The 72,089-nt window shown below is 38.1% G+C and overlaps 2 protein-coding genes across 2 annotated transcripts; one reads left to right on the top strand and one right to left on the bottom strand.

The window, feature by feature from the left end:
* Positions 1-16,373: 16,373 nt before the first annotated feature.
* Positions 16,374-38,380, top strand: LOC122661438 (transmembrane emp24 domain-containing protein p24delta3-like). The gene is made up of 4 exons (XM_043856819.1): positions 16,374-16,733; positions 20,709-20,918; positions 36,147-36,223; positions 38,150-38,380. Exons 1-4 carry the CDS (start codon positions 16,539-16,541, stop codon positions 38,292-38,294), a joined length of 627 nt encoding a protein of 208 aa, XP_043712754.1. The 5' UTR covers positions 16,374-16,538; the 3' UTR covers positions 38,295-38,380.
* A 22,218-nt stretch (positions 38,381-60,598) lies between these two features.
* Positions 60,599-62,516, bottom strand: LOC122661325 (F-box protein At1g10780). Its single transcript, XM_043856684.1, has 4 exons — positions 62,302-62,516; positions 61,445-62,250; positions 61,073-61,353; positions 60,599-60,960 (listed from the first exon to the last, which is right to left on the bottom strand). The coding sequence occupies exons 2-4, from the start codon at positions 62,181-62,183 to the stop codon at positions 60,724-60,726; spliced, it is 1,257 nt and encodes a 418-aa protein (XP_043712619.1). The 5' UTR covers positions 62,184-62,250; positions 62,302-62,516; the 3' UTR covers positions 60,599-60,723.
* Between the last annotated feature and the right edge of the window lie 9,573 nt (positions 62,517-72,089).

The raw sequence follows: 72,089 nt of genomic DNA on the forward strand, positions 1-72,089 counted from the left end.
TAAGAATAAAAAGAAAAGGAACACAACTACAACTACAACTCAAACTGAATATATATATATATTCCCCCTATTTTTACCATGTTTATACTATTCACCTAATTAATACCTTGTTTATATTATATTTACTTGCTTCCATGCATATGTCATCATATGTTTTGTAGACCTCCAATTGGGAAAAGCCAATTGTGAGACTCGGACCTTTGTAGACCTTCAATTGGGAAAAGCCAACTGTGGGATTTCTGACCTAGAGAACTAGACCGCGTTGGGTTTACTACTTTCCATGTACTTTATAGTTAGTAGAAATAATATATACATGTGTTTTGAAGGGTCTTGCAATAGATAGGTATCACCACAATATTAACATTGTTTGCAACCATTTGAGGAACCTTGTTAAATTTGGTTTTACCTAACCTGTGCCTTTCATTCATAAGTTTTAAACTTGGTGAACCATAATGTAGGACCTGGAAAGCGATGCTCCCGTTTTGATATATGGCATTACCAAGTCTAAGACTATTGAATTACTAGCACTAGTCCTAGAATCAGGTTAACATCGATCTTATATTGTCCAAAATTGCTTGCAAGAGGTCTCTTTCCAATAATTATGTTATGCAAGAGTACGGAAAAAGAGTAGGATCACTTCGGTAATAATTCGAACCAGAAAGAAGTTTTAGGGACAAAGTCATGAAAAACTTTTGAAATGATTTCAATATTGAATCTTGGACATATAATAGTTTCGAATCAAATCTCTTTACAAAGATGATCAAATCATATAACATTGCCCTTTCAGGTTTCATAGGTTTTGGATGGATGATGGGGTTTTATTGATGCTGATAAAAACTCATGGAGCATTGACTTTCAGGAGTCCCCAATCTATAGATTCTCTCAAAAGCTTTAAAGGCTGAAGCCAATTCTCAAATTTTGGGCTAGAGGAGTATTCCCAAATATCAACATCGCTGTGAAAGAAGTAAAGATAGCTCTTGATGGTGTCCAATATGCAATAGATTCTGTTGGGATGAATGATTAGCTGTTTGAACAAGAAGTTGTCGCAAAGGCTGCATACTCAAATGCTTTAAAGCTTGATGAAAGACTATGGGCAGAGAAGTACAGGGCAAAATGACTATCCCATTTTGACAAGAATTCAAAGTTTTTTCACTTGTCAATGAAGCTACGTAGTCCAATAATCAAATTAGAAGTCTTACTAAACCAGATGGTTCTATAGTAGAAGGTCCCTTGGATCTGGCAGCCCACATCATCGAATACTATGAAAATTTTCTGTAGAGCGTATGCAACTTAGTCTCGTGTTGATCTTCTAGATTGTATTCCTCGAATCATTGATGAAGTGGACATTCTCAGTCTTGATGCCATCCCTTCAGTCGAGGAATCAAGGTTGCAGTTTGGGATTTAGACCCAGAAAACTTGCCAGGCCCAGACGGCTATTTACGTGCATTTTTTAGAAAATGTTGGGACATAGTAAAAGATGGCACTTGTCATGCAGTCAAAGTTTTTTCCAGTTTGGTATTATACTAAGGGGTGTGAATAACTGCTTTGTAACTTTAATCCCTAAAGTTGATGGTTCCGGCCGATATGTATGGGAAATTTCCTTGTCAAGATTATTTCAAAAATCATGGTGTTGAGGTTTTCCCCTTTGCTCCTTAAACTAATATCTAATGAACAAGGTGCTTTTCAAAAAGGAAAAGTTTTCTTTGATAATATCGGTATGGCTTCCGAATTAGCAAATTTAATGAACCGTCCGATGGGAGGAAACTATTGATATCAAATTAGATGTGCGGAAGGCCTTCGATACTCTACCTTGGAATTTCTTTTGATGTGCTTACCAAATTTGGATTCAGCAGGAAGTGGATCTCATGGATACATCAACTTCTTGTCACTACCAAGATTTTTGTTTTACTAAACTGAGGACCAATCGAATTCTTTGGCGTTGGGAAAGGTCTTCGTCAAGGAGATCCTTTATTTCCAATCCTTTTTATTATTGTTGAGGAAGTCCTTTGTAGAGGATTAAAGAAATTTCCACTGAAGAAAATCTGAAATCAATTAAGGGTACTCGAAGTATTGATGTTCCAACTTCTAACTATTCTGTTGTTTGTTGGTGATATATTTAATTATTTATCTTTATGAATGCTTCCACCAGGTTTATAAAAAACATGAGTCTTTCTTGATAAATATCAAAGTTATTCGGGGTAGCATATCAACTTAGAAAAGAGCAAGCTCTTTCTGGGTAATATCCCTCCATCTAGAAAACAATCAATTGTGGAGATAGATTGAGGATCCTTGTTTGTAATTTCCTTACCAGATATCTGGGTGTTCAGATATTCAGAGGAAGGGTAAAGAAAGAACCTCTGCTGCCCATGATGGATCAAATAAAAAATATAATGGCGAGATCTGTTATATCTAGAATCCCAGTCCATAACTTCTCAATTTACTAGTGGCTATCCAATCTGATTGTTCGAAAAATGAATGAAAATTTTTATTTGGATAGGAGATATTGAATCGTCAAAATCTGTTGTTGTCAAATGTTTGCAGACTGAAAAATGAAGGTGGTCTAGCTATTCGCAGGCTTCATGACATCAAAAAAGCTCTTTTATGGAAGATCAAACATGTTGCTTCTCAAATTTGTCATTTTTTCAGCCTATCGGTACATTCAAAAGATCCTACTACTCATCTTCTATTTGGCCAGGTTTAAAAAGAGTTTGGATTTTATCTTCTCAAAGGAGAAATGGATTATTGGTTTTGATAAGTAATCTATTGCTGATTCTTCAGGTCTCCCTTTTTCTCTATTCATTGATACACAAATAAAAATCTCAAACTTCATCATAAATGGACAGTGGTCATTTTCTAATGATTCTTCGGCATTCTTGAGTGAAAGTTTTGCCAAGGCAAGATTAATCTGGATTCCACCTATGGAAGTTGAAGATGGAGTCCCAATTCGTCTGTCTTCCATTGGGTTCAATATTCTTTCTAGATGTGATCTATGCCATTCACACTTGGAGTCTCTTCATCACTTATTTCTGGAATGTGATATCTCGAAGAAGATTTGGTCCAATTTTCTTAATTGTTTTCAGATGCAATGGTTTGATGCGACATCCATACAAGATCTAACCCAATGGTGGATTCAGAAATCCCGCATAATCTCTCTTAAAGGTGCATGAACATCTGGTTCTGTGATTATTCTTTACAACCAATGGCGGGAAAGAAATCTAAGAAATGAAGGTTCAAAGAAAAAACCATCACATTATCTTCAAAAAGAGCTTACAAGATCTAAGAGATATAAGCAACAAACTTAAAGGCTAGGTTTCTACCATTGTTGATCTTGTTTGTGTCTCCAAAACCACATGATCGTATTATTGAAACCTTCTGGTGTAAAACAACCTATCCATGCATCAAACTAAATATTGATGGGTTCTATCTCAAAAAAAAAAAAAAAAAAAAAAAAAACTAAATATTGATGGATCCTCCTTGGGTAATCCAGGAAGAGCGGGAGTAGGAGTTTTTAGAGATCCCATGGTAATATTTTATATGCCTTCAAATAATTCCTTGGGATCAAAAACAAATTTTGCAGCAAAATTTGTTGCCTTAATCAAACATAATTATACACTTGAAGGGTCTTCACATCATCAATGAGAGGGTATTCACAAAAATATTGAATGTGACTCGACATCTGTGGTTCTCCTTGTTCAAGCAAACCATCTACCTTGGTTTCTTTGGCTAGAGTGGTTAAGCCTTCAATCCCTGCTTTCATCTATAAAATTGAAAATCACTCGTTGTCTCTGAAAATCCAACAGAGTAGCTGATTATTTTATCAAAGGAAGCTGCAACTTCAAGTGTATCAAGATCAGTCATTATATTTCCTTTGCAAATTCAAGAAGAGTTTAAAAAAGAAGAAGATATTTTAGGTATGCCCAGATATCGATTTTGTTCATATTTTTTTTAGAGGTTTGCTAATCTTATTGATGACATTATCAAAGATGGGGTTGTCCTTTTTCTGTTTTTGTAACCCCTGGGTATGTTCAGGTTCATTCTTTGTAAATCCCTCCTTTAATATATTCTTTCTGATTCCTAATAAAAAAAGAATTTTTTTTTTCATGGTAGCCTGCTTTAGTCCCGTTATGAAACTTCCGTTATTGGGTTAGCCATTCACATGGTTCTAGCAAATCACATGACATCATCTAATAATAAAAGTCTTGGATAAGAATCTACAACGCACTAGAATGCCCTTGTTGATGCTAAACTTGGATATTTGACATGTGGCTAATCTAGACCATGTCCTCTCTATCCAACAGTGAGAATAGACATATCATCTGTTCACATAGCATAATAGATGCCTTGTGACATTTAAAAAAATAACAGACCTTTGTGATAATAATACTTCTCTTAATAAATGTGCTTGTAATATTATGAAGCTATTTTTTTTTTTTTTTACTTCTTCTCAATCTGTTTTCTTGTCAGATTGATTGCGTTGTTGTCAAGACGTCGTCTAGGTGGGGACGTCTTGGTTGCCGTGTTGATATTGCCTTGCCTTCAGGGGTCCTCCAACATCTTGAGTCGTAAAGAGGTGACCATCAAACGATTTTAGTTAAACAAGGTGGATTAGAGTCGTAAAATGTGTAATTTTTTGTTGGGGAAGCCTGCACACCTAAAGGGAATCACAAATAGTAAGATAGGTGTTGCCAGAATCAATCTTGGGTCTATGATACAACTAACTTTTCCTTGCTAGTTGAGTTAGGAAACAACTTCTCAAATTCATGATTTTTCTTGATAGAATTCGACTTCATTTGACTGTGTCTGCTTCAACTTCACCTGTCACGTCAACTAGGAAATAACTTTCTCAAATTCATGTTTTTTTTTTTAGAGAATTCAAATTCATGATGTTACTAAACTAATTTGTGCAAAATGAGCAAACAATTGTATTTTGTTTTCTCAAAATTTTGTATTTACAAAACCCTCTAGACTCCAAGAACTGTTCTTGAGTCCAGTTCTAGATTATGGGAAATTTTGGTGTCTAATTCTAAAATTCTATCATCAGAATCACATAACTTATGGCCAAACAAATGTCCTTCCAGTTTTGTAATCAAAATTCAGAATTAAAAGGCAATTGCAATGTAAGAAAAGACATTTATAACTCACAAATGAATTTTAATGAGGAAACAATGATAGTAAAATACTAAAATGGCAGAATGGATGCAAATCCAATGGAATAAATGATAGTGTAAGTGTACAACTCTATACAACTCGTGCAATCTTACTTCTATCGAAAGTTGTGCCTAACTCTCATCAGTTCTCTTGTCCTTCACCAACAATTCCCAAATTTGATAATCTGAGTTTCCTTTCACAAAATCGACCTATACTGATCATTAATGGTTAATTTGATGCTAGCAATGGAAGGGCAAATTGGACAGCTATTATTCTATATTACTACAAATTTGCTTGGGGTTATATGCATTTTGGTTTCACAGGATGTTCACAAAAGGCAAAGGTAAGAGACTTGCAACAAAGATTTGAAGGGGCAAAGGAGATGAGAATTTGTAGAACTCAACGTTTGGACTGACAATGGAGATATGAAAGAATGGTTTGACATATCACAATCCTTCTGTTGGCCATGAGATCTTTTTGTTGACCTCTTTAAGATCTCACAAACTCTTAAAATGTTTAAGTTTGTTAATATTCATGTGACGGAACAACAATATCTATACATAGCTTGCAACTTAACATTTGTTGTTTGTAGATCTCAAGTTAAGGGACAACTAAGATTAGATGTAATTCGGGATGCTATGGTTCAGTGTTTTTCTTTTTCTACTCATAAAAAAAGGGCCCTTATAATGGAACATTCTGATCTTTAAATCCAAGGAGGGGCAGGGGGGGAGTGTTAATCTAAGTCTGTGTTTGGATGTCATGAAAAGAAAAGAAAATCATACAAATTCTAGACTGTTTTCTTTTCTCTCCATTTGGCATTTGGATAACTAACAATTTTTTTTTTTTTTTTTTTTTTTTTTTTTAATGAGAAACAAACAACAAAAACTAAAAAGAGAGGATAATTTGCAAGTTGAAGAAATAAATTTGAAACTGCTTTGAAGATTGCATTTTTTTCTAGCACCACACACATACCCAAAAAAAAACCTTCTCACCAAGTGGATGAGAAAAAAAAAAACAGTTATCGTAGAGAGTTTGTGTGAGAGGGGTATAGATCGTGAGGGGCTATAGAGTTGCGGGAGCTCTGTATGGGAGTGAAGCAAATGGAGCAGAGAGAGTTTTGGGAAGAGTTTGATATCCCCCCCCCTCTCTCTCTCCCTCTTCCCAAAACTCTCTTTGCTCCATTTGTTTCATATATATATACTAATAAAATCGCACGTGCAAATGCACATGTAGACACTAATCTATATGCATGTTTGTGAGAGATTGTACATGAGAGAAAGAGAGGGGGGATGTGAGAGATCTCTACAAGGGAGAGGGTGAATTTGATCGGCAAGTTTCTCATGATTAAATTTGTTACATTTTCTTTGATTAATCAGCAAATTGTTAATTCATGTCTGAAATACGATTTTTCATCACAACACAGAAATATGATATTCATATGCATACATTGTTTTTGAATAATTTTGGCACACTGAGAAAACTTCAGGGTACTTAATAATTCATTTGCAGATCTGGAAAAGTACAGTACAATGAGCAAATTGGTCTTCTAAAGATAAGAGGTTTTTCTACACCATTTTGATGCATCAAGACAAACTAGTTATTGCATTGAGAAAAATAACTCCAATAATTCAAAGCCAAGGACTAAATATTCCTTGAAGTACTGGATTTGTTCTTACAGACACACCGTTAAATCAATGATTTATTTCAAAAAAGATTACGACAAAATTATGGGGAAGGAAATGGTCTATCCAGAATATGGATGGTTGAGGAGGTTAGAGAAACAATATACTTAAGAAAGATAACCCTCACTGCAACCGGTTACAATAATGAAACGCTTAATTGTGGATTACCGGCCAACTATTTACAATAAATCTGTACAATAAATTTAATCAATGACTGTTGTGATGTCACATTTGAGCTCCTTATATACTAATGCAAGGAATTCTTTCAAATTTTTTTTTTTTTTTGGGGGGGGGGGGGTTCCTGCAACACCAGTGCGAAGTTTCATGCCTTGGAGCACCATCTATCCTTGAATTTAGTTTTGATTTGCAAGTTCTTTCAGTTTTCTGCCAACTCCTTTGTCATGTCTAGGTAATGAGCCACACACCTTAGCATTGTAGAATTTGATGATGTGATCTCAATGTTACACCATAAAAGAAATTTGCAGCAAGCTCAAATGCCTCTGATCTACTAGGAACTGAGGGCAGACTTATCCAAGAAACTTTTGAGTCCTTTCCTTCTACCATCAGCTTCTGGATCTTTCTGCTACAGGAAATGGGAAACTTGAGGGAACTGCAAAAGAACCTTGACCATTTAAATTCAACTTTGATGTCTAAATTATTAGCACAATTTTTTACCTCCCAAGGAAGACTAATATTTTCTTTTTACCTTGTACAGTGGAAATAGTTCAGATATTGCAGTTGTTAACTGAGGGAAGTCGAGAAATAAGAGAAGAAACGACAATCATCATGTAATAAAAGTCAAAGTATGCAAATCCAAAAGGATTTCTACGTTATAGGTTGTATGTAACCATTTGACTTTTTTTCATTGAAATATTGAAGAATAAAATAACCCTAGAAATATAGTGACCATATTTAAACTAAGAGACATGAGAGCCATAAAATTCTACTATCCAAATTTAGTAGAATTTCCCTCTATTACAGCTTAAGAGACAAGTTTAAAAGTATAACTGCAGAAGGAAGGAATCCAATATTTCTTGGATGATTTACTTACATGGTACTTAAATTGATAAAACCATACCTTCAATTGTTTGACAAAGTCCAGATACTTTGAATGTGAAAACCTAAAAAGCTTTAACAATTAATGTTTGGAATTAGACACCAAGATTAATAAAAATCACAAATCTAAACAGCCATAATTAAAGCAGAGACCAAATACCAAATAATACCCTACTGAGACCAAGAAAATATATCCTTCTTTCTTATTGAATTTAAGTTGCATCAACTTGTGGTTATTGCTAAATAGAAATGTTAACTGAACTACTTTATTGTTGTTCCATTGATTCCTTAAAGAGGACCTTCGCTGCTCAATTTTCCTAAATGGAAAAAGAAGCTTTGTGATGATCTAACTTTCGATTAAATGATTTCCACCATGCATCCCTTTTCTGTCTGTGGTATTAGTAAACTCTGCTTCAGAGATGATGATAAATAGAAATGAAATATGACCAGTAGGGATCCCTTTGTCAAAGTCCGCTTGAGCACTTAAATTAGTCCTCCATTGCTCCATCAACCAAAATAAGGTGAAGGAGGCTGGGAAGACGAATTTGACCGGAAATTCCATCTAACCCTCAATGCAAATTCCACTCACACTATCTTTATATACGAACCGCCCATGCCAATCTCGTATGCCACCTTGTATAGTGCTCCTAATTTTCAAGTCAATACATTATCCATTGGCAATATTGGAGTTGTCAAAAGCTAAAAATATTCTGACATACCTTCTGCCTCACCTAGTTCACTTCCCAAAATATCAGGTTTCTAACTAAGTGGAACAACCGAGTGGATTGGAAAAACACAATTTAGAACAGGACAACTCAGGACTCATATTTTCAGCTACTACCTACGGAACCAATATTCAACAACATAAATTAGAACAGAGAAAAACAGGACAATAAACCCTAGACACATATTTCTTCCCCACAAATATGAGAGAAATTAGAGTTATACCATAGACCTAATAAAAATAATCCAACATTATCTCTCAATTGCAGACTTAAACCAAAAAACCCACAAAAATGACACTGATAGTTAGCATCCAATAGAACAGGGTACAAAACCAAAAATAGAACAAGAACTACTCTATTGTGATTATATGTCGCAAAGTTATAACAAATTATATTTTTTTTTAAAAATAGGAAAGAAATGAAATGGATACAAAACCAAGCAATGAATCTGAATCACAATAGAATAGACCTTTAGAGAGTATGTATAGAATTCCCAAGAGTGTCAACATATCAATGGAAAAATCCCGTAACAGTCTTATAACAATCAACACAGTCATTACCCTCAAAATCAATCTAACTAAATCCAAAAACAATAATACAACAACAACAATGAACTTGGAGCAATAAGGGCAACAAGTCTCATGGTATAGAGCCAGCACTCCTGATTCAGACCAAAATATACCCAGCTTACATGCAGTGATTATAGTTAGTTGCCACAGACCCATCTTACAATATAACCCAATGACTAAAATGATCAAAAACAGAAGAAACCTGAATACAAAGATCAAGTAGATAATTTCACAGAGAGAGGGAGAGGAGGAAGTTGATGGTAGAGAAAGTGATGTAACAAAATCTGTTCCAAGGGCAAAAACTTAGAGAGAAGAGAGAGAGGACTAATCTGATGCATGAAGTTGTTGATGGTGAATTGAAGAATGGGCCTGAGAAATAGCAGTCTATTAATAATGGTCAATAGCTAATCACTTTTCTAGCCTCCTGAAAACTTATTCGGGGCAGCCAAGAAGGTTCCAATGAAAAATTGAAACTACAGGAAGGCTCTAGGATTAGTCGTCCATAGTATCCTTGTTTAAAAGACACTGTGGGGGGCTACCGGATCTCAACAGCAAAGCAAATGGAGATTTGAAATTGGAATTCAAGGAAATGAAAGAAATTCCCATATGCCCCAATACTCTCAAAAATTAAAATCAAGGAAATCTGGATTCACAAAAAAAAAAAAAAAGGGGGAAAAAGAAAAAACTTAAAAGAAGTCATTATCAATGGTTTTAAAGATGTATAATTCTTCGACACCATGTAGCGGAAGCAATGGGACCAAGGATCCTGTTACTATTGTTACGGTGGGAGAGAGGAGAGATTGGGATGGAGGAGCCAAGAGGGATATGTAAGGGTATATGGAGATGCTACAGATCAGTAACTCCAACAACTGAATACGTTATGTACAATAACCATATCAGATACCTGAAAGGCATTAATCATGAAAAGCGAATAATTGATCTTTCTACTCTACTTAATGCTTTCTCCAACAGGCCAACAAAAAAAAAAAAGGATTAGTCATCAAATAAATATTCAAAAAAAAATAAAATTTATAGATACAACAGTTGGAACTTAAGTTACTCGACATATGTCATATGAATATGAATGGGAGAGAGTAATGACATATAAATTCAAAACCAGATACACATGCACAGTAGCTATGAATGTTTGGAAAAATGTCAATGATGAGGGAATCACAATTTTTCCAATGTTTTTAAAAGAGAAAAAAAAAACAAAAACAGTTTCATTGCACAAAACACCACTGAGATTCCAAAAATCAAAAGCGGGAGGAAGCATAATCTTACATTGTTTAGCTGATGCACAGAAAAGGCCGATGATGTAAATCTGATGGAACCTCCAACTGTGCTGCTGAAACTAAATGATAAGCTTAACAGAAATACAGGAATAATTTTTTACTGTAAAATTGAACCCATCCCTAGGCAGAAACACCACCAACAAATCCAAAAATATATTCCATTTAGTTGAAAATTGGATCAATAAGACATTCAACTTAAACCTAAGGATTTTCTTACCATTCTGAATTACATTTGAAGACCCAAAAAAAGGAGAAAGAAATACAACTTAAAAGATACCTTACAGCAGATTCAGGTAACAAATATCGCTAATGCCTGCAAAAGCCATGCATAAGTAAGGGAAACTTGTGGACATAGAGACAAAGTAAGAAAGCTGAGAAATCATGGATATAGCCAAATCCTAACCCTATGAAATAGGCAAGAGTTTCATCCCATCTTCCAAATCTCAACATTTTTAATTCCATAGCCATGGATTAGCCATGCGAGTGTAGATATATGACTCTCACATGCATATTGGGGCAAAACCTAGGCGATTAACAAAAAATAAGATTCAGAGAGAGATGGAGACAAAACAAACACAGATGATCTTCTGATATTAGCGGTGGCCCTAATGGATTCAGAGAAGATAGGAGTAGTGTCGACTTCCATCCAGGCTGGTGGAGAGGTTCCACTGTCTCTCCAATCAAAATCAGTGGGAAGATTCTTGGAATTGATGCTTTGTAGTTTGTATACATTTCAATACCATCGTCAATGAGTTCATCGCCCCGAATGCAATGTAAAATGTGAGTCTGCAAGGATAGCCCTCATCTAATCAATTTTCATGTAGATAGACTCTAAACCTTACAAAATAAACAAAAAGAACATGCATGTTCGTGAGAGAGTAAACAATATTTGAGAGAGAGAGGGGAAAAGGAAAGTGGGGCGTAAAGAGAGAGATTGGTTGGGGCAAGGAACTGAGGAAGTGAGGATGACAGAGGGATGAATGAGCATTAAGAGTAAAAGATATTTGAGAGAGGGGGACGAGGAAAGTGGGGAAAGAAAGAGAGAGATAATAAAGCAACGTGAGAGAGATACTTAAGGGGAAGATTTAAGAGAGAGAGAGCGGGGAAAAGGAAAGTGGGAAAAGAAAGAGAGGGATAATATAGTGACGTGAAAAAGAAAGATATTTTTTTTTTGGATTGGAGAAAAAGAAAGAGTATTTTAACAATTAAATTAAAATATTACAAAGGATACCAACAATTCTAGGGAAATAACAAAAAAAGATAGGAAAGATGATAAAAAAGAACTAGTATTTAAATAAAAATAAGAATAAAGAGGTCAAATGAAAAAATAGCCATGAAACATGAGTTCATACACTTATATAATAGTATGATAATATGATATATATATATATATATATATATATAGTGTTCACAAGGAAGTGGGGGATAAAAGGATTATCAGTTTGTCACCATTTTTTTTGTTTGCAACTTGCCACTTTCTTGTTAGCAGCATCACCAAAGGCCACAACTATGTTCGCACTAGATTGAGTTTGAACCATGGAACAAAAGTTGCGATAAATCTTAAAGAAATCAGATTTATGTGTCAAAAGAAATATCCAACGAAGCCTACTATAATCATCCACAAAAGATACATAATACACAGAACCTCCTTACGTAGGAACCTAAGAAGGCCACCATACATCAGTATGCACAAGAGAGGAAGATAAAGTAGAACTATTATTAAAAGGTAAAGCTGACATTTTGGCAAGTTTACAACCATTGCAGGAGGAAACATCACAATCACGTAAAGAAAAATTTTCACATTTGTCCAGAAGAAATCAAATGTTTCAAGGGGTCACCAGAGATGTGACCCAACCTAGAATGCCACAAGAAAAATAATGAAGAATTATTGTCTCGCTGAAATGAAGAAAGTGCTAAAGAACAAGAAACAAAATGTGTAAACTCTCTAAAACATAAAGATTGCCAACTCTACACCCAGTCTCAACAAGATTCTGTGGCGTCTGATCCTGCACAACACATCCAGTAGAAGAGAACAGGACATCAAAACCAGAGTCAACCAGTTGACTAATGGAAAACAAACCCAATAGCCTTAACTTGCATAGGAGAACCATTAACAGTTCAAATACTTACAGGAGAAGAAGGTGCACTATAATGACTAAGGAAAGAAGTATGACGGGTCATATGATGTGAGGAACTAAAATCAAATATCCAATGATGAGAAGTTAAACAAAAACCAGATGACCCAAGCAAGCCTGAGTGAGACACAATCATAGTAGAAACATGTGGCAGGTCCATTCTCCAAACAAGAAAGTATAGATTGCAACTACTCAATCATAGACTGAACCATAGAAGTAGATAGGTGATCACTTGATGCTGAAGTATTATATGTTGGTGTAGCAAGGGTTGCCGAACCCTGTGAAGACTGCTGATAGTGCTACCGAGGTGGTCCTTTGGCTGCATTCAACTGAGTGGGGGAATGAGGACTGAAGCCCTTTTGAAGCTTAGGACAAAATGCTTTCTAGTGTCCTTTCTGACAACAAAAACTACATTCATCAATTGCAACCCGAGGTTTTGGTTTTCCTAAGATCTGAACAAGATTGGAGGCAGATGAAGGCAACAATGGTGCAGAGGATGCAGCTAAGACAGTTTGAGCAGAGGTTCCCGAGTTAGCAACTTTAAAACGTGTCTCTTCTGTGATTAACTCACAGATAGCAACACCAACAATAGGAAGAGGAGTGCGGTGTAGAATAGAACCACGTAAAGGGTCAAACTAATCTTGAAGTGCCATAAAAAACTGTACCAGCCATTGTTGCTGCTCCCTACAAGAGATATAGCTGTCTAATGCTTGAAGATCTTGTGGTTCCATGAGTACCAACTGATCCCAATATGTAGTCATCTGATTATAGAACTCTTGTATAGTCTTACAATCTTGCTTGGCACACCGAATCTCCATTTCCAATTGATATTGTTTTGCAAAATTAGATTCAAGATACATTTGCCGCAAGTAATCTCAAACTTCTTTTGTCGTCTTATACTTAGAATAGTTCATTCCAATGCTAGGATTGATAGAGTTGTGTATCCAAGTAAGAACTTGTGCATTTTCCATTTCTCACTTGCCAATTGCAATTGCATAGGTCTCCTCCATAGGATCTGTTGGCTTAACTGTAGTACCATTTATTCAACCTAGTCGTCCTCTTCCAACTAAAAAATTCTCCATTACAGATGACCAATAAGAATAATTGCCTCTATTCAAACGAACTCTGATTGCTTGTATCTTATCATCCATAGAAGCCATTGCACCAAAACAATATGATTGCAATTAAAAAAAATGCAAATTGAGAAGTAGAAGGGATCGACAGAGCTGAGATGTATACTACTGCTACTGATTTGCGATAGAAAGAGAAGGGAGGAACAAAACTGAAATTGATAACCCCACAAATGAGTTGCACCTCCTTGTGTAGCTCCTAATATTTGCGATGAAGGCTTGTAACAATGGAGACGATCAGATCAGAGAACCTAGCTCTAATGCTATGATATTTTCCAGAAAGAAGAAGTAGACCATGTGGCCAGATTTCATTAACATTAAACAAAGAGATTTATAAGATAATAAATATAAGAGTAAACATGTAGTAGACCCCCTGAGGTTTGTTCACCTATCTTGTAGTCCCGTCATGTATTAAAACCTTACTTACAGACCCATTAACTTCGCAGTGTTAGTTTAACAAAGTAAAAGACCAAAATAGCCTTTGTATATCTTTAATAAAATACAAAGGCTATTTTAAAAGACAATTCTACCCTTCTCTCTTCCCAACTATTCCATCAGATTTTCAACTTCACAAGGTGCCCTCGCCGGAGGAACAACTGAAACCGGAAAAAAAAGCAGGTCAAGAATAGGCCGAGGAAGAACAACAGAAAGAAGCAAAAGCAAAAGGGTCAAAGCCTCAACAACAACAACCCAATGGAGGAGATCCATCTTCTGTAGCAATAAAAGAAGAGACTACCCATCTTGATCTTCATCATCCTCAAACACAAACTTATTCAAATCCATCCCTTCCATTGCCGCTCAACCTCGAAGTAAATCGGCATCATCCCTCTTGCTCCTTTATTCCATGATTTTCTTTTTCGTGCACTGCCTCTCCCTCTGAGACGGCCTTTCTTTCGTTTTCCTCGGTTTAATCGATTCTAAGTTCTGCAATACTCTCTCTAATGGATCGGTGTAGGGTTTGCAAGGAGAAGAAAAAGACAAAAGGATTTTACCAAAAGGAAAAAAAAAAAAAAAAAAAGACAAAGGGGAAGAGATGGTGCAGGGTTTGCAAGGAGAAGAAAAGACAAAAGGGAAGAGATGGTGCGTGCTCTTTTGTGAGAGAGGAATCCCTAAAGATTTTTATTTTGGAGTTAAAGGCTCAGAACCTATTGACCCACTTAATCTTCTCCACTCCCCACTGCACTTAGTCACACCTGCAACTCCACTGATCCTAACCGATTTCAATCGATCCCAGTCGAAATTTTGTGTGTGGATTCCACTCCATTTATGATCGATTTCAATCTAATATCCCAAGTTCAGAAGCCACCTTCTCTATCAGAGCTGGAAGCCTATCTTTTGCATTTGGTAAAAAGAATTACATCGAGATATTGAAGGTAGCCATTGCCGCCATCATAAGGAAAGTGATTTAGGGAAAACAGAATAGGATTTAGGGCAAAATAAGGAGCGATTTAGTTAGGGGAAACGGTACCTTCAATTATGAGTGAGATTTCCTGGTTCTTCCTCACGGTTGGCATCTCCAAATCTTAATTCTAAAGTTGGAGATGAAATAAGGATACAATTGTAATTTCTACTTTGGCTATTTTCTTTAAAGATGTACAAGGGTATTTTTGACATTTACATAGCCTTTAATCTGCTGACATCATCACTTAACCTGTTGACTATAACGGAACGAGTATTCCGTCCATCATATGGGTCCATAAGTAAGGTTTTAATAAATAAGGGGGCTACAAGATAGGTGAACAAACCTTAGAGGGTCTACTAGATGTTTACTCTAAATATAATAACCCTAATGGTCCCAAATAACAAAACTACCCTTAATGAAATAATATAAAAGAAAAGACATAAAAACCCCTACATTGTAGTCTCGGTTACTGTTCACTCTATAGTGTCGTGAACAATGAGGCTATAGTACCAACTCCTGTAACACCAGCCCCCTATGGAAAGCAAAAATCCCGCCCTCATGATGCTTCAGCTCGCACTCTCATTAGCCTCTGTGCAACATGCAAGGGTCACACTCCTTATTTTGGGAAAAAAGAACTCTGTCTGGGAGCATACCCCTACGCCCCCACGAGTGTATCTATCTCTCTCCTCCCATATGCAATGACCTATGGATCGGGCTCCTCTCCTACGAGCCCAGCGCCCAATGGGTGCCCAAGGAGGCATTCAACGGCTGGGCTGCTGGGCGAGTGCAGGGATGTGTGTTTGCGTGGGGCTCGATACGCATCCCGACACGCACCCAACAACCCAGCTGTTAGATGCCTCACTAGGCACCCGTTGGGCGTTGGGCGTTGGGCGTTGGGCTTGCTGAAGAGGAGTCGAATCCAATGACCTACCTGCTCTCCCTTGAGGGGCTGTGGGTGGATATTTCCTACTAGTGTATTGTATGCTCTGGACAAGAAACACTTTCCCTGTATTCCTAACACTTTACAATGACAGGGATCTGTAGTAAGTAGTGACACGAACATGCACCCAGTGACTCACAACGTTTCCTTCCACGTGACCAGCTCCTTAGAAATAGACCCTCACGTGTTCCAAAGTGATTGAGCATCTGTTTCAGGTAGCCAGTTCTCCAAAATCTCAAATCGCACTAAACTCTGGAAAATTTACAAAACCGATCTTAATAATCAGCACAAGAAATCGCGAAACGAAAAGCTTTAGATCTGATCCTCAGTTCCTGCTACATTTTGTTTCTCTTTGAAGCTTCTGGTTTCTTTCACTCACTCTCATTGACCAGAAGCCCTACACGTCGAGAGAGCGAGAGAAGAACTGGTTTGTCTGTGTTTCCTTTGTGGGCGAGAATGGCGAAGAATTTAATGGTTCTGCTATGGTGCATTAGTCTCTTTCTACCTTTGGGACAGGCTATATGGTTAAATCTTCCTGGTTCAAGAACGAAGTGTGTTTCAGAGGAAATCCAGAACAACGTCGTCGTTTTGGCCGATTACACCGTTGTTTCCGACGATCATTCTCACGAGATCCCTACCATCTCTGCCAAGGTAATTCTAGATTCTGAATTTGATCTTCGCTGCGTTCCCTAATATTTTCTTCAAGCTTGCTTTTTTTTTTTTTAACTGATTTGGGACCTTAGGCTTGGATTTGGGGTAATATTTGATTAATTTTGCTTAGTTTCTTCTGTTGGTGGTGGATAAGTTTTTTCATATGGTTTTGTTGTACATAATTTGGGACTGTCTGGAGTGTGTTGATGGGATGCTTGCAAATTTATTGCAATCAATCATTGGGTCAATCAAGATGGCTTTTCCCCCTGTTTTATGATATGTGAAGGAAGATGTTGATAAAAGAATGGGGAAGGCACAGAATTATTAAAATGCAAGATTGTCAGAAAATAATAAATCTTTCACCTGCTGTTATTAACTGTCCAAATCTGTCGTTCTGCCTTAAGAGCAGCATTCTAGGGATGCATCTTATACCCACTTTTCTGATAATGAAGAAACCTATTAATGAAAGAGAAGGAACCTCGCGACCGGAGGGGGGAACAGAAGCCCTGCAATCAAGACCCTCTTACAATAAACATAAAGACCACACCTTAATCTCCTAATATTGAGTCAGGAATGTTACAAGACATGAAGAACCAGACCTTAATCTCCTAATTATGAACTCCCAAGTCAAATAGAATTGAATGGGACAGATGCTTTGAATCTGTTTGCTGGTGGAGGACCAATCGTCTTTTTTAAGTAACACAATAAGCCCATTTTGAAATATCAGGCTCCTTGATGTAGATAAATCACTGAAGTGGGCTTATTTTAGTGGAAGTTAGCCTTGGGTTGAGTTACATAGTGTTGGGCCTTTGGTCAAGGTATTTTTTTGGTTGTTGTTGTAATAGGCCACTTGAATAGGCCTGAAATATGAGTAGGAGGTAGGAAAAAGGGGTTTTTTAGTTAGTTAAGTTGGGGTCTTAGTGCTTGTTTTCTTTTAACTTTTGTTACTATTTTGTTTTTATATTATCTTGGCTCGATTAGGTAAGTTGTTAGATTTCCAGCACTATCTCAATGTTTAGAGGTAGTCTTCTAGTAGATTAGGGGCTTCTTATGGCTGGTTGGTGGAATGTTTAATCCTATTATCCTGAGGTCTGCAAAACATCATGAGAGGAAGATTAATATAATGGCTGAAGTATCAATTTATTTGCAATTTAAAACAAGTCTCCTACATCAATGCCATAGGAATGAAGTATATTGATAAAATATGTAATTAAAGTTATGTAGTTTTTCAACTTTTAAAGAAATATAGAACTATACATACCTACAATAGCCCCAATGCAGTGAATGATCGTTGCAGATCATAAGTATTGCCATCGGATTCATCATCATCATCCTGTGGAGGTGCTCTATATATCTGCTGATAATGGTATTAGAGTGTCTCCAAAAGGATTGAAGAAAAGCAAACTGTAGGTAGCCACATTCTGTTCACTAGAGCTCCCCCAATCACTTAGGTTGCTCTGGCTACACTCTCTGTAATGTGTATTTCAGCTGTGTTGAGGAAGATCAGAATAACCTTGCCTGCTCTCTCCATAGGATGGATACATCAGCTGAGGTGGATAAACCGACTGAAGAGGATACCTGTAGTAGTCATAATGTTGGGATTATATCAGTTCAGGTGACCGAGTCTCCGAACCGGGCTGTCCAACAATTTTCCTTGCTCCCTTTTATCCTGTGAGTTCCATCTTTTCAACTTGGATTCCCTGCCACTTGGGATCGAGTATCTCTTCGTTGGTACTCATTTTCACCTATATTTAAGAGAGTTGCCTCGTCGTTGGGATCATCATTTTCCCCCCGAGTGCTCGTTACGACCTCCATCATCGGGATTAGATGAATTTGTTGGTGTACAATCATCCATCCCACTCATCTACCTCCTCTTCAGGAGGAAGGTGGAGTACGGCCACCACCGTGACACGGAGACCACGATCAACTATAGGTTGTTACCCGATGGTCAGCTTGCTTGTGATATTACAGAAAAAAGGAGAAAATTCTCTATTTTTTGGATTTTTAAAAAGTAAAATAATTCACTATTTTATGCATGCATTATTGCAATGTTCTCAAATTAAGCATTGGGGCAATACGATGTACAATTCTCAACCATGAAATTATCTTTTCATTCTTTCATTTTTTCACAACTTATTACAAAAGGGGGGGGGATTCATTTTTTCCATAATTAGCTATTTTGGATTAGGGAAAAAGAACGTTGCTTGGTCACGCGAATCCTGAGCCCAGACACAGGAGCGCGGAATTACTGGCCCGCCCATGGGAAATAAGAAATCCCATCCATGTTGATGCCCCTGTGCGTGCTTTCATTGGCCCCTGCGCTGGTGCAGGGGGCCACACGACCAGGCAGCAATCTCTTGCCCCTTTGGATTCATAAGAAATGGATCATTTTCACTATTTTTAGCATGCAACGTTCTCAAAATTAAGCGCTAATGCAGTAAATTGTTTAATCAATCTCACCAAAAAAAAAAGAATTGTTTAATCAATTGAAGCATGAATAATCGTTGGTCACTACACCAATATACAAATGTTTAATTATGTCTACACATTAAACACCTGCCAAATTATCACTCTAGTGACTCTATCATAAGTTTTTTCCGAGCCAGTTCATATAAAGATATATATATTTATATATTTTTACATTCTCTTGATCTTTCTATTAGTCTCTTAAGAAAATAAATAGCTTCCACTGTTGATCTTTCTGGCATAAAAAAAAAAAAAACAGATTATCCCAAATATTAGTTTCTTGTCTGAGATGGTTTTCAATTCTCTCTCCCATAATTTCATAGTATACCTCATAAGTTATATCCTCTAAAGTTATTATAGCTTTGAATATCACCTTTATTTTTATAAATCAATACCATAATGCTTCTCCTCCATATATGACATTTTTTTTTGTGTGCTCATAATCTTATAAACAACTTCGTTAGCCAAGTTATTCCACTAATTTCTAAGCTCTTCCAAACCTCTATTGAGATACCATCTGGACCTACTGCTTTACCTATTTTCATCTTTTTTTTTTTAAAGCTTCTATTATTTCAAACTTATTAATTTTCCGTACAGATCTAAGGTTTGGTTTCTTTTGAACTATTGCTACCTTCTAGATCACTATTACTTGTACTGTTGTCACTTAGTAAATTATAGAAATAGTTTTTTCCAGGTTGGTTAATAGTCTCATCATTTATTAAGACAATCTCATCCTCCCCTTTAATGAATCTAATATGGCTGAAATACCTACTCTTCTTTTCTCTCATTGTAGCTAATTTATAGGTATCCTTTTCACCCTTTTTTGGTGCCTAAATTATCATCGAAAACCTCATATTTCTTAGTCCTTGCTTTCTCTACTCTCTTCTTAGCTTCTGTTCTAGCAATTTTATACCATTGTAAATCTTCCTCATCCTTTCTCTTTTCCAAGATTTTCATTCTAGATTTCTCTCCCTGCTTAAGGGCTGCTTGAACTTCATCATCCCACCACCAAGTTTCGCTACACAAATGTCGCTTTCCTTCAGGTTTGCCTAGAACTTCTTTAGATACACCAATTAGACGTGACTGTTATTTGCTACTAGAGCATCAATGATCAGAAGAAATCTGTCCCTATCAGTCAGAAAGCAATGTCTGTTCTGCTTGCGACAAGTAGTGTTATCAGTATTGTGAGCATTTCTGATAATTATCTCTGTGGTCAGATTTCTGATCACTAGTGGACCACCATTAGCTAGACAAATTACAGACCTTGTCATGGCAAACCTTGCCATCATTCATTGCTCCAAGAAGTCCTGATGCAAAGATTGAAAAAGGAAAAAGGCAATTTGTGATATTCATCTATGTGGATTGTCCTGAATTTTCCAACATTGTATGATCACAAGATTTAAATTTCTTTAAGATGAGGTTTGTCTTCCAGGTGGACTTGGGGTAACGTCAGGATATTTGTTTTGCAGATTGTAAAACAATCATTCACACTGGTTACTTCTTTTGTAGGTATCATCACCATATGGGAACACCCTTCATCATACAGAGAATGTCACCCATGGTCAGTTCGCATTCACAACTAACGAGGCTGGGAACTACCTAGCATGTTTTTGGGTTGAGGGCCCTCATAAAGCAGCAGAGACAAGTGTCAACCTGGACTGGAAGATTGGAATTGCAGCGAGGGACTGGGACTCTGTTGCCAGAAAAGAGAAGATTGAGGTATGAAATTTTTTTGGGAAGTTGAATTCTGGCTGAGTAACTGAAATGTGAAATATCTTGGTTAAAAAAATGGAACTTTTTGTATATTTTGCTAATTTTGGGCTAGTGTGAAATTTTGGCAGAAGGTTTCTGCCATATTAACAACACAAATATTCGAAGAAGAATATAGGTGAAAACTATCCCATTGTCTCGCTGCTGGGTTTAAATCTCTGGCCTCTCCATCTCTTTTTTGTGGATGGTGAAAGTAGAATTTCCTTAAACCTAGGCAAGGGGTCCGTCTCTACAAATGGGGAAGGAATATACTGGCTATTGGATCTCATTTGTCACTGAGCTCCGTGATGGATAGTATCTCTTTCTCTCTTTTGTGTGTGTGTGTGTGCCGGGCTCTAGGAAGGGATGAGGAAAAATAGTGGATGATGTAGATCACAAGTCCATATGTACCCGCAGGAACAAGCCCCAAAACCAGCCCAGCAAGGTTGTGGATTCGACTGCTGTGAGAGGCAGCCTGGTCTGATGATGTGGCAAGTTTTTGTTGGTTCGATGGAGCATCACCTAAGGCAGCCTCAGCCCAGAGTGAAGCATGAACAAGTTAAAAGACCAAAACACTGTTCACGGCACTGTTCACTTGAACAGTGTCACAGCCAATATTTGCCTTGTGTGGGGATTCTGTTTAGAAGATCTTGTGGGTCCATCAAGTGCAGAAAGATTCTCTCCTAATGCTGCCATAGTTTAGTTTCTATTTTCAGTTTTAGGAAGTATATTAGGTAGCTTCTAATTTCAGTTTGTTTCTATTTTTGTTTCCTTGCTTGTTTAGAAGGCTGGATCTATAAAGCCTTAGTAGTTTCTACTTTTCATTAGTTTCTATTTTCCTAACTTCTATTTTGGTTTTAGGAAGTTTCTATTTTCTACCTTCTATTTTCTAAGCTTGCCTAAGCTATTAATGGGCCCCCTATTGTAAGGAAGGATCAGATTTGGAGAATAGAATTTGTGGCCAAGCTTGCCATTGGTTATGGGAGAAATTCCATGTTTCAACAGCTGGGATAGCTGTGGGTGAGAGACCCAGGCTGAGATAGCCATTCCCCTGCCCCCTTTCTTCTCTTCTTTATCTTCTTCTCCTTTCTTCTTATCTATCATGTTTTGCATTCTTATGTAATAGAAAAAAGCAGCAATAAAAGAAAAAAGAGTTTTAGTTAATTAATTTGTTCCTTGTCGTTTTGATCCTGGCTGCAATCACTCTCCCACTGGTTTCCTTGGTTCGAGGTTGACTTTTGCATTAGTGGATCTCAGCGGTCTGTGCTAATGTTCTCTTTGAGAATCTTTCTTCTGTGTTCGAAGGGGTGGGGGGTGGGGGTGGGAATGGTGAGGTGATGCAGGTCCAAGCATGCGAAAGAAGAAGAAGAGCCTTGACTAGGCTGTTTTCGTTGGAGCCTTTTATTTTCCATACTTAGTTTTTTTTTAGTGTTTTAGTTAGTAAGGATCAAACAGTCTTTTTCCTTTTATTTTCTTAGTTATTCCCCTTCACGATTTTAGAGGGATGAGTGGTTTGTTTATTTGTTTGTTTAAACTTATACTCCTATTTAGAGTATAAGTCTGCTGTGTTTTATTAGGATTCAGGTTAGGAACCACTAGTCCTAATCTGAGTAGGATTTTATCTAGGATTTAGAACTGGGATTCCTAGTTCAGATCTGATTATTTGTGTAAGGCCTTTGGCCGGCCCCTTTTCGTTGTTATAAATAGACTAATCGTGGGCAGGCTCCCCCACTACTTTTCTGCATAAAAAAATCCTTGTTTTCAATCTGAGATTGCTGCTTGCGTGCTGCTGCCTCTGCTCCTCTGCGAGCTTGCATCCTTGTGGACTCAAGGTGGTGAAGGGTGGGTGGACTCCTGCGACTCCTTGCACTGTGAAGGTCAGGAGGCTCTATCAATCTTCAAGCTGCTGCCTTATCTCTGCATTACAGTAAGTTAACCTGCTGCACTTTGTTTTCTCCTATATAAACCTGATCTATACCCCTTCTCCCATCAATATTCGACCTCCATCAAACCTGTAACTTAATTCTGCCCCTACAGCAGAATTTGAAAACCTATCCAAACCCTAACCTCTTTACATCATTAGGACCCCCTAAACCTGCATATTAAAACCCTATAAGCCCCTTTCCTAAAATCTGCCCCTAAACCCTAGATCTCACAACCAGTCCATTTTCATAAGGCATCCAACCCGAAACCCTAGATTTCCAACCTCATCCAAATTCGATCCAACTTATACCATTAGACTTCTAGAAACCTGCACTTCAATACCAAATAAACCCTAGTTCGAAACCCCAACCCTAACCCTAGCTTTGGCCTAATTACCTAAATCTGTCCATTCGGCCAGCCCTATTACATAACCCTGTTTCCCCTGGTTCCTAGTGGGCTTTGTCCTTCCTAGGCTACATTAAATTGGTATCAGAGCCATGGAAGGACATGGCAACCCTGCTGTGGACCCCACACAACCACCCCCACCCGATTCCCTTGCTGCAATCATGACTATGCTGCAAAAGATTTCCACAGACCAACAAGCTCTTAGTGACTGAATGACAGCAATGGAACAAAGGCAAGTTGTGCCTCTTGTAAGCAACCGTCTATATGTAGAGGAAGACAGATTCCAAGTTCATTCTGAAGTACATGGAACTCTGGGAAGGGATGAATATCATAGAGGTCATCCCAGACATCACAGGGACCACAGAGACCATTCTAGACATGACAGAGATTACAGAGATTGACGTAGGTATGACAGAGATGACTACAGAGAAGACAGGGACAGAACTACTGAAGCACCTCGAAGACCTAACTTTGAGGAATACTTGAGGTCCGACTTCACTGGAGATGAAGCTACTAGCAGGAGGTTTGATACCCAGAAGGTCAAACTAGAGTTGAAAGAGTATGATGGGCATGGTAATCCACAGAAATTCTATGGTTGGCTTGCTGCCCTAGATGACTATTTTGACTGGTATGACTTGCCTGAAGACCGAAAGATGAGATTGGCACGTACCAAATTAATTGGCTCTGCTCGAGAATGGTGGCGTAGAACAGAGAGTAAGGGTGTCAAAACCAAACCGAAGCCGAAAACCGAACCGAACCAAAACAAATTAATTCAGTTCGTTTCGGTTCTAATGTATGATAAGTTAATTCGGTTCGGTTCGGTTTCGGTTTCATGTCCAAAACCGTCGGTTTGAACGGAAACCGAACCGAATACCCATTTAATTCCCAAACCCTATATCTTTTAATATCTTTTAGCCTTTTTAGGTAAATGATATTTAATAAAGTAACTAAGTAAAGTAACCAAAATCGTATGCACCAAAATAAAAAACCATATTTATCTTTTTTGTTTTTTTGGTAATTGTCTAGCAATATAACCCTAATTCTCTAACGGAAAAGCCTTTCATATTCTCTTTTCTATTTTATTATTTTTATTTTAGTTTTAGACTTTTAATTTTACTCTTTTACTTCAAGTCTTCCAATTCTTTCAATTTCAAACGTGCAATCTCCATTTTCTCCCAAGTCCCAACGATCCAATTTGCAAGGCTGCCTGCAATGTGCAAGTGTGCAACCTCCAATTCTCCATCTTCTTCAACCGAATTATATTATATTAAAAACCGAATTAAAACCGTTTTGTGAAACCGAATTAGAACCGAGACCAGACCGAACCGAACCGAGGTGGTTCGGTTTCGGTTGTTAGTCCTAGAACCGACTTGGGTATCGGTTCGGTTTCGGGTCACACCCACAACGCATGGAACCGAACCGAAACCGAACCGTTTGACACCCTTAACAGAGAGGGACTTGGAACGTGAAGGTAATGCACCTACCAAGTGGGAGGATATGAAGTATGATCTGACAGAGAAATACTTGCCTAGACACTACAGAGCTCAGTTACAAGATCAGCTCAACTCCCTTCGGCAAGGGAACATGACTATATCCGAGTACATGCAGAAGTTTGATTCTCTTTCATCCCGTACTGACACCAGAGAGAGTGCTACTCAGATGTTATCTCGATTTCGGTTGGGATTGAGATCTGATATCATTAGAGCTATTGGAGTTGCAGATGTTCTAGACATCAAGGACTGCTATGAGAAAGCATTGAAGGCTGAAGACCTATTGAATACCACTAGAAGGTTTGGTTCCACTGCTGTCGACACCAGGAAATCTTTTCCAGCATTCAAGCCAACTAATGGTTACAATAGAGGTAATAATACCACTGCTAGTTCTACACGGACAGCCCCCTACACTGGCAGCTCTTCTCGTGTGGACAAGGGCAAAGCCCCAATGACCACCAGTGAATCAAACACTTGCTATCGCTGCAATGAAAAGGGACATTATGCTAAGGACTGCCCACAAAAACAGAGACCGATTCATGTAGCTGAAAAGGAAGAAGACAGCCCTGATGATTTTGATGAACGGGGTATTTATGCATTACCCCCTGATGCTGATGATGATGATGATGGGGCTGCTTATTTTGATGACTTGGGTGATGACTGAAGATACCCGAGGTGTACACGTAGTAGCACATATATTGAGTGCTGAATCTAAGGCTGAAGATTGGCGACGTAGTTGCATCTTCTATACTCGCTTGCGAGCAGGTGAACGCACTGCCCAGATAATTGTTGATAGTGGTAGCTGTGTTAATGTTGTGTCTAAAGACCTTGTGAAGAAGGCATATCTGAAATTTGAAAAGCATCCGATGCCATACAAAGTCTCCTTATTGAATGGGAATAAGCTTGATGTGAACAAGAGATGCTATGTTCCCTTACAGGCCCAAAAATATTCAGAGGAAATTTGGCGTGATATCATTCTGATGAGAATGACTGATGTTCTACTAGGGAGACCATAGCTATACGACAATGATGTTGCTCTCCTAGGAAGAAAAAACCTGTGTGTGTTTCAACATAAAGGAGAAGAGATCAAGTGGTACCCACTTAATTTGCCTGCAAAAATACGTAAACGTCATGTCATGCGCACTAATCAGAAAGGGACAGAATCTGGGAGTAATTTGTTGGCTGTTCCACAAAGAGAGTTTGAACAAACCAGCCATGATACAGGCCTGGTTCTTGCTTTGGTGACTCAAGAGGCTGTTGCCCAATTCGAAGTGAAGTTTATACTGCCCATCAAGGAGTTATTGCAGGATTTTTCGGATGTAGTGCCAGAAGAACTGCCCAACGAGTTACCTCCACTTAGAGACATTCAACATGTCATCGATTTGGTACCTGGTGCTATGTTACCAAATCTGCCCGCCTACAGGTTAAGTCCCTCAGAGCATGCAGAACTTAATAAACAAGTTGGAGAGCTTCTCAAGAAGGGTTTATTGAAGAAAGCATAAGCCCTTGTGCTGTTCCAGCCTTGTTGACACCAAAGAAGGATGGTTCGTGGCGCATGTGTGTAGACAGCAAAGCAATCAACAAGATTACCATCAAGTATAGGTTCCCAATTCCTAGGCTTGATGACATGCTAGACATGCTGTCCGATTCTAAGATCTTCTCCAAAATCGATCTTCGAAGTGGATACCATCAGATTCGCATCCGGCCTGGAGACGAATGGAAGACAGCCTTCAAGACCAAAGATGGATTGTTCGAGTGGAAGGTCATGCCCTTTGGCCTAACGAATGCCCCTAGCACATTCATGAGAGTCATGACACAGGTACTTCGTCCTTTCATCGGTAAGTTTCTCGTTGTTTATTTTGATGATATTTTGGTGTACAGTAAGCACCCAGATGAACATATAGACCACCTGAAACAAGTTCTAAGAGTGCTCCGGCAAGAGAAGCTGTTTATCAATTTAAAGAAGTGCTCCTTCATGCTGCCCAAGGTTGTTTTCCTTGGTTTTATAATCTCTTCAAAGGGTGTTGAAGCTGATCCAGAAAAGGTCCGAAACATTGTGGAATGGCCTACTCCGAAGACATTCACCGAAGTATGAAGCTTCCACGGTTTGGCTTCTTTTCACAGGCGATTCATTCGCAATTTTAGTACCATCATGGCACCCATAACCGAATGCACCAAGCAGAACAAGGGTAAGTTTGAATGGACAGCAACAGCTCACAAAGCTTTCCAGGTGATTAAGAAGAAGATGACTGAAGCTCCAATACTACGCCTGCCCAACTTTGACCATATTTTCGAAGTTGCTACTGATGCTTCCCATGTTGGCTTAGGCGGAGTTCTTATGCAGAATGGGCATCCTATTGCATTCTACAGTGAGAAACTTAATGATGCCAAGACTCGGTACTCTACTTATGATATAGAGCTTTATGCTGTTGTTCAGGTCTTATGGCATTTGAGGCACTATCTTATTGGCAAAGAATTTGTCCTGTGCACTGATCATGAGGCACTCAAGCACCTCCACTCACAGAAGTCCATTAGCACCAGGCATGCTAAATGGGTTGCATATTTACAGGATTTCAACTTTACCCTCAAATACAAGTCAGGAAAGGAAAATACAGTGGCTGATGCACTGAGTAGAAAATTCCTGACCTTGAACACTTTCTCAGCCCATGCACTTAGCATCGAGCAGATGAGAGCATAGTTATCAAGGCGGCAAGGCGACCATGGCGTTTGAGGGCCTTCCTAAGCTCCTTGGCGATAGGGCGGTCTCAAGGCGTCGCCTTGGCGAACAAGGCGTTCTAGTGTTCTTTTTTTTTATATAACCATTTTATTAGGCATAAATAGCATATTAATTTTTCTATAATTCTACTTGTATCCTAAATAAATATGAAAGAATTGAAGTACATAATCAAGGAATTGCAAAATAGCATAATCATGACATGTCGGCTAAGGGTAGGGCATATCTACAAACACCTTAAAGACCTCCCAGCCAAGAGAGCGGCCCAATCAAAAGTTCAAAACCATTCATAAATATGAAATATTTACAAGTTCTGGTCTTGTGATCACTTCATTTTAGTCCAATAAAGAAATCACTCAATTCTATGAAAAAAAAGGAGGAAAAGAAAGAAAGACAAGATTGAATGAAGTTAAAGGAACTGTTTGTTACTCCACAGTCCACGGTCCTCTTTAGAAACAAACAAAAGAACATACAAGGCTGGAGATTTCGATGGAGAGTGGAGAGGTTAGAAGGGGTTTAGGTTTAGAAGGAAAAAAGAAGAAAAAAAGAAAGCACAATACTTACAAGGCTGGAGATGTCGTCGGTGGGGGTGGAGGTTGCTTCTCTCGTCGGTGGGGGTGGATGCTCGAGATGGGGGTGTCGGTTGAGAAGTTAGAACTTAAACAGGGGAAGAGGTTTAGATTTTAGAAGGAAAAAGGGAAAAAAAACACGATACTTACAATTAGCCTCGCCGGACGCCGGTGGAGGATGGAGATTGAGAGGGAGGACTGAGAACTTGAGAAGGAGTCGAAGGACTGAGGTCTGAGCTCTAACACAGTCGCTGCAAGTCGCCGCCTCGCCAGACACCGGTGGAGGATGGGGACTAAGAGGGAGGACTGAGAAAGGGTCGAAACCTTGAAGGACTAAGGTCTGAGCTGAGCTCTGTCGGAGTCACTACAAGTCGCTCCTGCGCTACTTCTTTTCTCTTTCGTTTTTTCCTTTTTGATTTTGGTATGTCCCGTGAAGGTGATTAGGTGAGTCGAGTTTGGGATTGGTATTTAGGTTTTGGTTTTTTTTTTTTTTTTAAGTTTAACATAATGATTCCATGCTTCTCACAGCATGGCACCAAAAATGTACAACCAATGACATATTTTCAATTAGGATAACTTAAAGTACATAAAAAAAGTTAAAAAACAAAAATATAAAAAAAAACACCAAAAAGCGACTGCCTTGCTCACAAGGCGTCCTAAGGCGTCGCCTTGGTCGCCTTTCTTACATACCATAAGGCACCCCAGCGCCATGCCCCCAGATTTCCACCTGGACGCCATGGGCGACGCCTTGATAACTATGGATCAGAGAAGAGTATGCTAGTGACAAGGACTTTCAAGTCCTATATGCTGATTTGAAGCAGGGTGGACAGCACCCTAAGTATTCATTACATGATGGTTACTTGTTCTTAGGAACCTGGCTGTGTATTCCCGATTCGTCCTTACGACACCATATTATCAGGGAGTTACATGGAGGAGGTTTAGGAGGACACTTCGGGAAAGATAAAACCATCTTGCAGGTGACTGATCGGTACTATTAGCCTCACTTGGCCAAGGATGTAGGGCATGTAATCCGGCGGTGTCGAGTTTGTCAGCTAGCTAAAGGTACCAAGCAAAACACAGGCCTCTATTTACCACTGCCGATCCCTCACCAGCCATGGGTTGATCTCAGTATGGATTTCGTACTTGGACTAACCCCTACCAAAGAAAGATTTGACTCTATCATGGTGGTAGTTGACAGATTCACCAAGATGGCTCACTTCATTCCTTGTCGAAGAACACTTGATGCTTCCCACATTGCCAAGCTGTTCTTCAAGGAGATTGTTCGTCTCCATGGGTTACCCAGTACCATCGTATCCGATCGTGACGTGAAGTTTATGAGTTACTTCTGGAAGACTCTATGGCTAAAGACAAACACCAAGCTTTTGTTCTCATCGCATTCCATCCCTGCATCGACGGATGCATTTAAGTAGTCAACAGGAGCCTTGGTAATTTGCTGCGGTGTTTGGTCCGAGATTATGAGAAGACTTGGCCCTCTATCCTTGACATTGCTGGGTTTGCATACAACAGCTCCGTGAACAGGACCACCGGTCATACTCCCTTCGAGATTCTCCTTAGGATACAACCCCGTCGTCCGATTGATCTCATTCCCTTACCCCCTCAAGCTCGGGTAAGTGTTGAAGCAGATGAATTCATCCGTCATATCACCGAAGTGCACGCCGATGTTCGACGCAAGATTGCACTCAGTACTGATCACTACAAGTCCACTACCGACAAGCATCGCCGGTTCGTAGAGTTCAAGCCTGGAGACATGGTCATGGTACGGGTGAATCGAGAGAGACACCAACCGGGTGTCAACAGTAAGCTCCATCCAAAGAAGATGGGTCCATACAAGGTGCTGAAACGTATTGGGCCTAATGCTTATGTTCTAGAGTTGCCTGATGATATGGGCATAAGCAATGTTTTCAACGTGGCTGATCTATACTTGTATACGGGGCATCATTCGGATGATGGTGATTTAGAGCACATGTTGCGGCTGCCCCAACTGAAGCCACCTACGACAGATGTGATAGAAGAGGTTTTGGATGATATGTACAAGACGACTCGTTAGGGCGCCAGTTACCACTCTTTCCTTGTCAAGTGGAAAGGTTGCCCACGCCAGGACAACACTTGGATACATGCTGATGACTTCAAGAGGCTTGATCCGGAGTTATATGATCCCTACATGGCATTCACCCATTCATCGGAGATGAATGTTTCTAAGCCAGGGAGAGCTGATGCAGGTCCAAGCATGCGAAAGAAGAAGAAGAGCCTTGACTAGGCTGTTTTCGTTGGAGCCTTTTATTTTCCATAGTTTTTTTTTAGTGTTTTAGTTAGTAAGGATAAAACAGTCTTTTTCCTTTTATTTTCTTAGTTATTACCCTCCACGATTTTAGAGGGATGAGTGGTTTGTTTAAACTTATACTCCTATTTAGAGTATAAGTCTGCTGTGTTTTATTAGGATTCAGGTTAGGAACCACTAGTCCTAATCTGAGTAGGATTTTATCTAGGATTTAGAACTGGGATTCCTAGTTCAGATCTGATTATTTGTGTAAGGCCATTGGCCCTTTTCTTTGTTATAAATAGACTAATCGTGGGCAGGCTCCCCCACTACTTTTCTGCATAAAAAAATCCTTGTTTTCAATCTGAGATTCCTGCCTGTGTGCTGCTGCCTCTGCTCCTTTGCGAGCTTGCATCCTTGTGGACTCAAGGTGGTGAAGGGTGGGTGGACTCCTGCGACTCCTTGCACTGTGAAGGTCAGGAGGCTCTATCAATCTTCAAGCTGCTGCCTTATCTCTGCATTACAGTAAGTTAACCTGCTGCACTTTGTTTTCTCCTATATAAACCTGATCTATACCCCTTCTCCCATCAATATTCGACCTCCATTAAACCTGCAACTTAATTCTGCCCCTACAGCAGAATTTGAAAACCTATCCAAACCCTAACCTCTTTACATCATTAGGACCCCCTAAACCTGCATATTAAAACCCTATAAGCCCCTTTCCTAAAATCTGCCCCTAAACCCTAGATCTCACAAACAGTCCATTTTCATAAGGCATCCTACCCGAAACCCTAGATTTCCAACCTCATCCAAATTCGATCCAACTTATACCATTAGACTTCTAGAAACCTGCACTTCAATACCAAATAAACCCTAGTTTGAAACCCTAACCCTAACCCTAGTTTTGGCCTAATTACCTAAATCTGTCCATTCGGCCAGCCCTATTACATAACCCTGCTTCCCCTGGTTCCTAGTGGGCTTTGTCCTACCTAGGCAACATTATGAGGCCAGGAGAGAACAGTTTTAGTGGATAAATACATATAGGCTCTCTTTCTCTCTCCCTCTCTTTGTGCAATGGAAATTATATATATAGGGCACAAATTCATGTCACCAAGGTGGTGAACTAGAAGTTGTAATTTTAATTGCCGCTTATCTTATTCCCCAAAGTTATTTATTGCAGTATTTAATGCTGGGGTAAAAAATGGGATCGAAAAGTTGAAAGTTATTTAATTCAGGATTTACCCTCATTGAAAAAAAAAAGTGTGTTATATTTAAAGGGCAAAAATTAAGGTTACAACTTCTTGGTTCACCACTTTTGTTAGGAACCAGAACTAACTAACCAGCAGAAGAAGAAGCACACTGCCGTGAGAAGGACACAACAGCCTGCGATAGAAGATGGTTTCTATCGCAGGCCTTTGGTTCTATTAATAATAAAGTCAAAGTAAAATAAGGTAAGTTGGTTAGGGGTTTATTAGGAAATTACCCTTACCTATTACAACTTAACAGTAAAAACTAAAAATAAAGAAAATTACATAGAACCCCAAAGACCCAAAATAGCAATGACAAAACTACCCCTAATTCTCAACACTCCCCCTCAAGCTGGAGCATATAAGTCGCCCATGCTCAGCTTGTTACAATAGGTGTGAAAATTAGGAGCAAACAAGGATTTGGTGAAGATATCAGCTAGCTGATTCGAAGATGAAACAAATGGAGTCTCAACTAGGTTTTTCAAGACGGCATTGCGAACAAAGTGACAATCTACTTCAATATGTTTAGTCCGCTCATGGTAAACAGGGTTACTAGCAAAGTAGCAATATATATAGCTGCCTGGTTATTATAGTACATCTTTCTCGGTGTAGGCACAGGAAATCCCATCTCAAGTAGAAGAAACCTGAGCCACATCAACTCAGCTGTAGTGTGGGCCATAGCCCAGTACTTTGACTCTGCACTCGACCGCGCAATAGTAGTCTGCTTCTTACTACGCCACGAGACAAGATTACCCCCAACAAAAGTACAATAACCTATAGTGGAACGACGATCACTTGTCGATCCTGCCCAGTCTGTGTCAGAATACGGAACCAGATCCATATGCCAATTAAGATGATAAATCAGCCCTTTACCGGGAGCACCCTTCAAATAACGAAGAATACGAATGGTAGCATCCCAGTGAGCTTTCTGAGGAGTTTGCATAAACTGGCTCAGAACACCAACAACAAAAGAGATGTTTGGTCTCGTGACAATAAGATAAATCAACTTCCCAACTAAACTCCTATACTAGTGTCATAGTTATCAAGGCGGGAAGGCGACCATGGTGTTTTAGAGGGTAAAAATCAAGGCGACACCGCCACGGCGGCAAGGTGCCCGCCATGGCGTCCAAGGAGCTTGGACGCCATGGCGTTGCCTTGATAACTATGACTAGTGTACATCCTTGAGAGGATCGCCATCATCTACCCCAAACTTTTGATGAGGATCCATGGGAATATCCATTGGTTTGGGGATGCAAGCATGCCAGTATCAGACAAAAGATCTAACACATATTTCCTTTGGGAAAGACTAATACCCTTCTTGCTTCTCACAACCTCAATGCCAAGAAAGTAGTAAAGATCACCTAAGTCCTTGGTCTGAAAATTCTGTTGTAAGTAAGCTTTTACCTCAACAATGCCTGACTCATCATCACCAGAAACAATAATATCATCAACGTACACAACCAGAACCACCAACTTGCCACCATGACGACGAACAAACACAGAATGATTAGAGTAACACTGCAAAAAACCGCACGATACAACTGTGGCATTGAACTTCTCAAACCATTCTCTGGGTGATTGTTTGAGGCCATAGATTGCTTTATGCAATTTGCACACCCGAGTACTACTCTCCCCCTAAGCAACATACCCAGGAGGTTGCTCCATATAAACCTCCTCATGAAGATCACCATACAAGAAGGCGTTTTTAATATCCAATTGACACAAGGTCCAATCAAAATTAACTGCCATAAAAACAAAAAGGCGGACAGAATTCAGCCAAGCAACAGGAGAGAAGGTCTCAAAGTAGTCAACATCATAAGTCTGTGTATATCCCTTGGCAACCAGACGATCTTTAAGCCGCTCAACAGAACCATCCGGAAGGTATTTGATTGTGTAAACCCAGCGACACTTAACAAGTTCCTTTCCAAGAGGCAGATCTACCAAACTCCAAGTGTGACGAGATAAGAGAGCATCTATTTCCAAATTCATGGCCTTCTTCCAACCAGGAAGATGAAGAGCCTCAGTACGAGTTTTGGGAATAGGATTGGAAGACAAGTATAAGGCAAAGTTATGAACAGAGGGTAAGTGAGCAAGAGACACATACTTATCAATAGAATATAAAGCATTGGACTTTTGAATGCAAGAGTAAGTACCTTTGGTCAAAGGTTTCCAACAAGTCCAAGATTGCTTAAATCTGATTTATATTGAAGGAGTTATGTACCGGTCAAACTTAATTTGGTGTGCGCGAATGCTGTCAAAATCGCTCTGGATGAAAATATTTTTTTGGACATCAAAACAAATAAATATTTTACCGCACTTTTGGTTTTTAGCATTGTTTTACTATATTAAGATTTATGGAAAGCATTAGAAAGTTGAAAATTGCACCTACCGCCGAAAATCCAGTTTTTGTTCTTGAACTGGGGGGTTGACTTTTTTTCTTTTTCAAATTTGATTTTTTAACCATTTTTATTGGATTCAAATAGGGTGTATTTGCCTATTTATGAATAATATCTTATATTAGGCATAAATAAGTGTCTATACTGGTTTCTGGCATAAATAAGTGTCTGTATACCAAGGTTTGCATAGATAGGTGTCTGTATACCGAGGTGACCAAAACCATCGAAGTCTCGTGATGCAGGTCCAAGTACCCGTAAGAAGAAGAAGAAGAAGCTCTAAGATTACGGCCTAGTATTTGGAGCCTTAGTTTATTACTTTTATTTCAGTTTTATTCTCCATACTTAGTTTATTTTTCAGCTTAAAACCGGTTCAACTTTGGTTCAATTTAAGTGAATTAATCCTATTGGTTGTTAGGATCTTATTTCCTATTGGTTACTTAGGAATCTTTTAAGTTGTTTTAAATTATTTTAATTAGCTTTTAATTTCAGTTACACCCTTCCACGATTTATGAAGGAGGGATTTAGATTTGTATTAGGATTTGGGCCTATGGCCATATTATAAATAAAAGAAAATCGTGGGAGGCTCCCCCACAGTTCTGATTAAAAATTTTCAGTTATGTTTGCATGCCATTGTTGCTGCTGCTCCGCTCCCCAGTGAGTGTGCCTTGTGGATTTCAAGGTGAAGGGATTGGTGGACCTCCAATTGACTCCTTGCATTTGTTAAGATTAAGATCGGGAGGCTCTCTTCTCTGCTTTCAAGCTGCTTCAAACTGCTGCTAATTGGATCTCTGCAAATCCAGTAAGTTAATTGAATTTCCTGCACCTATCCTTCTTTTCCTAATCCTTCAACCTAAGCCTACCTTCCTACAATCGATCCCCACTAAACCCTAGCCCCATTAAACCCTAGAATTACTGTCCAGCCTTATTCCTCCGTTAGAATCCATCCAATTTTTAATCACAGCATCCCTGCATCCATCCCTACACCCGATCCAGGTTGCTGCCCCATTCCTAACATCCAAACCCTAATTCCCCTCAGTCCTATTAAAACCCAAAACCCTAAAATACTGTCTAGGCCTATCTAGTTATCCAAACCCATCCATTTCACAGCCGAACCTCCCCCTCACTTCCCTGAACACTCGACCAGTAGCCCTATCCTGAACTCCCATCTTAAACCTTAGTTTCACCTAATTTCCTATTTCCCAAAACCAAAACCCTAACCCTAATTTTTTGAAATTCTAAATTTCAATTAAACATCATTCAAACCTACACTGTCAGCTTCCCCTAGGGCTGCCTAATGTAGTCCTAGTAGACCCTTGTCTATCTAGGACTACATTATCTCGCCTCTCGGTCGAGATCTGGCACTCATATAAAGGAGTTTAGGTCGAGATCTCGCTCGAGTTGGGGTAATTTTTCGTATCGCATGAGATCTCATCTCGAGGTCTTGAAAAACCGAGAAACTCATTGAGATCTCGCGAGTTTTAGCCTATGATCTTCAAACCAGCAGTCCATATTAACCCCAAATCACTTTTCATGTGAACAGTATTTTTATTTTATTTTATTTTGAATTCTGTCTGTCTTCTTCGTGCTTCGATCTACATCAAGAAGAAGATGGTGAAGTCAAGATAACTATCGAATATGACAGTCTCCCTCACCTTGTATCTATTTATACTCAACTGTTACATTAAAGGGGAACTCCTAATCATATTAGGACTAACTCCTAATCAGATTAGGATTCCAAATTACAATAGGAAAATAGAAAAGAACTTAGAACTAAACTAGGAAACTAAAACTAGAGACTCCAACTAGGACTAGGAAAAATATAACTCAAACATAAACACAAAATAGGAGAGAGACTCCTAAAGAGGGGAATCTCAACTAGAATAAGGGAGTATTCTAATCGAGATTCCTCCTTCTCCTGGGAGCTTGATATACTTCAACAGTTACCATAAGATTTTCACATATACACACACACACACACACATGCTACTTTCACCAAAATACTAAAATTTTATTTTTTTCCAGCAGCTACCGGAATAGAATTTACAACTTAGGCAAGTACTTAACTGTTCTTTTCTATTTTTTCCCCCATTTTCACTGTTCATTGCTTGGATGTACACGTCAACATATATTTATGCATTAATTATTTCATTATTTAGGGTGTTGAACTTGAGTTGCGGAAGCTTGAAGGAGCAGTGGAGGCCATTCATGAAAATTTGCTCTATCTCAAGAGCAGGTAACTTATTTTGTCTATAGTCAAATTCACTATATTTACTGTAGCTGGGATCCTGTACCGGGAAAAGGGTATTTACTCATTGGGTCCTCCTCAACATTGGGCCCCTCCATTAAGGGGATGCTAGGACAGATCAGCAAAAGTGATCATGTGACTTTTAATATTTCTAAAAAGACATTTTTTTTTCCATCGCCAATCTAATCTCTTTAAAAACTTCTTTGTATCCAAAAATAAAGAAAATTTGGGAAAATGAGGAAAATTGGAAGGAAAAGGAAAATCAGATGTGGTTGTTGCTGAGGGGAAATGGAAAAACCCAACCCAAGACCGATTCTCTCCATTTCATACGAAGCTTGGTGGTGGTGGTGGTTGCAGAGAGGGTCTAAAAGGAAAAGGAGAAACAAAAACTAAGTTGAAGAACCTGAATAGAAGATGAAGCTCACAGTTGAAGATCAGCCGTTGTTCTTCTTTCTCGTTGTATTCCTACTTATGTTCCTAAAGCTTTCTCTTCATCTCTCCTCGACAATTCGTTTTCAAATTTGGTCATTCCTACAATTGAGTTTTGGAAAGGTGCTTGGAAGCTCGTCTGTTCACATCTCCGAATCTCTGCTTTTCTTTGTTACAATTTTCTATTTTTTTCTGAAGGGGAAAAAAACCAACAAAAGGAAACAACAGAGGAACCCAGAAACACACCAAGACGTTGAATAAATTGAGAAGAAGCTCTGAAACTTATCAGTTCTCTCTGAATGTGCTTCAAAAAAACTTGGAAAGCCTCAGAACCAGCAGCCTAGCTAACTTGGATTGTCCAAATGCAGCCTTCTCTGATTCCTCCTCTGACAGAAAAACCCGAAATCTCTCTGAGATAATCTAGTAAGGCTTGAAATTGCAGTCAATACTCCTATCCATACTGTAGCTTTGAGAACATTTTGGATTCATTGTTTGAAGATAAAAATCTTGCAGTTTTGGCTTACATTTATCTTCTTTTTATAATACCTGCTGTTTATTCATGCAGTCAACTGATTTTTTGTGAATTCAATGGTTTTGTATCTGATGTTTCAATTTCATCTTTGGATTTTCATTGAGCTCACGTTGGATTTGTGCACCTGGCTTTCTCTTTGCTTATTCTGATAATGGCCAGTTGGTGGAGTTGTGTGTTGTCATGCTGATACCCATGTTTGCCCTGGCTCATATAACTTTCTCCTAGTCTCTCTATCTTTTCCTTCTTAGTGTATTTGTAGTGATCTCTGATCTTCTCAAGCTCTCTCCCATGGCATTTTCGCCAACGTAGCCTCACTGGTGTGCTATAGCCCCTTTTACTTGCCCATGTATTCTCGGACAACCTTTCGGACTCCTATGAGGCTATGACAATAGTGGCAGCAGCTGCATCTGCTTCATCTCCCAAACCAAGACCTCCCCAGAAACCGGTTGCAGCCCTGAGTCGGCTCTCTGACAACCTAGAACCCATATTCGAATCGCCAAACTTCACTCAAACTCCCCAATCTAAAATCTAAATGCGAGCTTTGCTCTGGAGGAATCTGTAGATGAGGTTGATGGCTGGGTCATGATCCTCTGAACTCTCAGTGGTTGGCCGGGCTACAAACTTCATTGTCTCTCCCATCCCACTGAAAATTTGAAGATGAACGCAGCCCTAGAAATTTGGGTGTATTTTAACTCCCACTTTAGTTACCAACAGCACATCTAGTCCTCAGTAAGACCCAAAACGGGGTATCTATAAGGTATCTATAACTTGGTGGACCCAGTGGACATAGCCTTAACATGGCAGACCCAAAATGTTAATCATCTCCCAAAAGAATATGTAACTATGACCCCATCCCCATCCCCATTCCCCCCCTCTCCCACCACCAAAACCCTCCAAATAAAAAGATTTCTGAACATTTAATTTACATATTTATTTCTTTTATGTATTTGCAGGGAAGCCGAGATGAGGGAAGTGAGTGAACTAACCAACTCCAGAGTGGCATGGTACAGTATCATATCCCTGGGTGTCTGCATCTGCGTTTCAGTTTTGCAGTTGTGGCACTTGACGCACTTCTTCCAAAAGAAGAAGCTTATCTAACTTCTCCAACTAATTAGTTTTCCTGATGCAGTATTACGAGAATGAAAGAGGATTAAAATGTTGTTTATCTTTATACCTTAATTTTGAGTTGTGAGGAGGAAATTATTTGTCATTGATAGGTAGACCATCCAGCCTTGTTCGAGATTTGGGTGAACCAACTACAAAAGGATTGCCTGTACCAGGGCAGTGTCAAGAGGAGAGGCGACCATGGCCATGAAAGGAACAACCACAGAAACTGCAACAAAAGTAATGTATAAAGCCTTCCTCCACCACTTTACAGATTTCAACCTCTTATTCTTTATCTGTAACTCTATTTTAACGACTTCATGGTTTCCCTCAAGGAGGTGCCTAATGGCTTCATTCAGGTATTTAAGTCAACTGCATATACCTCGCACCCACCAAGTGTGTTTCTAATATGGCACGTGTTGCCAAAATATTGCATGTCAAGCTGGGATTTTTGAATGAAGCAACCCACTGCTTGGCAAGTGCCATATTAGAAACACACTTGGTGGGTATGAGGTATATGCAGTTGACTCCAAATACATGAATGAAGCCATTAGGCACCTACTTGAGGGAAACTATGAAGTTGTTAAAATAGAGTTATAGAGACAAAGAATGAGAAGTCAGTAAGAAATTGAAATCTGTAAAACGGTGGAGGAAGGCCTTAAACATTACTTTTGTTGCAGTTTCTGTGGTTGTTCCTTTCATGGTCATGGTTGCCTTTCCTCTTACCACTACTCTGGTACAGGCAAGCACAATTCTTTTAGGATTTATTTGTAGATGGTTTGGCTCTTTATGGAATGGCAAAGAGAATGCACTTCCAAATAATTTGTCATTGATAGGTACACCAAGTGTATGAATCTCAGCTACAGTTGACTACAGTGTTTGTCCTATAAGATCACTTTCTTATACACATGATAGTGATAGGTAACTTCTCAATGGATATAGAGAGGTTGAGATCTTGAAACCCCTTGGGTGAAACACTTCTGATGCAGTCTGTGTATTCTCTTACAAGCTGACACTTGGAAAGTTAAATACGACCAACTGTGACCAACATGTTTATCATTTTAGGGATCTGGGGCAAGTATTTTTGTTTTTGTGGATGAAAACCTGGGGCAAGGATTTGATCCGTGTCCTATTGCTAACATTCTACTAATCTAGCATCATTCCAAGCCATTCCATAACGTTTTGGTTTGTGGTAATTCAGTTTGGATCCAAATTTGATGAACATATTTGCATTGTCATCTCTCAGTTGTGAAAATTTTCGATCAGTACAGCATCAATGGGTCATCACAGTGGTTGAAAAGAAACTTTTAAAAGTCAAGAAAGTGAACTGATAGTGTGGGCATAGTGTTGAGATGGTCAGTAGAATTAACAACATACAAGGGTTTACCAAAGGACAGACCCACGATGAATGAGATCCCATTCACTGCTGGGTGGGGGAGGGCATCAGGAGGGTATTTTTGGAACATATTAATATCCTATAGGGGTTTGTGAACCTAGGATGGTGGGTGAAGGAAAATTTTCTCCTTTACCAAATCAAGTAAACAGTCAAATCTATAAAATCATTAGTCCATGTGATTGAAAAATGACATTACAGTTGGAATGGAACTTTTAGCACTAAACTGTAGTAAAATTGTAATTGTATTATGGATGAACCAAGTTGCCAATCTTGGCAACATGGTCCCATAGATTCCCATGTTGAGGTGTATTTGGCCATTTTGTCCCATGATCGGAGGATGTGTGATTGGAGTTTTACATACCCACATCAAGGTTTTAAAACACGGAATCAGGAACGGAGTTGGCATTGGATGATTCTGATTCGGATTGGTATTGGCCAGAATCTGTCCCCAAGAACCTTAGAATTGGTCCATGGATCCAAAAGCAGAGAATTTTTAGGGTTTGTATGTGTGAAGGGTTTTCTTCCCCGTCACTATGCCTAATGAAGTATAACCCTTCATTATTTGGCACATGACAATACATGGGCTATTCCATGTGATAGAGGACTAGGAAAGTATCTCATCGGTATAATTTCAGCTTAAAATGAAGTAGTTAAAATTACAAAAGATGTCATTTTATATATATATACTAGGTTACGTTTGAACATGGGTCAAAACCGAAAATTTTCAGTGAATTTCAACCTGACTCCACCGACTTCTTGAATCATGGGTAGGCCATATACTGAGATCCACCATTAAATTTGATATATGACCTGTATAGGGGTTTCCCCATTCATCTGGTATGTGCACCGACTTTCCTCGTCTACTACCTATCGTGAAGAGAATGAGATAGCAAGCACCAAGGTAATTCAAGAATAAGTGGCGTAGTTAGGAGGTCGCCAGCCCTCGTCTCAAATGAGTTTGAGATAATAATTCTAGATAATTTTAGGTTAATAATTCTTACCATTTTCATTAATTTTCATTCTATTCAATAGGATTAGATAGAAATTACAATATAACCACCTTCCACCCTTCCACGTTTCTTTTTACTTCCCAACTCCTAATATTCCTCCACAACTCCTAATACTCCTCCTTAATAACTTTTCGTAATTTTCCAATAGATATAACTACTTACAATAAACATAATTAATTAAATAAACATAAATATAGTTAGATAAATACTACATCTTAACCTCCCACGTTCACTTACACGTAATAACTCCTCTTTGCTTGGCTTTGGTTTTGTCCTCAAGACCACTTGTTGAAAATTAACTATTCAGAGTATCAAAATCCTCCCCTTCCTCCTTTTCATAACAACCCTCGATCAAGAATAATTTCTTTCATCGATGTCCCGACACGAATTGACCGTTACAGTTGTAACAAAGTCCTTTAGTCCGCCTTTCTTGCATCTCTGATGACGTGAGTCGTCAAACGAGAAGAGGTTCTTCATCCTGTGAAATGCTCTTTCTCGTAAGTGAGTATAGTCGAGCCAATCCAATAGCTACAGATAAGGTTGTCGGGCGACCAGCTAGGACGTCGGCCTTGACTTGGTCGTTTAGTCCACTTACAAAAAAACTCATCTGCCGGTGTGGTGGCAGAGACCCCACCTTGAAGATGAGCTTTTAAAATCGGGATTGATAGTCTAGTACAGTACCAAGTTGTTGTAGTTTCGCAAGCTCCCCAAAGAAATCTTGAAAGGGGGTCCGTCCGAATTGAGAATATAATCCATCGCAGAAGGTGTGCCAGTCCAACGTTCCTTGATCTAGCTTAAAGATCTGGAACCACATCTGCGCATCTCCTTCCAAGTGGAAAGAAGCTAATGCCACCCTCTCCTCCTCAGGTGTTTGGTGGAAGTTGAAAAATTGCTCCGCTCTACAGGTCCAACTTGTTGTATCTTCCTCTCAGTTGTAACGCGGAAAATCCAATTTGACTAACCTTGGAGAGAAGGATTGTTGCAAGGTATTAGTAAGTATCGGTGGGGTGAGAAGGGAAACCGAGTTGCTAATAGATTGGGCATTAGGATACGTGATATCTCCCCTACCTCCAGTTCCGTTTGAGAAGCTGGTGGTGAAATCAATCTTTCAAACATCTCTCTGAGCTTGACGAGCACCTGTTGTTGCCCGTCGAATTTGGTCAAGATTTGCTGCTGTCCATCATTGAGTTTACTTACGTCCTTTTCGAGTTTCTCCACTCGGTCAATTCCCAGACTTTGATACCAAGCTGGTATGTGCATTGACTTTCCTCGTCTACTACCTATTGTGAAGAGAAGGAGATAGAAAGCACCAAGGTAATTCAAGAATAAGTGGCGTGATTAGGAGGTCGCCAGCCCTCGTCTCAAATGAGTTTGAGATAATTTTAGGTTAATAATTCTTACCCTTTTCATTAATTTCCATCCTATTCAATAGGATTAGATAGAAGTTACAATATAACCACCTTCCACCCTTCCACGTTTCTTTTTACTCCACAACTCCTAATACTCCTCCTCAACTCCTAATACTCCTCCTTAATAACTTCCCGTAACTTCCCAATAGATATAACTACTTACAATAAAGATAATTAATTATTCCCGTAACTTCCCGATAGATATAACTACTTACAATAAACATAATTAATTAAATAAACATAAACATAGTTAGATAAATACTACATCTTAATCTCCCACGTTCACTTGCACGTAATAACTCCTCCTTGCTAGGCTTTGGTTTTGTCCTCAAGACCACTTGTTGAAAATTGACTATTCAGAGTATCAAAATCCTCCCCTTCCTCCTCTTCATAACAACCCTCGATCAAGAATAATTTCTTGCATCAATGTCCCGGCACGAATCGATCGTTACAGTTGTAACAAAGTCCTTTAACCCGCCTTTTTTGCATCTCTGATGACGTGAGTCATCAAACGAGAAGAGGTTTTTCATGTGGTGGAATGCTCTTTCTCGTAAGTGAGTACAGTTGAGCCAATCCAATAGCTGTAGATAAGGTTGTCGGGCGACCAGTTAGGACGTTGGCCTTGACTTGGTCGTTTAGTCCACTTACAAAAAAACTCACTTGCCGGTGTGGTGGAAGAGACCCCACCTTAGAAAGGAGCTTTTCAAATCGGGATTGATAGTCTCGTATAGTACCAAGTTGTTGTAGTTTCGCAAGCTCCCCAAAGAAATCTTGAAAGGGGGTTGGTACGAATCGAGAATGCAACCCATCGCAGAAGGTGTGGCAGTCCAACGTTCATTGATCTAGCTTAAAGATTTGGAACCACATCTGCACGTCTCCTTCCAAGTGGAAAGAAGCTAATGCCACCCTCTCCTCCTCAGGTGTTTGGTGGAAGTTGAAAAACTGCTCCGCTTTACAAGTCCAACTCGTTGTATCTTCCTCTTTGTTGAAATGCGGAAAGTCCAATTTGACTAACCTTGGAGTGAAGGACTGTTGCAAGGTATTAGTACGTGTCGGTGGGGAGAGAAGGGAAAACCAAGTTGCTCCTAGATTGGGCATTGGGATACATGACGTCTCCCCTACCTCCAGTTCCGTTTGAGGAGCTGATGGTAAAATCAATCCTTCAAATATCTCGCTAAGCTTGGCGAACACCTGTTGTTGCCCATCGAGTTTGGTCAAGATTTGCTATTGTCCATCATTGAGTTTACTTACGTCCTCTTCAAATTTCTCCACTCGTTGCTCCATTCCTAGGCTTTGATACCAAGCTGGTATGTGCACTGACTTTCCTCTTCTACTACCTATTGTGCAAAGAAAGAGATAGCAAGCACCAAGGTAATTCAAGAATAAGTGGTGTGGTTCAGAGGTCGCCAGCCCTCGTCTCAAATGAGTTTGAGATAATTTTAGGTTAATAATTCTTACCCTTTTTATTAATTCTCATCCTATTAAATAGGATTAGATAGAAGTTACAATATAACCACATTCCACCCTTCCACGTTTTCTTTTACTTCTCAACACTTAATATTCCTCCACAACTCCTAATACTCCTCCTTAATTACTTCTCATAGCTTTCCAATAGATATAACTACTTATAATAAATATAATTAATTAAATAAACATAAACATAGTTAGATAAATACTACATCTTAACCTCCCACGTTCACTTGCACGTAACATTATCCCATAGAATAACCAATTTTACTAATCATCGTCCAACTTAGTACTCTCTTTCAACTATATGACTCATTATGTATTGGAATCATACTTTGTATTTTTATCATTTTACTTTAAAAATCACCGACGAGAAAAAATCCCCTTAACTAAATTTCAATCAACAAAGGAATAAATTCATTATATTCCATTGATAATAATAGTTTTAATCAAAATAAATTTATTGAGCATATAGTTCTAATCAAATAAATTTATTGGGCATTCATATCCACCAGTAGCCTCTGATAACCAAGAAGATTGATGTATGCAGCCTTTTGTGCTATACTTCAATAATGTCATTATCAATCCAAAATAGATTTATTGGGCACAGTAAGTACTTTTATTTTCTTATAATGATGTATTAGAAGCAGTAGGAAATCAAATCCATTATTTTTATTTCATCAAGAGGATAAGTTATCACATATTTACATTTAATTCATAGAGTGCAACACAATGATCATTGTGCCAGATCTAACAAAATGGCAGCTCAAATGGCACCTAATATAGAGCACAAGTAGGCCTGACCTTAGACCCAGTTGCCAAATATCAAGCAAAAAAGAGTTCATCACTTGGTAAAGTAACAGATGAAAATTAGTTTAAAGATCCTCATAGGGCTAGGTAGTTCAATGATGGCTTAAAAAAGATTATATGGTCAATCATATGGTTGATTTGAACCATCAAATTTCACATCTGATAAATTAACAATGGATCCTAGCCATCTAATTATTCAAAATCACGCAGCCTAGCAAAATGACTGTTAAGGACAATTCCATCTAATAATCCGAATTGATTCAAGACAATCTAGATAGTTATCAGATCAATATTAGCTGAGACCAATCCAAATCCGATGTCCAGGTGTGGAAAGTCATTCAGGGAGAGTTTCAAGCAAATCCAAGTGGGTTGTTGGATCAGAAATCGAACGATTCTGCCAATCCAACTCGGATTCATTGTTACAAAGAAAATCAAGAATCATTATATCCCTTACAAGAAATTAATCTCCAAGAAGAAGAGTATACAAACTTGGACAAAATTGTACACTCTGTTAACGCCCTACTTGCCTTCCCTAAACCCTAACTCACTTCTTTACCCCCTTAATCCATATAATGAATGAATGAATCATCGTCAGACACAGGTGGCTTGAGACGGAGGCGTTTGTATGCATATTCATAGTTTAGGATCTGTAGGTGGAGGAGTTGCTTGCAACTATTACTGGTTCAGTAGTGACACCATCTGGAGAAAGAAGAGGAGATCTCTCAAGAACAGAGAAATAGAATCCCCTGGTGAAATGGTCTTAGAACATCCTGATCACATCACTTGTCCGAAGCGTTCTCCTTTTCACGAATTCCTTAATCCAATTCAGACCAAGTTTGTAAGAGTGATTGCTGTTCCATGTTAGATGCATGGATAAATTAAAGAAAAAATATAGAAAAAGAGAGAAATAAAAGGAAAAGAGAGAGAGAGAGAGAAATAGGATTTGGCTTTATGGACGAACCTAACGTCGCGACATAATTAGAAGGTCGCCGGTCCTCTTCTCAAGATAAATCTAGAAAGATAATTTAGGATAATTCATTCTGCCTTTCATTACGTTTACTTGTATTTAAATAAGAAACAACCAAAATATAATTACCCCTACAACTAAGTAACCCACTTCCATAATAACTCCTACCACTTACTAATAACTATTCCCCACAAGTTAACGTTGCTAACTCTCAACCCAATACTTAAAATAATAATTACATAACATCAATAAAATAATTAATAATTAAATATTCAATATATATAACTATCCTAGCCGAAATATGTTGCACGTAACAACTCCTTCTCCCTTAAGATTAGATCTTATCCTCAAGGTCAAAACTTGGAGGCTGTAACTTAACAACCCTGTTAAGACCAGGATCATATGAAAAAGATATGCGAAATAATTTATAAATTTACTCCCAATTGCCCATGAAACTGTTGAATGCAGCATTCGAAAGTTCTTCATAGCTTCAAAGGGTTGTTTGTAATCGAATATCGTATCATAGAGTTGATGCACTTGCATTTGCTTATACATCTACTCTTGGCTAGTCATTACAGTATTAATTTAAGGTTCCACCCGTTGAAGACGTCGCTCACTGGTTATATTCAGCTCCGCATTTACGTCGACCACGAACTTGGTATTAGAAGGTAGAGGACTCAATTTCTCGAACAACTCAATAAGTTTGGATAGAATTTGTTGTTGACCTTTCAACCTGGATAAAATGAGTTGTTGCTCTTCTTGGAGTACACGAACATCTCTGTCCAACCTTTCCATCCTTTGATCCATAACCGGCTCTGATACTAAGTTGTTAGATGTACGGATAAACTAAAGAAAAAATATAAAAAAGAGAGAAATAATAGGAAGAGAGAGAGAAAAAAAATAGGATTTGGCTTAACGAACAAAGCCTGGCATCGCAACGTAATTAGGAGGTCGCCAGTCCTCTTCTCAAGATAAATCTAGAGAGATAATTTAGGATAATTCATTCTGCCCATCATTACGTTTACTTGCATTTAAATAAGATGCACGTTTCTTTTAAGGAGTGGATCTTTTTTACCTTTTTAATTTCAATTCTCTTTATAGTTTATAAATCTTCAAATCTGAAAAAAGAAAGGGATACTGGAGAGAAAATAGGGAGAGAGAAAGAGAGAGAGAGAGAGGGTACGATCAAGGAAGCCGAGCTTCTCCTCCCTTGTGCATATGTATTTGTGGCCTCACAAAGTGATAGGATAGCTTTGGTCATTAATTACCAAAAAAAAAAAATTTTAAAAGGAAAGATGGTTGAAGAAGATATGAAATAAATCTATAGCCAGTACTTACCTACCAATTATAGATTCTGTCTCAATCGAACTCAAAAGAAAATAATTGATACATTAACACTTCAATAGCTCTTTTTTAATTTCTCATAAAGGAAAGAGAGAAAGAAAGATAGGAAGTAAATCTAAATTCAGTACTACCTATCAATTAGAAAATCTCTCTCCATCGACAGACCACCTCTATTATAGCTAACTCTCTTGCACGTTCTCTTTCTCATTCTCTACTTCATTGTTTGTTTTTCTCTTTCAGTTTTTCTTTGATACATCAAGAATAATTGATATTCATATTCTTGCACTACACTTTGTTCCCATCTTTTGGCTGAAGTCTGATATATTTTTCATAGGAATCTGAAGCTTTATAAGGTCAGTGACCTCTTGCTTTACCTACATTCTATTGTTGTAAACACTGTATTCCATTATATTATCTGATCTGACAAATGCAAGTCTACAGCAAGACCAATATACTTGACTTCACGAGATATGTGTAGGCATTAACTTGGGGAGGATTTATCTTTTTAAATTTTTGGGTTTTGTTTGGTAATGGTTGATCTTCAAAAAAAAAATATATGAAGTTCAGCACTGGTCGTTGAACCTAAATTTGTATCCGGGTCTACCTTATTTGTCATGGCAATTGGAATTTGATTTTGAGTGTCGTCTTAACCGTTTCACTGATCATTTATTTCCTGCATTCCATCTATATAAACTGCTTATGTTAGTGCTTAATATTATTATGTTCCTTTTTTCTCTGGTTCAAAATCACAGATCTGATATTGTTAGAGACCTGTGTTTCAGACACATTCTCTTGATTTATTGACTTATCAGTGCAATTATTGTTCTCTGTTCGGGTTCCCAATTCTGTTTCTCAGCTTACAAGATATGAATTTGGTCATTGTGTATTGGAGTTCAGTTGATGCACTGTTATATTAAACCTTCAGTTTTTTAAATTTGACTTCAGTTTATTGCGGAACTTTATTCTCTAGTTTATATGTTTTATGTTACTCTATGATTACGTTATATGTTACTCTATGATTGTTGTTTACAGGGCATTTAAGTTTCTAAATTTCCAATAGTCTAATCTTACTGTTCCAGTGTCCCTCACTTGGGCTCTAGCTGCAATTTTTTTATTATCTTTTTATGATTTTTGCATAAAGGGGCTATGCATTAATCATCAATTTGATCCATTTTTTACATGTTAGTTCTTTTCATCATTGGGTAATACTTGATAAGGTTGTAAGTCTCATATAATTGCATGTATGTGCTCAGAATGTTGCTTGAATCCAAATTAGGTTTCATGAGTTTCACCATGTACATTCTCGAACATATGGCGGCAATGGATGTGCTTTTCTTAGTGCATATTTTATTTACTTCTTAGACTCGGTCAGACACCTGTTTGAGTTTAAAATAATACCACAAGCATACGAGTCAATCGTAGCTACGGGTCGAACACAAGGAGGTCAACCTTGAATAAATTTTCACTTTTAATTAACGCGAAGTGTACAACTTATCAAATATGAAAACAACCTATATATGAAAACTACCAATTATGGAAACTAGCAAATATAAAAGCAACTAAATTACCAAAGATAACAAATTAAAAATAGAAACTAAGGCAACCGCTAAGGGAATGGATGAATTAAAAGCAAGAAAGTCACTTGGGAATGGGTTCCACCATGAGAATTAGGGTAGATCAATGACTAGCATATTAGGGCAAAGCATGCATACGGCCTAGGTCTATAAGATATGCGGTACGGCTCATATACGACTAACATATTTTATGAAAATAGTGCTCATACAACATATAATGTAAACAAAAAAATACATGAACATAATGGTGTCACAATGGACACGACTGACGAATATGTATATAATTCCCCTTGGAATGACATACAAGCTGTGGACAATCATCCATCGTAAATCCAATATTGATCATGTCCATTAATCATATAGACAATGCTAGCCATCAATTCTTCCTTCTCTCATGTTTTCACCCACTCCCAAGAAGAAAGGTTTAGCTAGCCATGAAAGCAATGAAGAGGGAAAGCAGGATTGATGGAGAAAAAGACATAGAAATTACTAAAACTAAAATTTATAAGAAGAAAAACTTAGCTGATTCGAATAACTCCAATGAAGATGATTCCGTCACTTGAATTCCATTACTTGAAGCTGCATCCAATATTGAAGAACAAATTACCAAAGTGTATAATGAAAATTACACATATGATCTTAGGGATGGGGAAATAAAATATTATCCTAACAATGATTCTAAAAATTAAAATTACATATGATAACCTAATTACATAAGATCTAAAACAAAAAACTAAAAAGAAGGGGATGAGAAATCAGGTATAAGGAAGAGGGTTGTTGCCAACTAAAAAGGGAAACTAAAATTTAGAAGGGAACTAAACGAAACTGGGAAAAAAAATTATACTACTGCTGTATTCATTCAAAAGAGAAAAGAACACTGCCGCTACTGTAACAAAAAAATAAAACTAAAAGAGAAAAAAAAACTAAGGAATCCAAAAAAAAGGTTGTCGTGAGTGCGGTCAAGAGATGGGATTTTATATGGAAAAAGAGAGCTCGTGACAGGGAGATGGGAAGGAGAAAGGAGAGAATTTTAGAAGTGGGAGAGACAAGAAATACAATACGAGAGAGTTTAGGAGAGAGATTAGAGAGAATATATTTTTTCTCTTTTCTTTATTATATTTTTTATCCTAAATTCCAACTCCACTAAAAATCCTTTTTGGGCAATATCTTTCTATTCTCGACCTGAATAGATCAATCCCAAGAATTAAAATTGCATCATTTTAAATTTCGGATGATATGAATCCAATATCTTATATCTTTTGAAAAATTCTTGATTCTCCAAAATTACCGTTATGCCCCTATGATTGATTTTTCTCTCTTCTTCTAAACTCGAATCGGCTCTAATCAAGTAACTTCCGACATTGCGCATTGGAAAGCTAACCCAGCTGAATTCTTCAACCTTATAACTTGGCATTTGGCGGTCCAATTAGACATGTATTCTCCACTTTGACCAAAATGCCCCTAAATCTGAAAAATGACAAAAAATACCTGAGTAGCTTTGTTCAATGTGGTAAAATGCATGTTTTATACCCTAAGATTTCACACATAAATGTGCTCATCAACACTGATACGTGATAGACATTTATTCCAAATCTTCTTAAAAATCACTGTGACTTGCACTATAAGAGTAAATGCTTATATCTTAGACTTTGATGTGTCGATAATTTAGCTTGGATTATGACTGATTAGGGGTTGAGCTTTTGTTTTGGTTGTTTGTGGGCCTTATTGTTAGCTTCAGATAAATCACTGGCCGCTTCTACTCTATTTTCATTTAGTAGTTACTGTTCACGTATATACAAGTCATCTAGACCCACCATACGGTGCATGTGGTCATTAACTCGAAGGGATATCGATCACAAACTAGATAAAGAGTTGAGTGATTTTGAATGATTACCGAATCTTTCACCTAGCTATATGCTTATCCCAGCTCCAAAGAAAATAAACAAAGATCAAATAAATCACATGTGGCAAGTAAAGATCAATGTAACAGTAGAATTTTATTCATGTATCTAACTATAAATCTATTTGGCTAATTATATATTTCTAATTCTTTTTTTATTTATCTATATAACATAAATTCTTTTAACAAATTATGTCTTTTATAGAAAAAATGACAAATATTGTCAAAATAAATCAATTACAAGCCTACCAAAAGAATGGAGATTAAATGTCATGATAGTGCACAAAAACCACATCAAAGAATATAATAATCCAAAAGGATCAAAAAAATTATAGAAAATAATTGATGACGAGGTACGAAAAAAATAATATTAAAATATTTTTATTTAATCATTTATATATTGATTTCAAATTAAATTATTAATTTTTGGATCAAATCTTGAATTAACTAATCAAAATTTTTTATTTTATAGGAAACGAAAATACAAGCTATCATGTTCAATGACACTGTAGATAAATTTGATGAAATACTCTTTGTTGGGAAGACCTATTTTATGACTAATGGATTGGTTAACAGAGCAAATCCAAACTTCAAAAGCGTGAATACTGAATATGAATTTACTCTAAATAACACATTATTTTTCCACGTGTAAAGGCATCATTAGCATTAGTGTTGTAATTGTCAACGATCTTGAAAGTAGGGTTTGTTGGATATGTGTGTCTATCAAACCCTATTTAAGCAGGTTAAATAAAGATAATTTGCATTATCTTTGTATATGTGATGTGTTATCCTAAGGTTATATTTTAAGTATCCACAACTAGGTACAATATTGGACATATTGTTAATTGGATTGTCATATTGTATATTTCTGGATCGTGACTCCAAAATATAAATGTGAGCATTCATATTTGGTGTGTGTTGGACATTAGCATTGTGTATGGATCATTGTCAGATGTTTATTCAATAAGGCTTTTTGATAATTATTTTTGTTCCCATAACTGGGAGGTCCCTACCATAGCAGTTATAAGTATCAATAGTTGATACCTACACTGGTTAAATATCGATAGTTCAAATTCATGATATGTATCTGTAAGTTTAGGAGATGCTCAACATGAGATCCACTTCCCGATTAGGGAGAACATCCTTAGAGAATTTATAGATAATGATTGGATACAATTCCACGCTCAGTGGAAGTTTTATAATTGTTTGCAAAGGCATTTAAATATTATTATTATTAAATAATTCTATTTCAAAAGAATTTTATAAAAATGTTTAATGTCCAACCATTGGTTGAGATTCTTTGTACTTGTTCTTTCGACGGATTAGGGATTTCGATAATAATGTTTTCCATACTCGAAAGTATGTTATACAATACTGTTAAAGTATAGGGACTTAAATGTAGCCGACCATTTTAGTTAAGATAAGGTTGAGTTGTTGTTTAGAGGGACTTAGTTGTAATAAATTCTATATCACTCATAGGTTTACTTATTATTTTCAACTGTTATTACACTTAGTATTAATTAGTGTTATTTACTGGATATATAATACTAAATATGGTAGACGACTTAGACTCATCTTTTTTTTTTTGGTAAGAAATGAATTTACTGAATGAAAGAGCCATGTGAACAGCCTGTAGCTTCAGACAAACAAAGGTCATGAAGCCATGGAATGGAACACGGCCAATCTGTCATACACATGATAGACAAGGTCTTCCAAGCCAGGGCATCTGCTACAACATTTAGAGCCCGTGGAATACATTAAAACAAAATCGAAACAAAAGAAGTAGAGAGGTACTTCATATTATCAATAATAACTACCACATTTAACAGTGGGATCCGGTGTGGTTCAAGAATGCAGGAGACGATCCTTGCTATCCGATTCAACTTGAAGTCGATTGTACCCAGATTCGAGGGCCTGAGATAACGCATGGTGAATAGCTAAGGCCTCTCCTTGAGCAACCGAGCTAAGGCAAAAGGGAACTAAAATGACCTTCTATTGCCACCCCCTATGATACCGAAAGATATATCCAATGCCACCTTTTAAACCTCCACGTAGCATGACAACATTCATAATTAACCTTCGTGTAACCTGATGGGAACACCCTATAAGGTCGTATCACTTGACTGGCACACTCTACATGGGAGACTAAGAGGTGATTTTTCATTTATACATAGCTAAGGAAGAGAGAGAGAGACAGTCACTCTAAACATATCCTATGATTTCTAGGGTTTGCAATCTAACAAAAATTGTGGCAAACACACACACATCTCTCTCTCTCTCTTCAGGTTTTGGGAGCTAGGGTTTCTGAAACCCTAATATGGGAAGAACAATTCTATTACGTTGATCTCAGTTTCCCAAGACAAGTAGACAATTGAAGTGTTGCAATCCTTTGGAGAACTTGCATTTATGGATTTTGATGTAACCTAAACTCCTCTCATTTATGTTTCTTTGAACTTGTATTGCACAATCCACGATGTAGAGATTCAAAATTTATCTAACATTCTCCACCACTAACAATGAATTTGTTGTCTTGGATGATGTTGTGTTGTTGTATCACCAATGCCAAAGACACCACTCCATGGCTCGACGACACCAACACATCGCTAATGGGTCGACTACATGGATCCTTGCCCTCCAATCGTCTCTATTCGAGGTCATACTAGATACAAGGCTTAAGCTATGCATGACTTTCATCACCACTTCTACTAAGATCATTTTAGGTCTGCCATTGGCTCTTTTAGATTCTTCAATTTGAATCAATTCACTCCTCCATACTGAGCATCCAAAGGCTGCCATTGAACATGATCATACCACCTCAAACAACTTTCTCGTAGATTATCATATATTGGAGCTACTCCCAAATCGACACTAACATAATCATTCCTTACCTTGTCCTTCTTAGTTTTATCATACATCCATCTCAACTACTTTGGTTGAATAAAGTAGAACATTATTTGTTTAATTCTTTTATGATTGAGATCAAGGTTTGATCCTCTTAATTACATTAGATTAAGCATGTAATGATTTCTAACCATAGGTTCAAGGGTAATACACATATGGAATGTATTTATTAATTACCTACCTTCGTTCTTATGTTTCTTCCAATATTCATTCTTGAGAGAGAGGGGAAAGAATAATCCCACATTTTTTTTGGTAAAAGAGAATTCATTCAAGAGGAGATCGTGAATAATCCCACATTAGATGTTTAGTAAAATGAGAATAGATTTTACATGAGAACATCCTTTAGCGATATGCACTTATAATGAGATGCATGTGTATAGATGTGTTTACACATCACATATGTGAATGTAGTGTAGATATATGGTATTTTAATATCTGTTTTAGGATTGATTTGTAAAATCTGAATCAATTTAAACATTTAGATGTCTTCTGAAGGGACATTTCTAAACTGTTAGATTATTACATTTATAAAATGCATATCTGACTGCTATATCATTAATCAGATATCATATTTTGAAATCTATCCAAATATGTCGTATAATGGATGGTTATGATCTTTATTTTTTTTATTTTTTTTGTAAAAGTTATGATCTTAATCTGATTAGTAATTTTATTTTATTGCTATTTATATTATAAGTCATTGGATGAGCATTTATTTTAAATATTGACGAGATTAAAAAAGAATCAAGATGTATCTTTTGTTTAAAGATATATCTCTACGTAAAAGTGTCTTCTCACATTTAAAAGTATGTCTCAGAAAGACAAAGGGACATATCCCTTCATGACAAGAGATGTCTTGTGTTCTCTCTTCTTCTTCTTCTCCCTTTTTTTTTTTTTTTTTTTTTTGGTGCTAAAGGTCAGCAAAATTAATAAATAAAAATAAAAGAAATGGATGTACAAGATTAACATCTAGGCATACTCAGATGGATAGAAAGAAAATTCTCCACATTGATACCTTGACCAGAGTAGAGTTGGTTGTCATGAAGAAAACTCTTTAGGTTTCTGGCATGCTATTGGCATTTATCCAGATAAAGATATCTTCTGCAAAAAGCAAATGAGATGGAATCTACACACCACTTGAACCCTTGAGAGCTTGAAGATTACCTTGAAGCCTCAACTCTGAAATACCTCTACACAGCACTTCTGCTAAAATAAAGAGAATGGGGGTAAGGCGATCACCTTGGCATAGATCGCGTTCCACATCAAAAAATCCCACTGGCTTGTTGTGTCCTTTTAATCTTTATAAATGCCATCGATTCACAAGTCTCCTTTATCTCTTTTTTTTTTTTTTTTTTTTTTTAGGGGGGGGAGGGGGAGGGGGATCTCTCTCTCTCTCTCTTCTCCCTTCATATTTTTCTCGTTGCAAAAACCTTTTTGCAAGCTATCTGTTGCGTTGGAGAGCTTGTGAAGTCTATTCTCTTTTAGTGGTCTTTTCTATTCATATTTATTCTTGTGTTTGGTAATTATCTAAAGGGAGAGGGATAGGCATGCTAGCACTCTATGTGTCTATCTCTCTCTTCCCCCGCCCCCCTTACACCTCAAAAGGGGGGAAGAGAGAGATAGACACATAGGTGCTAGCATACCCAACCTTTTCCCTTATTTTTATATGTGTGAATCTATGATGTTGATAAGAATTGCTACCTTATTCTTTGTTTAATGGTAAGAAGTGCTACCTTATTCAACACCACTATGAAGGGCATTTTATTATGGAGACAGCATTTCATGAAACCACATCTTCTTGTTGTTACAAGATAATGGGGGAAATCATTGTCTCAAGTGTTGAACAATGATGGTCACTGAGAGGGGGGTGAATCAGTGGACTCTAAAAATCTTTTCCCTCAATAGTTTCACTCCCAGTTCACCTGTTGAGATCTTTAACACTTACCACAACCACCCACATAGTCTTCTCAAAAGACACATAGGCACACAATCACACTCTAAAAGCAATCTTGACCATGGTTCAAAATCTCGCGATATTTCGCCGAAATATCGCTTAATTTCGTATATCTCGAGCTTACCGAGATGCGAAATCAGGTAAATGAAAAATACCATATTTCGTCGATATCTCGTGAGATATCGTGAGATATCGACGATATCTCGTGAGATATCGGCAATATCTCGATATCTCGTGAGATATCACTTAAATATGGTATTTTGGCTTAAAGTGTCACGTGAAGGGGGCTTTAATACAATATTTCGCAAATTTCGGTCCATATTTCGACCGAGAGCCGCATTTGCTAAGGAATTTCATCTTTTGCCTATTCTTCCACTCTTCCAAGCTCTCATCCAACACTCTAGCCATTGTTCAAGCACATTGTTGTCGGATTTTCCGTAAACTCATCGGAGGGTCATCTAAGCTCATCATCCAAGCTTTTTTCCACTATTTAAGGTAAATTCTATTCCTCTAAAACTATTTTTTTGAAAAGACTATGTACAAATTTTGTTGGATGGTGATGATATTAATATATGTTAGACACCGGAGGCCGATCTATAGCCTCACGTTGTCAAATTTTTTTCCATATGTATTTTTTTTTTTTTTTCTGGTTTTAAAAATTCATTTTCCTACAATTAAAATAGGAAATAATTAGGGGTAATATGACTTAGATGGTAATGAATTAAATATATGTTAGACACCAATGGCCGATCTACTACTACGTTGTCGGATTTATTTTTCTCGCTCTTAAATAATTATTTTAATTTTCGCACATACCACTCCATTGGCATCGGATTATGGTGCATCACAACCTTACGATGGATATAGATATGGATCATCATCATATGGGCGTTTAGTGGGGTAGGGGACTATGACTACTACCCCAGTCCCAGTGGACATCTGGATCATCTTTTGTAAATAACATCTTTGCATACCCTAGCGGACTAACTACCAACCTCACCGACCATACATACCAATGCCATCGCCCTCTTGCGCTGCGCCAACATCATATCACAAAGGATCATCTTCTTCACTGGATGGATCGATTGGTAACCCTAGTTTATATCCTAGGATAGGTTACCTACGAGTATGTTGATGATTCCATTTACGTGACACTTGTGGATGACTACACTCGTTTCTTCTCCGATTCTATACCGTGGTCCACATATGTCCTTCAAACAGAGAGCAATGGACGCGACTCCGCGAGGCATGAGTGGGATTGATCCAGGGAGGCACAAGAACTACTATTAGCGAGTTTAGCACTTGTAATTTGTAACTTAAGTTATGATTTCATTGATCTATGAACTTGTGAGTTGTGACTTAGGAGTTGCGAGTCTTGTGACTTACTAACTTTGACACTTAGTGTATTGCCTTTAAGGCTTTAAGCGAGTTATTGAATATTATGGAGTTTATGAGAATCATGGCACTCATCAATGTGTATTGGCTTTAACTTGATATGTGATGAAGTTAAATACTATTATTAAATATTAATCGCCTAATCTATGTGTATTTAACTATTTATACATTAGGGTCGGCGATCGTATGTCAATCAAGGGTGCAAGCCCAAAACACCAATTTGAATTCACATTTTTACAATTTTATGGTTTAAATGTGTTTATTAAGCTTAAATAAGGTCTGTCCATGAAGTTTCGGCCTAGATATGGCCAAAAACCCCGAGATGGACCCGAATATATGCGAGAAAAATGCAATATTTCGGTCATATTCGCGATATCTCGGATATTTCGGATATCTCGGTAGGCCCGAGATACCGATATATCGCGAGATATAGTACTATGATCTTGACTCGATCTCATACAACCACATCACGATGCGCGCCAAGAGTCGTATGTCAACGTTGGAGATCTCTCACTCAAGCACACCGACTCAATCTCAACCTGGAGGATCTAAATACAAGCCACAAAGTCGTATACACACCCCACCGACTCAAAGGCTCTACCAGGTGTGTACACCCATCCCGCAGTAAATGCACTTCTAACTAAGGCAAGCAAGCATCCATAACACGAGAAATACGTGCTTCAACAAGTTGCCTACGTGCACGGAGTAATGGTCACTTGGACCTCAAGCATCTACTCATCACTAATTTTCCCAACATAAACCGAGAGGCCGCACCCACGGCAGATGATGTTTTAGTCACACCTATGACTCAGGACATCTGACCTACTTCTATCCCTAAATATAGAGACAAGGGTGTTACCCCCAATAGTTTCTCCAGCACCCACTGGTAACCAACACTGTGTCCAGATGCAACTGGACAACTCAATAAAAACAATTGGGCTTATACAAATGCCCTACAATGAAATCCACATAGCATAGGTCTATAGTAGTATAACTTAGTTAGCATATGCAATGGAAATACAGTATATCAAACACAACAGGCAATAAAGTGTAGAACATCTCACAACCATGCACTGCCTCTCGACATCGATGTCCAGGTGATGGAGTCCAGCAACTCACGGTGGCTCACTGGAATCTTCAATTTCTCCCAATTTGATAGAGAACTAGAATCTTCAAGTGTGCTCTGTCACTAGAGTCCTGGAGTGGTTCCTGACAGTGTGGGAAACCACTGTCTTCTTCCTTTTCTTTCTTTTCCTTCTATTTCCTTCCCTTTCTTTTCATTTCTCTTCTGTTCCTTTCCTTTCCTTTCTTTTCTTCTCTTCTCTTCTTTTCCTTTCCTTTCCTTTTCCTTTTCTTTTTCTCTACCTTTTTTCTTTCCTTTCTTCTTTCTTTTCTTCTTTGTTTCCTCCACGGAATCTAATATTTGGGGCTTGAGATGGGGCTTCAAACTTCCTTTTTTTCTTCTCTTCTTCTTTCTTTCTTCCTTGCTTCCTTCATTCCTTCTTTTTTTCTTTCTCTTTTCCCCTTTCTTCCTTGGTTACAACCACAAAGGGAGGTGCTGAAACTATGATTTCAGACTATCAATGGCTTCTAGGGAGGCTGAACACATGAGATGGAGAGGGTGATTCAAGCCGTGACTACACACATCACCTATTTAGGGCTGCAACCCTTTTCCGGCGATCTCTGCTACTCTTCTCTGTTCTCTCAGCACACCAATGGATAGAGCTCGAAAAATTACCCAAAATCAAAAAAAAGTTCACCTCATTTGGCAATTGGATGAGTGAGATATTGGGTTTAGAAGTTGGACTATTCGTAGAGCTTAAAATGGAATCTCGAGGGCCGTGTACATGTGCGCGCGCAAGTATCATATCGCCGCTTGATTTCATGTGGCGCCAGTGCATCAGCATAATTATCAACCTCCGTCAGATCTTAATTTTGAAATATGCATGCTTTTCATACGTCAGATCATTCAAGATCTCGTCCATCAGATCAGCATCTCATGAAAAAGTCAATTCAAAGGCTGACAGTAGCAGGCGACGTTTCGCGCTCCTATTGGCTGTCTCGTACGACGGCCTTCTAGCCGTTAGATCTGTCGGTGAAGGCGGGAATACTTCTCATCCATCGGATAGTCATCCATTTCATCTTGAAATGATAGGGCTTATGAAATCTTCCGAAACAGAATCTTTCTTGGGTGCTTTATATGTAGGCGCTACACTCAATCAGGGACCACAGGGTCTACAGATCTGAAATAATCTGGACCGCACATTCAAATTTTAAAATCTCAGTTGAATGTGATCATGTTGATCGGAATCTTCTACATCCCAACCTATTAGAGAATCCGAAATGGAATCTAGGCCATAACTTCTTCATTTTAGCTCCGATTTGAGTGCCGTTTGCGACCACGTGTCCATGACGATGAGCACTACCAATCAAAATTAGCCACATCAGCAAAATCCTTACTGATTTTCTCAGGAAACCCCAAAACAATTCGGATTGACTAAAATGCCCTTCATTTTAGGTGACCAAACGGGAATCGCTATAACTTCATCGTCTGAACTCGGAATTGCACGATTCCAGTTGCATTTCTAAGAGAACTCGACGAACTAAAATACTCATGCAGAATGCTCCACCTAGTTCCATCATAATACCCTCCAAAAATGTCGACGAACACACTGTCAGTGCGAAAACCTATGAAATCAACATTCTTAATGCACCTAGCCTTCACCCAAGGCTATTTAAAGCTTCCAAACACTGCAATGAACAATCTTATGCTGCCACATAATTCCTGGATGCTCCAACATCATTGCCAACATGTCACAACACTGTCAAATGACCAAAATGCCCCTATGAGTTGTATCTGCACCAAGATGCATTGTGTTGACCACAACAACACACATGCACTGTGTTGACAACAATGACAACCAACACACAATCACTGCCATCTGCACTGTGTGTTCAACATCAAGCCCTTTTCTCATTTTTGTTTTGTTCCATTTTTAGCCATTTCAAACAAAAAAAATTTCAAACACAACGGTAGATCACGGGTAATGCAACGGCAGCAAATTGAACAGCTCAGATGCTTCCCACCCCATCCAACAGTAAATAATATGCTCTCATGAGATTCCTTTGTCTTTCCCTAAAAACCAAATAATTTTTTCATAAAATGATGGGCATATTGGTTAAAAAAACACTTTTCATTAAGGTCCCTACCACCAAACATGAGGGACCTTGTGCACTATCAGCCAAAACAACAGACTGCAAAGTACAGACACTATTAATTTCTACAAACATCAAGACCTGCAGCTAGGGATTTAAACGGATCAGATGTGATCGAATCCAGATATTCCCTGCCCAGATATGGATATCCCTAAACAAATACGGATGAGAATTGAATTCAGATTTTTAGGTACCAATTTACATCGTCTGCAGCATAATTACAATGAAATTCATAGCAAGCATCAAGTGGCATCTGATCATGATCTAGTGAAAGTTTACATTTCCAGGTGCCTTGGTAAGCAAATTTGAAACTCATTAACAGCAAGTGTTGGATGGACTCTTTATACTGCTGGATGAAATATTTATGCAGTAACTGGTGCGGAAATATCTTTTACCATGGAAGAATTGAGTGGTAAAATAACTTTAAGTTTATAATGTGACCTTTCTATAAGGATATGAATGCAGAAATCATTAGAGATTCCATTGTTATGAATAAAATCTTTCATGCATTAGTCCTCAAATATCTACTTTCAACTTTCTAAATGGGGTTTGTCAACACAAACACACATTAAATCTACAAATGGTTTAGGATCTCGGTTTCCCAAATTTCCGTGACAGACCTATATGTACTACTGTATCAACCAGGTTTTGACATATTTTGACAATATTTTTGAAATTTCAATAATTTCGACCAATTTCAACCAGCCCAGTTTGGATCAACCAAAAAAATTTCACGTTTCGACCAATTTCAACCCGGCAAGTTTCGATTAATAGTTTCAACCAATTTTGACCAGCACATGACATGTAGAATTTTGCCCAAAAAATACCAAGTTTCGACCGTAACCTGAGAAATCTCAGTTTCCTGGCCTCGGCACCGAGTTCTTGAACCTTGGATATATGGGTGACTTTCTCCATTTAGAAAGATGAACAAAATTGAAGGATTAGAGAAGAAATCATTCTAGTGAAAAATAATCAGATTCCTCAATTAAATTAAAGAGATCAGCATATCAAAAGTTTGAATTAGTAGCAAACAAGAATAATTTGACATGTTAAGGAATGAGGAGGCCTGTTGTAGCAGCTTCATTCAATCCTAACTATCTTGTGGTTCAAGTATCTGAACCGACAAATCTCCTCAAAAAAATCATCTGCACTGCTATGGCAATTCTTCATTTGGAGAATCTTTATAACCATCCTCTTTAAGTTATTTCCATGTTTCACCAGTGACTCTAGAGTGCTTATTTTCTGTTCTGCATTCAGTGGTGACCTAACTGTGATTATCACCTCTTCCAAGTATGGGATAGCAAATCTAGAATCCACCTAAAAACAAAAGAATTAAATGAATAATTAATGAGTATCGAACAAAGAGAATCAAATTTTTGAGTCCTTTGGATAGAAAACAACTAATGTTTAGATTGAATTGTGAACTTACACTCTTTAAACTGTTCTTCTGGCATAAAGCAGCAAACATGGCACCATGTATCTCAAAGGTTTGCAGTTTGGGATGGCAGTTAAAGAAGTCAACCAAATCAACCTCAGGAAAGGGTTGCAGGGTGTCGAAATCGCCTGTGAATTCGACCTTCATAAATAGTTGCTTCACTTCGCTCGCACATTGTAGGATCGTAGTGATTGCATCCCAACACCACTGAACCCCTTTGATGGACAAGGATTCTAGAACCCCAAGCTTTCCAAAATCCACCTTATACACTCTACCTGAATACATTGGACCATATAAAGCTTCAAGTTCCAATTAACCATAATGAGGAAATACCAAGTTCTGTAAGTGAATTAAATTGAAGATTACCTGCACTATTGGAGATCGAGAGATTAGTCAAGCAATTCGTCTGGGTAGCTCGAATCCAACTACAGCCTTGGACATCAAGCATTTGAAGTTTTGGGCAGCTGAGAGTGAGGAAGCAATTCCCCATGCCATAAAAATCCAGTCTGCATTCCCTCAATTGCTGCAACTCAATTGTAACTGACCTCAATCCATCACACCCAAGCAGTGAGAGATGGATCAGATTTGGGCAAGCTTTAATTGCACCAGAGAGAGCATTGTCCTTCAATCTTGCTCCACATATTGCAAGTGTGTGAAGGTTTTTGAATGTCCTCCACTTGGGGGGTTGGGTCATGAGGACACCCCAGAGTCTGAGTGACTCTAATGCCCTTGCAGAATCAATGCAATCTATCTTGGAGGGGCCTTCAAGTCTAGCTTGCTTCTCAGTAAGATTGTCCATTCGGAGCTCGAGGTGCTGAAGAGAATGGCTTGAGCTCGATAACCATGAGGCAAGACCAGCACTGGAGAAAGGACAGTAAACAACAAGCTCTTCTAACCATACAATGGATGAGATCATCCGGCCCACAATAAAATCTGGGTCTTCTCCATTGCTGTTGTCCAAGGAGTTGCGAGGGAAGTAAAGGCTTCGAATATAGGGCATTGACTCCTTCCAGCGTTTAGAGACACAAGAACAGATGGCCACATCCCTTGCATTATTCGTGTGAGACAGAATGTATTGGACAATGGCATCTGGAAGAGAGTCCATTCTTTGAGGACACAATCAAACAGGAAATCTACACAAAGTGAGAATTTCAATAAGGACTTCAGAATGACTAACCTATGTGAGGTTTTGAGAGATCAAACAACCAAGCATTAACAAACCCCACCAGTTTCTTCCATTGCCAAAAGAAATTTGAATCTGAAGACTGTAAAATCAATGAACACAAGCTGAAGCAACTGAACCAAATATAATCAATCTAGAACTCTACCAATCAACATCTATTTCAAACAAAAAGGGGAAGATGAATAAAATAATCAAATATTGAAAAAGATCCAAATAAGTAAATTTGAGAGAAGTGGAGCTGAGATTAATCCTCAGCAAACACCAATTCAGTACCAAACAGATGAGACTTAACCTGAATTAAAGGGAGAATCTACTTCTTATAGTAAAACTTTAAGATTTCGTTCGGTCGGAACTAGAAAACTAAAAAAATAGAAACAACAGGAGTAAATGAAAAATGAACTTCAAGCAAATGTTTCGGAGAAGAGAGAACACAACTAAGAGAGGAAGGAATGAAAGACTTACAAGTGATGTGGGTCTTAGAAGAAGTTAGAATAGAGAGATCTAAGCTTTGAGCTTTGACGGGTTTTGTAGAGAGAGAGAGAGAGAGAGAGGGAGGGAGGGAGGTATAATATAAACTTTGAAATTCGAAAGAGGTGAGAAGATTTAGTTTTCAGAAACTGAGAAGGTAAGACTTGAGGAGCGCGCGCAGAGCTAAAGTGTTTTAAAATTCAAAAAAGTGTTCTTTTTCTTGAAGGGTTAACGGGCGTGAACGGCGAACCTTCCCTGGCCCGTATTCTTTCGAACTTTTGAATTTTTGACCGTTTGCCGCGTAGCATACAACGTAGCAACGTACGACAGCCCGAAGATCCTGAATCCAATGTAATATAAAGGGGACGTGGAGCCCACCGTTCAACTATAGGATGATGGGCGCCAGTTACTAGATCCAATGGTGACATGCTTGGGGTTCAATAATGCTCAGTGGTCCTTAGACCATCTTAGCGTTACCATATTTTATAATTGTTCTGAATTACTTGATTCTTTACCCAAAAAAACAAAAAAATTTGGATGGACAGCAATCTAAGGGCCCAAACAATGGGTGGGTGCATAGAGATTTACCATGTGACAGATCATGTGGGCTGAACAGATCCCAAGGTCGGTATTTCTTTTTTTTGGGAAAATGATTTTCTAAGCCGTCAAGATGGAATTGAATCTCTCACACTATCCTATCTAATCCGAATCCTCTACTTCCACTTGCCAGTACTTCCATGTGTGCCCTACACACAATGGGGCACGCAAAGATCGTCTTACCCCTGCCCGAGCGCCTTGCCCAAGTGGGGGTAAGGTGGTCTTTGTGCGCCGCATTGTGTGTAGGATGCACATGGAAGTAGGGGTAGGTGAAAGTAGAGGATGTGGATATCTATTCCATATTAGCACCATTTTAATTGTCAGATGAGAGAGGAAAAGATCTTAACCATTAAATCCGTCTACATAATGAATTCAGATCCTCTACTGCCATAAAATTACCTGTCGTCAAAGTTGAGAGCGACACGTGGATTTATACTGATCCAACGGTTACTCTTAAAAATTCAAATCTCGCCTAAATATCTAGTTCATTTAGATCAAACCAAAACCAACTGGTACCAATGGACCAAGACCAACCAGACCGTTGAGTTCAAAACAAAACAAAACAAAACCCTAAAATGCGATGTTTGCCCGAGTCGTTGCTTCTTCTTCTTGTCCCTGAGTCGTCTTCTTCCTCTCGTCTTGGTCCTCTCCTTCTGAAACTTGTCTTCTGAAACTCTCTAATCATGGTTGTGGATCCATTTGAGGTGAGATAATTTGAATCCCTGCAAATCGTCTTCTCTCTCTGTTTGTCGGAGAAGAATCTGGATTCGTATCTTTGGGAATCTGGTTTCATATCTCATAGGAAACAGCTCTACAACATAAACAAACAGTAACACACCTTGATGGTGTCACTATTCCACAGACATTATGAAGCATCTTGATAATCCTCTTCTTGGATGGTGAAAGCCGAACCATTCCAAGAACTCCCTTCAACAAATTGAAGTAAGAAAAAAAACTATAGATCATCTGAACAATGAAGCATTTGGATCCCAAAAGAAAATAATACAAAACTGGGAGATGAAGTATACTAATCATTTCACTGGCATTAATAGAATTGAAAGTTTTTCCGGTCAGTTCATTAACATAAGAGAAATTAACAAAATAGATAAAAGGGGGGAAAAAGAAGCAATAGCTTTCAACTGGAAAAAAAAACATTTAATATTTATTATGAGCTTGTGTTTCTCATTTCGCTCATCAGAATAACCCCCCCCCCCAACACAAAAAAAAATAATTCGTAATTAGTTTCACTGCAAGCATATTCTAACTAGCTACCCTGTCGAAGGATTTCCTTCAAGAGCTGACAAAATTTAATTATATGCTCTTCATAGAAAACCTTCATTCATTGTTATGGGTTTCATATCTCACTTTGGGAATCTGGTTTCATATCTCACCAGATTCTTCTCGGACAAGGAGAGAAGACGATTGGGGACGATTGGGGAGTTTTAGCAGATGATTTGCAGGGATTCAATTTATCTCGCCTCAAATGGATCCACAACCATGATTAGGGAGTTTCAGAAGAAGATGACTCAGGGGCAACATTTTAGGGTTTTGTTTTGTTTTGAACCCAATTGTCCGGTTGGTCTTGATCTGTTGGTACTGGTTGGCTTTGGTTTAATCTAAATAATCCAGATATCTAGGTGAGATTTGAATTATTTTAAGAGTGACCGTTGGATCAGTATAAATCCACGTGTTGCTCCCAGCTTTGACGACAGGACGATGGCAGGTAATTTTATGACAGTAGAGGATCTGAATCCCTACATAATCCCCCTCTCTCATTTACCCGCATTGACCATCAACCTGTAGCCCCCACTCAACACACCTGCCACTCGGCCCCCTTCTCTGTCGCGACAACCTCTCTCCCTTCTCGAAGTCTTCGACCATCCTCCTCTGAAACTCTCTCAGAAACTCCCTCCTAAAGGCCCCTCGCTTACCCCATCTCCCCTCCACAATTTCCTGCATGTAGTCCTTCAACCCGCCACCTTCTGCCCTTTGCAGAAGCTACCACATGCAGCCCTGCAATCCACCCCCTTCACACTTTTTTATCCTAGTTGTGTCCGGGTTCCTTGTGAAGAATGTGTCCAACTACTCTCCGTCTTGACCCTTAAATCTCCTCAGCAAGCCACTACATACACCATCAAAAGGAGGAAAAACCCACAGAAGAAATGAGCAACTCGGCTGGCTTTTCCTCCTTTTGGTAAAAGAAATGGTAGTGCCCTCATTTCAAGAGAGAGAATAACCTCCAATGGACAAGGCTTTAGTCTATCCAAATATTTGGGTAAGTTCAAGGTTACGAGCTAAGAAGGTGTTAGGCATTAGTCCACCCGACCGGTGGCTGATCACCGGTATGCTTCTATTGAAATCATTCCTAATCTTATTAGTACTACTAACTAGCATGTATAGTAGAATTACTGAAAATAAATGAACCATAGCCTAAGTTGCTAAGTTAGAAAGCAAATAAAGCCCGTGAAAGAATGTAGAACTACTATATACATGATTTAAGAGGGAAATGGGCGAAAGAAAACTAATATATGGGGAAGTCAAGTTGCCTACGTATCCTTATTGGGGATCAGGTCAAACGTAGCTCAAATAGCTTGATATCGATATACAATATAAATGCAATGTATATGTCTTGGGGAAAACTTTCAGAAGCAAACAGCACAACACCGTTTTGGGTAATACTTTTGAAAAGAATTGGCAACACAATAGCATATGAAGATGGGTTTTTAGAAAAAATAGACATTATAATAGCATGCCGAGGGATTTAAAAATATACATGTATATGTGTTATATTGTTTTAACATTATGATGACATGCATAAAAAATCTTAAAAGAACCTCCGATTAGAGTAAAACCCCAATCAAAGATTTAACTAGTCTAATTATCTACATTTAATTTAAGTTAAATAATTGAATTAAAATAACTAGGAGAGATCAAATACTTGTTTTGACCAAAAAGGCCTTGTAGATTCAGTTTCTTGATTCTAAAATGTTAAAAGGTGTATTTTGAACTATAGGGGCAGTGCCTATTTATAGCTTTTGAGTGCCTATGAAGTGTATATTGAACTAGTTATGAAGTCTATTTGGAACTATAGGGGCAGAGCCAATTTATAGCTTTTGAATGAGTGACACTTTTGTAATTAAACCAAAGGTGGCACCACTAAGGGGATTTAGCGGTGCCCCCAGGTCTCCTTGGTGGTCTCGCCAAGGGTCTTGTCACGTGGCAACCACGGTTGGCTGGGAAAAACCCTAATTTGTTGGGTTTTGTTGCTTTATTTGTTGATTTTCGGACGGTGATTTCTAGAGATCCAACAATCGGATTTTGATGATCCATCTGTTGTTGGAAAGGTCTTTACGAGTAAAATCCAATTATGTAGATAACAGTCATAAATTCTATCGAGAATACAGTTAAAACTATATCTGGAGTGGGAGACCCACAAAACAATAATTTTGATGAAATGATGGCAAAATAATATTATCTTCGTACCAAAGGCTAGATTAAGGTTAAATATGATAAAACAGATATATCCTAGAAGTTTCAGACAATAATGATAGGGTTTTGGCATTCAAATCACTCCGAAGGTAAAATGATCATTTTCCGTTGTATGACGTCTGAGAATAGTATCGGTCTCAATTCATCATTTTCTAGAGGACCTTCTAAGGTAAGAAAATTCAGTTTCTACAGAGTGCCCTTCTATGAGGATCATGGACGAATGCAGAAATCACCATATGTCCTCCATCTCATTTCTTTGAGAGAAGAGAAATGAGAAGAATCAAATAGAGATACCACCTAGATTAGAGTCTAGGACTCATATAAAACATAAATTGACTCTATGACTACTCAATGGGGAATTGGTCGAACCGTTGGTCTGAGTACGGGTTAATGTTACAATCCAAGAAAGGTGTTCGGCACTTTGATCCTTCCGATTAAAATTGATCTTCTTATTACGTGGCAAAATTAAATCTAACACATGCATATAAGCTATCATATAATAAAAATACACTGTTGAACATAAAAAGTTAATGGTATACATACATATCCGAAGGTTCGACTACATTGAAAGATTATTATACTAACTTAAACACAATAGAAATAATGTGAACATGCATGGAAAATGGGATTCAAAACCTAACCCTAATGCGTGGAAAAGGAAACCCTAGTTATGCTATGAGGTCAAACAAAATAGAATTCCTGTGATGAAAAATGAAGGAAATGTGCATTCAAATTCCTGCACAATAAAATACAGTAAAGATACCTGAAAATTTCATTTTACATGGTTTTTACTTGGAAATAAGTAAAATTTGACAAGAACAGGAGATAAAATTTAACATATAGGGATCAAAAAGCATGAATCAAGTGGATCAATGTCAAAGTTTAAGAATCTGGAATCGCCATCGGTCAATTCCAATCCAAATCAGGGAAGATTGGAATCGACTAATTCTTTCTAATAACTTGGTATGATCCTATTATTCATGCAAAAAAACAAGAAAACTATAAAATTAACTTTCTGAAATATAAAAAATTATGCAAATACCCCTATAACATATGAAACCCTAAATGTGAAATATGCATGTAAGAAATTAGTTTTATGCAAACAAAAAACCTAAGTTATTATGATTTAACACAAAAAACATGAAAATATAATAATAACAATAATGACAAAGATTTAGATAAACATGTGATGTAAAATTACTAAAATTTCCCTAATATGATGTAGAATGGGCCAAAAACCCTATAAAGACAAAAATGAACATTAAAAAGAAAGCTGAAGTAGAAGGAACCTAATGATGCTTGAGAATAAACAATTAAGGTTTTTTTTGGGTAATAAAAGAACCCTAACTTAAATGATATGTCATTACAAATGGAATAATGGTAAACTTTAATCATAGGATCCACTTGATATATGAATAAATTTAATGGAGAAATGAGTTAAGACCCGATATGATTTTCCTAATTATTTTAGGGTCCATTAATGGTTATGGATAAAAATTAAGTATTCAAGAGATCGAGTAATGTGTTATGATCTGAACGGGCCATGTTATTCGGATGCTCCATATGGATCATCCATGTTGGACCACAAATAGGGTGTCAATTCGGTATCAAACCGTATCACCCGTACTGTACCAAATACAATTAGGTACAGTATCGATATGGGAAAATGGTACCGTACTCGGTATGGAGGCTGATACTAGTGGTATATACCACTACCGTACCAAATTACTGAATATTAGTATTGTACCATATTACCGGTATATATACTTGGATATACTAATATATATATATATATATATATATGTATATTTGTATTAAATATGGGCAAGAGATCTCTACTTGGTGGCATGGTATCTACACAAGCGTCTGGGCCAATGGGTGAGCACATCTAGGTATCTACCCAAGGGGCAAAGGCATCATCTCATTGTGCCCTATGAGAGGACGTAGGAAACACCACCAAGTAAAGATATTTTTCCCATTGAATATATATAATAAGGGAAATAGTTTTCTGTACGGGAGTGTGGGCTACACCAGCACTCCCATGTGTCTATCTCTCTCCTCCTCAAAACAAGGGGTAGAGGTGTCTTTTCATATGGAGAGGAGAGAGATAGACTCATGGAGTGCTGACGTAGGCCACACTCTCGTATAGAGAACTTTCTCCCATATAATAATTTAGGAAAAAGATTGGGTATGCTAGCGGTATCCCGTATGCTAGCACCCTATGTGTCTATCAGTACTCCATCTCTCTCTTCCACCCTTATCCCTCTAAGGGAGGAAGAGAGAGATAGACACATATGGTGCTAGCATACGGTATAGCGCTAGCATACCCATCCCTCTCCCTATAATTTATATATATAAGAATATAACATACTAAATTTAATATTTTTATATTATATATACTAATTTTATATATATATATATATATATAAAAGAAACGTATAACAAATTCTATATACCGTATAATATAACAGTACCATACAGTATGGTATTGGTATGTGAAAATGATATCATATTTAATACGGCACTGCCGTATAGTATTGATATGGGGTGTTTGGCTTTGATACCATTATTCAGTACCGTACCGAAAATCGGCACCGTACCAAATTGACACCCTTGGTCTAGAATACAACATAACTCATCCTATTTGGACCCTGACCAAGCTCTACAAGCTAGCTTGGTAGCTTACATTGGGCTCTAATGGTAGTGTTTCTGAGTCTGCCATTATTGACCAGCACATTTCTCCAGATTCAACTGTTTCAGGGTAACTACATCTATCAATGCTCATTAATCCGTTCAATTAGGTATTGGTTACACATCTCCTAGTGGTAATCAACCTACTTATCTCTCGTCGGTTACGAAATCTAAAGCTCCACAAATGCCTACATTTAGTGCTCCTTCAAAGTCCTACATTTAGTGCTCCACAAACATCTACATTTAGTTTTTATCAATTACCATTTGTGGCCAGCGGTTATAATCCTATTGAAGCAGATGTGGCTTTAAGTACAACAAGTGATTCTGATTGGTTAATCTTTGGTGAATTGAGTTCTTATCTATCATGGCAAGAAAGACTACAAAAATCCCAGTGAAGCAAATGTGTTGATCCAGATTGTCAAGTCCGACGTTCCAATGCCCACAGTGGCTTTACCAAGTGTGAAAAATATGTTTAGCATATCTTCTTGTTTTGTTAGCTGGACTTCCAGCTTTGCTCTAGGGATATAAGGATATTAATGACTGTGTCCATTCACTAGCTCAGAAGGTCTCGTCTATGACATGTAAGACAGAACCATATTCCACTCTTTGGTGTCTAAACGTAGATATTTTTGAAATCTTGTGTAACACATGTCTTCTATCCTAATAAGTTTTTTTTAAAAAAAAAAAACTTTCAATCCAATTTCAAAATTTGAAAATATATTTTTTTCTATTTTCTTGTCAAACAAATTTATGTAACTATAGAATATTCTAATTTTATCTTTGGTGTCATTTTTTGTAGGTATTTAATATCATCGACCTTATTTTTATTTTAAATAAATTAAAAAATAACACAAATATCATAGAAGGTTGAATAATTATTGATGTGTTATGGCAAAGATCATTGTTCTCCATTTTCAAGTTCAACATTAATGAGCCTTGTGTTATAACGGTTTGACAAGATATATGATGACATTTAAGATTGGATGAAAATAACTCTCTCTCTCTCATCCCATGAATCACCTACCCATTCATCAATTTTCAGACAAAAAGGGGATCTATGCCCTCTATGCCCTACCCATCCACTCCTGTAGTCCTCTCTTTACCTGCGCACGTGCTGCTATGGCGTCTAACCTGACATCCACACCTTCTGTTCCATCCCAATCTGTTGATTCTCCTTCTCAAATCCCCTTAGGTAGGCAAGTGCATGCTCACATTCTTTGGTGGGGCCTCGCCTCTGATCCTTTAATCTAGATCTCTCGTATCAGTATATAATCTTGTGGGCATGGTTTGATGTATCGGTGTCGGATCATCCGATACAGCCGATCTGCCCGGTTTTGAAGGAGACTAATATCAATATCTAATTGATATTATATCGGTTAAACGATGCAGATAAAGAACTAAATCATACAAATAACGGGTCCACTAATTTAAAAGAAAAAACACTTTTTTTGAAAAACTCAGGATAAATGTATCTGATACGATCGATTCATATCGATATCCAATATTATGCATTAAAACCATGCTTTTGGCAATTCAAACTCGGCCACCAAGTGTTTGATGATATTTCCATATCATGACTTGTCGTCTTGGAATTCCATCATTGCATCCAATGTCAAACTAGATATCATTAGTACCACCACCCAATGTGGACAAAATGCCTCGATGGAATATGGATCATCAAGTACCCTACTTGCAACTTGCAAGGCTCTTCTCTACTCCACCAACCAATTCGATTCTTCTACCACACACAAGTAAGGCGGAATGTATCGCTTTACCCTTGCTCAAGTGTCTTGCCCGAGTGGAGGTAAGGTGGTACTTTTCACCTTGCTTGTGTGTGGGGCACACGACAATACCGAGCAGGCGAAAATAGAGGAGTCGGATCCTTCCACCAACATTATTGTTTTGGGAAAACTACCACACGCAAAATTGAGTGGTTTTTTTAATTTTATTTTGAGCCTCTAAAGAAGACCTATGTTAATTAAATCTGTATTGAACTCTATTCTCACTTATTGGATGATGTGTTTTGCCTTCCCAAAACCTGTCTGTAATAAGCTTGATTCTATCTACTTAAGTTTCTTATGGGAAGGAGATAATGGGAAGAGAAGAGAATGGGTATAAGTGGGATTTTTATCTCCTTCAGTTCCCTACCCGGCCAGTTCCCCAGTTCCTATAACAAGGGGGATTGAAATGACCACCCTACCCCTGCCCAAACTCTTTGTCTGGGTGGGGTCCACCACAATCCTATTAGAGGAACTGCGGAACTAAGCCGGGAAAGGAACTGGAGGAGATAATTTTCCGTATACGAGTGGCTTGGAGGAAAATATGTGTTCGAAAACGTGAGAGAGGTCTAGGCCTAAGAGATGCTACCACACATAATAAAAACCTTTTTGTTAAAATTAGCTTGGAGACTCTTAACAGAGAGAGATAATCCCTCTTGGATTTAGATGTTAGTAATAAAAAGGGGAAAAGCATTAGAAGTGTTTTCCTACTCTTAAACAGATTGTGTACAAGAAAATGGTACTGAGGATTCTATTAATATTTGGAGTAACTCTTGGATCCCTTCTTTGCCAAAGTTCTGTGTAC

Source organism: Telopea speciosissima, chromosome 5 (assembly GCF_018873765.1).
Source record: "Telopea speciosissima isolate NSW1024214 ecotype Mountain lineage chromosome 5, Tspe_v1, whole genome shotgun sequence".
Taxonomy (NCBI): domain Eukaryota; kingdom Viridiplantae; phylum Streptophyta; class Magnoliopsida; order Proteales; family Proteaceae; genus Telopea; species Telopea speciosissima.

Coding starts and splice junctions, on each gene's coding strand:
- LOC122661325 (XM_043856684.1), bottom strand. CDS start 62,183: ATGGACTCTCTTCCAGATGCCATTGTCCAATACATTCTGTCTCACACG. Junction 61,354..61,444: donor CTCGATCTCCAATAGTGCAG/GTAATCTTCAAT, acceptor CAATGTATTCAG/GTAGAGTGTATAAGGTGGAT. Junction 60,961..61,072: donor AGAAGAACAGTTTAAAGAGT/GTAAGTTCACAA, acceptor TTTTGTTTTTAG/GTGGATTCTAGATTTGCTAT.
- LOC122661438 (XM_043856819.1), top strand. CDS start 16,539: ATGGCGAAGAATTTAATGGTTCTGCTATGGTGCATTAGTCTCTTTCTA. Junction 20,919..36,146: donor CCAGAAAAGAGAAGATTGAG/GTATGAAATTTT, acceptor TTCATTATTTAG/GGTGTTGAACTTGAGTTGCG. Junction 36,224..38,149: donor TTGCTCTATCTCAAGAGCAG/GTAACTTATTTT, acceptor ATGTATTTGCAG/GGAAGCCGAGATGAGGGAAG.